General features: G+C 36.7%; 1 protein-coding gene across 1 annotated transcript; it reads left to right on the plus strand.

Annotated features, from left to right (window-relative positions):
- Window positions 1-1,378: 1,378 nt before the first annotated feature.
- Window positions 1,379-39,425, plus strand: LOC144338539 (protein GVQW1-like). Its single transcript, XM_077988426.1, has 4 exons — window positions 1,379-1,432; window positions 15,194-15,315; window positions 16,542-16,675; window positions 39,349-39,425. Exons 1-4 carry the CDS (start codon window positions 1,379-1,381, stop codon window positions 39,423-39,425), a joined length of 387 nt encoding a protein of 128 aa, XP_077844552.1.
- Window positions 39,426-72,089: the final 32,664 nt, after the last annotated feature.

The following is a 72,089-nucleotide window of genomic DNA, read 5'->3' on the forward strand; positions in this document are numbered from 1 at the left end:
GGTTCTACCTTTCTGGGGTCTGGAGAATGGTGGCCGCCTTCTCATAGTTCCACTAGGCAGTTCCCCATTGAGCACTCTGTGTGGGGGCTCTAAACCCTCATTTCCCCTTGTCACTACTCTGGTAGAGGTCCTCTGTGAGGGCCCTGCCCCTGCAGCAGGCTTCTGCCTAGGCACTCAGGTTTTCTCATACAACCTCTGTATGAGATGTATGAGAATCTAGGCAAAGGCTGCCAAGCTGCCTTCATTCTTGCACTCTGAAACCCTGCAGGTTTAACGCCATGTAGAAACTGTGAAGGCTTATGGCTTGTATTCTACAGAATGGCAGTCTGAACTCTTGATTGGGCTTCTTTGAGCCATGGCTGGAGCTGGGATGGTCAGAATGTGAGAAGCCCTGTCCTGAGGCTGTGCAGGGGGGCAGTGGGCCCTCACCAATAAAACTATTCTTAACTCCTAGGCCTCTGGGCTTATGATGGGAAGGGCTGCCAGGAAGGTCTTTGAAATGCCTTCAAAGCCTTTTTCCCATTGTCTTGGATATTAGCACTTGGCTCCTTGTTAGTTATGTAAATATATCTGGCAAGTGGTTGTTCTACAGCCTGCTTGAATTCCTCTCTCCAGAGAAAGCTTTTCATTTCTTTACCACATAGGTAGGCTGCAAATTTTCCAGACTTTTATCTTCTGCTTTCCTTTTAAATTTCAGTTCCAACTTTGAGTCATTTATTTGGTACTGAATCTGAGCGTAGGTTGTTAGAAGCAGCGAGGTCAAATCTTGAATGCTTTGCTGCTTAGAAATGTATTCTGTTAGATACCCTAAATCAGCATTCTGAAGTTCAAACTTCCACAGATCCCCAGGGCAGGGGCACAATGCAGCAAATCTCTTTGCTAAGGTGCAACACGCATACTCTTTGCTCCAGTTCAAAATAAACTCCTCATTTCCATCTGAGACCTCTTCAGCCTAGATTTCACTGTCCATATCACTATCAGCATTTTGGTGACAACCATTCAACTAGTTTCCAGGAAGTTCCAAACTTTTTCTCATCTTCCTATTTTATTCTGTGCCCTCCATACTCTTCCAACCTCTGCCTGTTACCCAGTTTCGAAGTGGTTTCCACCTTCTCAGGAATCTTTATAACAATGTTCCACTCCTAGGTACCAATTTTAAAGTGGTTTCCACATTCTCAGGAATCTTTATAACAATGTTCCACTCTTAGGTACCAATTTTATGTATTAGGCCATTCTGGCATTGTTATAAAGAAATACCTGAGGCTGGGTAGTTTATTTTAAAAAGACATTTAATTGGCTTATAGTTCTGCAGGTTGTATAGGAATCATGATACCAGCATCCTCCTGTCTTCTGGGGAGGCCTCAGGAAGCTGTCAATCATGGGAGAACGTGAAGGCGGAAGCAGCACATCACAGGGCCAGAATGAGAGCAAGGTGAGGGGAGGTGCTACATACTCTTAAACAACCAGATCTCACAAGGACTCACTTGCTATTGGGAGGACAGCACCAAGCCATGAGGGATAAGCTCTCAGGAGCCAAATACCTTCTACTAGGTCCCACCTGCAAAATTGGGAAATACAATTCAACATGAGATTTTTTGGCAGAGACAAATATCCAAGCTATATCAGGAGTTAAGATTCAAAGCCAGGTCTGAATTTCAGAATTGAATAGCTGGGCTCTTTCCGCTATAGCATGCTGCCCTCCTACAATATAAATAGTAACTCTGGCAATAAAGTGGGAATAATAATAGAAGTCAATAATGACATGCACATATGAATATATTTCTATTCCTTTCATTTATAAAATATTGAATTTTACATTTTATATGAGGCTTAGCCTCGATGAGCTTTTCCATGGATGTTACTTCAAATTTATCTTATGATATCTTGTTCGGTTTGAAACCGGAGGCTTCTAACAATTGTCATTTTAACCGGTCATAAATTAGGGAAGTCAAATTTGATTAATTCATTCTTGTCACTGTTCTATCCTTTATCTTTCCAGTGATTTCTAAGCAATTTACTTTTAATTTGTTTAGTGTATGGAAATTGCTAGTAGTGAAATTATGTTTGAGATTTCCCCAAAAGAGAATTTTATTAAAGTTAAAAACTGAGTTGGAACAAAATTACATTCTTTAGAGACATATTGAGGCACAATTTTCCATAAATCCAGTTCATCTCTGGGTAATTATGGCCATGTCCTTCTGATACTGGCAGAATTGGATATGACATAAAAGTTCGATTGATCTTATGATTTGTGATTCTTTTTGATGTCCCCACAAAAGTAGCACTTGTGGGGGAGTCAGTATTAATAAGATTCATTACTCATGGATCTATGCAAACAGGCTAGTGCATATCAAGATGAATATTTCATTATGGCAATGTGGGCTTGAGATGCAGGTTGAAGAGGTGGAGTGATCAACTGAAACTGTATAGACTTCCTTCTATACTGAACACTCTAATCCAAATATAACTATAAGCTCTGATAAAGTCATAGAGATCTTCATCCTTTGAGGATGCTCATATAGCATTCATATACATTGAATCTAACTAACTGTGTCTAAAACATCACCAACATAAAGTGTCAGTTCAGTGGATGAAAACATTGGCTCAACATTAATTTAAAACATATGGCTACCCTCCAAAATTATTTGGATACATTTTTCTTTGTTAATTTGATGCTAGCCTGGTAAAGATATAATCTCAAAAGCCTCAATAATAAGAGAGAGCATGAAAACATTTATTAAAAGCTATTTTTTAAAAATGGATGAAAACTTTAAAAATTAATTACAGTATAGAAAAATATGATGATATTAAAGTCCTGTAAAGCAAAAGGCCAAAACAGGTTAAATTGTATTCAAAGGTGATACTCACCAAATTGAGTCACTATTTAGAATATTGTCCTTTTTCCAGGTGCAATCTTGGCTGCTGGAAACAATGATAGAATACATTGTTACTACACTGATCCACTAAACACCCTAATTGGCCCCAGGCATGCAGGGCTTTAGTGGACAGCCCAAAGAGTGCCAGCAGTTGACTAAAATGTTCTTATTCTGGGCCATCTGATAATGAGCAAGCAAGCCCATTAACACATGTACCATTATGGCCTGATTGTGAAAATTTCAGTTTTAATGGCATTTTACTTAGCAGGGACACATTTTTAGAACACTAATCAGTGCCTTGAGATTTATTTATATTTAGCATTCTTTGTTCTAAGTAGAAAACAAGACTATTCAAAACACACACACACACACACACACACACACACACACACACAAAACAGTTAAAAGACCAGCATTGTTGAGGTTATCAATCAGGTGACAGAATGGTTACTATCTCAGGTTTCCCAGAGATATTGAGATTAGACAACTTTTCTTATTATCTATTGAGTCAGGCAGAAAACAAGTTACAAAACTGCTTTAGAAGTAGCAAGGACCACCACATTAAGTAAAAGGGGATTTCAGGAAGGAAGAAAGGTAGATACAGAATTTTCCTTGAAATAATTTTTATAAAAGACAAATACTAAATTAATCACACTGCATATGCTGATTTAAAATGAGCGCATTTTCAAACGCCTTTTTGGATTTACATTTCATTTTATTGTATTCTCAGGGAAACAGATTGAAGTTTTGCTGTAGATTATTGTAAACAATTTGGGAAAATAAGTCTGAGTATGTGGAAGAAATTATTTCATAAGGCTGTAAAACTCTGAATAAAATAACTAAAAACATTATGAACTCACTTGAAGAATTGGGTTCATGATAATCAATGCATATAGATACAAGCATGGACCAGAAGCATGAGCATAATCCATGCAAATCTGTGTTTTCAAATAGTGGAAATACTGCTTGTCCAAGTCATTAACATTGTTAGTATGCATTGCTGTGGAAGACTCAGTGACTAATGGGATATGTACACTGAAAGTAATGTGAATATTTTCAGAAATGTGTACTTGTGAACTACAACATTGGCAAGTTTATTATGAAACATAGATAAGTCGTAATATCTCAACTTAAAAATTTAATATCCAAGGAAGGGGATTGTAACTAAGGGAAGCAGTTACAGCTTTAGTTCTCCAAATAAATAATAAATACAGATTAAGAGTGTTTAATGTGGAAAATTGACTTATTCTGGGTTATCACTGAAGATCTCTATGTTTTAGGAAGATGGCATATAAAATATTCATTCTTTTATGACTTTTGGAAGGGTTTGGCAAATGGAGGTACTCTAGCAGATGAGAGGAAGAAAGGAAGAAAGGAAAAAATAAAGATATATTTATTCCCTCTGTTTCTTCCCCCTGCATGGCTGCCTTAGGCTGTTTTTGTCCCTTGACCATCAGCCACTACATATGTCTATTCCATACTTTCTACAGGATTCTCTCCTTCCTTCTTATCTCCTGGCCTAGGGGTGTTAATAGCCCTAAAATACTTCAGTGTCTCTTGTAGTTTCTCTAAAATGTGCCCACATCTTTGTAAATAGTCTCACAGTGAAGCCCTTTTTTATCCTAATTTGCTGTGTCCCTGAATAGTAGAGGCTTTGTTAAGGGTAGTAAAGCTGACCCTAGTAAGATGAGTAGAGGCTTGATAGGAAGAAAAATTTGCGTGGAGGCATAAGAAGCAGATTGGGAAAGGAGAATATTGTCAGAGTGGGACCTGCATATGCAAAGGCTTCAAGGCAAAAATGAGAAACACATTTTAGAGATCAAATAAAGGTCAGTATGGTTGGAAACTATAGAGCTTATTATGATTATTCATTCTTTTGACAAACATTCAGAGAATGCCTTCTGCTATGTATTTGCTACTTCTAGAGGGAGATACTAGGGACTAAAAGGAAGGATCAGACAAATTTGAACAGAATGTAGTTGCTATGGTGTAGACAAACACATATGTTTGTCTCCTCCACTAGACTGTAGTGGAGTGATGATGAGTGTGTGAATATTTTCATACAGGTTGTATAAAATGTTCTGGGATTATAATGAAGGGAAATATTAATTTTGACTAGAGGTATGTCTTATATATGCAGTGATATTTGAGCTAGCGTTCTAATATTGAGTACAAATTTAGCAGGCTGAATCCATTACACATAGGATTTAACAGTAGACACGATTGATATATTCATTTGCTCAACAAATATGTACTGAGTGGTTACTATGTATGCCAGGAACTACTGTTCAAGCCACTGGAGATAAAACAATACAAAGACTGACAGAATCCAAATTCCTATTAAGCTCATATTCTAGTGGAGGAGATTTACATTAAACGAATCAATATATGTAATACAATTTCAGGTAATAATATATGGTCTGAAGAAAAGTAAAACAGGATAATGAAATGAGAGTCCTGGAGTGGGTGTCTAGAGCACTGTTTTAAACAAAATGATAATCTCATAAATGAAGCATCAGTGCAAGCGAAGATAAGGAGCAAGAATACTGGGGATCAGAAGAAATATCAAATGAAAGACTGAAACAGGAAAATGCTTGGGGGCATATTCAGAGAAGAGCAAATAAATCAATGTAGCTTTTAGATATATGGCACAGGCTTTATGATAAGTTAGGAAATAAATAAGAAGAGTTTTATATGCCACACCAAACAATTTTTATTTTATTTTTTAAGTAATTGGGATCATCACTTGGATTAAAGCAAAGTTGACTGGAATCATTGTTGGCAATTTAGAAGATGATTTATCAGAGTAAAAGACTGAAGGCAACCAATCAAGTTAGGAGGAGAGCGCATAGCATAGGCTAAGATATTCTCAACCTATTTTAGGACAATGGCCATGACATGGGAGAGGACAGGGTAAATTTGAGATGTTATGCAGAAACTTTTCTTTAACTTTTATTTTAGGTTCAGGGGTACATGTGCAGGTTTGTTATATAGGTAAACCGTGGGTCATGGGGGTTTGGTATATAGGTTATTTGGTCACCCAGGTACTAAATATAATACCAGATAGGTATTTTTTTTCTGATATTTTCCTTCCTCCCACTTTCCACCCTCAGTTAAGCCCCAGTGTCTGTTGTTCCCCCTTTTTTTTTGCCCTTGTGTTCTTGTTGTTTAGCTCCTACTTATAAATCAGAAAAAGTGATATTTGTTTTTCTGTTCCTGCATTAGTTTGCTTAGGATAATGGCCTCCAGATCCATCCATGTTGCTGTAAAGGACATGATCTTGTTCTTTGTTATGGCTGAATAGTATTCCGTGGTGTATATGTACCACATTTTCTTTATGCAGTCTACCATTGATAGGCATTCATGTTTATTCCATGTCTTTGCTATTTTGAATAATACTGCAATGAACATACATGTGCATGTGTATTTATGGGTAAAACAATTTATATTCCTTTGTATCCAACCCAATAATGGCATTGCTGGGTCAAATGGTAATACTGTTTTAAGTTATTTGAGAAGTTTCCATACTGCTATCCACAATGGCTGAACTAATTTATACTCCCCCCAGCAGTGTATAAGTATTTCCTTTTCTCTACAACCTTGGCAGCATCTGTTATTTTTTTGACTTCTTAGTAATAACTATTCTGACTGGTGTGAGATGATATCTTACTGTGGTTTTGATTTGCATTTCTCTAAAGATTAGTGATGTTGGACATTTCAGAAACTTGACAGGAATCTAGTAATCATGAAAGCAGAGATTTATATTTGTTTGTTTCTGTTTTGTTCATTGTACCTAAGCATCAAGAACACAAGAATGTAATAGGTGCACATTAACTATTTATTGGATGAGTAGAAAATTTTGTGGCTGACTAGATGTTTTCAAGGAAAATTAATGAGAAGCATGTTTCAGGGGATAAGGATGATCAGGTATATTAGTTTGTTCTTGCATTGCTATAAAGAACTACCCGAGACTGGGTAATTTATAAACAAAAAGTTTAATTGACTCATAGTTTCATAGGCTGTACATGGCTGGGGAGGCCACAGGAAACTTACAATCATGGCATATGGGGAAGGGGAAGCAGGTGTGTCTTACATGACCAGAGAAGAAGGAAGAGAGTGAAGGGGAAGGTCCTACACACTTTTAAACAACCAGATCTCATGAGAACTTACTATCATGAGAATAGCAAGGGGGAAATCCATCCCCATGATCCAATCACCTCCCACCAGGCCCTTCTGTTAACACTGGGGATTACAATTTGACATAACACTTGAGCAGGAACACAAATCCAAACTATACTATTCCGCCCTTAGCCCCTCCCAAATCTCATGTCCTTCTCACATTACAAAATACAATCCTTTGTCAATAGTCCTTCAAGTCTTAACTCATTTCAGCATTAATTCAGAATTCCAAAGACCAAAGTCTCATCTGAAACAAGGCAAGTTGTGTCTGCCTATGAGCCTCTAAATCTAAAGCAAGCTAGTTAATTCTAAGATACAATGGGGGTATAGGCATAGGGTAAATACACCCATTCCAAGAGGGAGAAAACAGCCAAAACAAAGAGGTATGGACATTGGATAAACATTCCCATTCCAAAAGGGAGAAATTGGCCAAAAGAAAAAGGCTACAGGCCCCACACAAGTCCAAGAAATACCAGGGCAATCATTACATTTTAATGCTTCAAAATACTCCCCTTTGATTCCGTGTCTCACATCCAGGCCACACTGATGCAAGAGGGGGGTCTCCCAAAGACTTGGGTAGCTCTGCCCTGTGACTTTGCAGGGTACAGCCCCCTCGGCTGCTTTCATGGGCTGGCATTGAGTACTTGTGGCTCTTCCAGGAGCACAGTGAAGATTGTTGGTGGATCTACCATTTTGTGGTCTGGAGGATGGGGGTCCTCTTCTCACAGCTCCACTAGGCAGTGCTTGAGTGGGAGCTCTGTGTGGGGGTTCCAATCCCATATTTCCCATCTGCACTGTCCTACTAGAGGTTCTCCATGAGGACTTTGCCCCTGCAGCAGACTTCTGACTGGACATCCAGGTGGTTCCATACATCCTCTGAAATCTAGACAGAAGCTCCCAAGCTTCAATTCTTTTCCTCTGAGCATTTGCAAGCTTAACACCACTTTGAAGCCTTTGAGGCTTACGGCTTGCACCCTCTGGAGCAGTGGCCTGAGACATATCTGGGACCCTTTTAGCCATGGCTGGAGATGGAATGACTAGGATGCAGGGAGCAGTGACCTAAGGTTACATGTGGCAGCAGGGCTCTGGGCCCAGCCTGCAAACTATTCTTCCCTTCTATGCCTCCAGGCCTATGATGAGAGGGGCTGCCAGTGAAGGTCTCTGAAATTCCTTTGAGGCATTTTCCTCATTGCCTTGGCTATTAACATTTGGCTCCTCTTTATTTATGCAAATTTCTGTAGCCAGCTTGAATTCCTCCCCAGAAAATTTTTTTTTTTCTTTTCTACTTACATGTCCAGGCTGCAAATTTTCCAAACTTTTACACTCTCCTTCTTTTTTCAATGTTAGTTCTTGTTCCATGTCATTTCTTTGCTCATGCATATAAGCTTCGGCTGCTGTAGCAGCCGTGCCATATCTTGAACTTTTTGCTACTTAGAAATGTATTCTACCAGATACCCTAAATCATGACTCTCAAGTTTCATGTTCCACTGATCTCTAGGGCAGGGTCACAATGCCTCCAATCTCTTTGCTAACATGTGACAAAAGTGACCTTTGCTCCAGTTCCCAATAAGTTCTTCATCTCCATCTGAGTCCATCTCAGCCTGGAGTTCATTGTACATATTGCTATCAGCATTTTGATCACAACTATTTAACAAGTGTCTAGGAAGTAACAAACTTTCCCTCATCTTTCTGTCTTCTTTTGAGTCCTCCAAACTGTTCTAACCTCTGCCTGTTACCCAGTTCCAAAGTCACTGTATTAGTCTATTCTCACACTGCTATAAAAAACTACCCAAAGACTGGGTAATTTATAAAGAAAAGAGGTTTAATTGGCTCAGGGTTCTGCAGGCTGTACAAAAAGCATGGTTGGCAGAGGCCTCAGGAAACTTACAATCATGGTGGAAGGCACGGGGAGGTTGACATGTCCTATATCACTGGAGCAGGAGGAAGAGAGAGTAAAGGGGGAAGTGCTACACACTTTCAAACAACTAGACCTCATGAGAACTCTCATTCATCATGAGAACAGCAAGGGAGAAATCTGCTCCCATGACTCAATCACATCCCATCAGATCCCTCCCCCCAACACAAGGGATTACAATTCAACATGATATTTTCATGGAAACGCAGAGCCAAACCATATCAGTTGTTTCCACACTTTCAGGTATCTTTATAGCAATGCCCCACTTCCCAGTACCAATTTTCTGTATTAGTCCATTCTTGTACTGCTATAAAGAACTACCTGTGACTGGGTAATTTATAAAGAATAGAGGTTTAATTGACTCACGGTTCCACAGGCTACACAGGAAACACAGCTGGGGATGCCTCAGGAAACATAAAATTAATGCAGAAGGCAAGGAAGCTGGCATGTCTTACATGGCTAGAGAAGGAGGAAGAGATCAAAGGGGGAGGTGCTAGACACTTTTAAACAAACATATCTCGTGAGAACTCACTCACTATCATGAGAACAGCAAGGGGAAAATCTGCCCCCATGAACCAGTCACCTCTCAGCAGGCCCTTCCTCCAACACTGGGGATTACAATTTGACATGAAATTTGAGTGGGGACTCAAATCCAAACCGTATCACCAGGTTTTCTAGTTGTGTGTCTAGGTGGAAGATAATACCATCAGTTAAGGTAGGGAAATCTGAAAAGAATATGAAAAGGGAATGTGAAGGCAGGCAAAGAAGGAGAATTGTGCCTTAATACTTTAGAGGTGAAATTGATTGGAAATGATTCCCAGTTATCTGTGTACATTTTGTGCCTAACTTGTACATGTTTAACATGCTTACTGTAAGATTTCTTTCAGTGTGAATAAGGTTACCCTTAAGAACCCGGATAAGCTTGTGATTTGCTGCGGCTCCTCTGGAGGGATTGTGCAAAGAAGCAGAATCATGGACTTCAGTGGCAAGCTAAGGATGTGAAGATTGTTTCCACTTATTGGTGATAGTTAGAAAGTTGAGGAATAGGCATCTCTAAAATATTTGTTTTTATCTATTATTAATTCAAATACTGTATTTAGCTATGAAATGAGAGCCTCTGTGGATAGGCAAGGCTCCATCCTGCAAAATGGTTCAACAACCCACTGGGATGTCACGGTAAATGTAAGGAGGACATGATACTAATCACATCGGGTGGAACCCTTCTCCTCCACTTTCTGAAAGCTTGTGGATCCTGTTGATCCCCCCACCAGGTACCTTTACTTGATGTTGAATTTATTGGGAAATGAGTTCTATTCACTGAGATCAAAGAATAATTTAGTATTTTCCAGTTTGGGTTAACAGTTCTCCTGATGAGAAACTTAAAAGGTTAAAAAGTGATTAGATGATTACAATCAACTTTACCTTTTCATATTGTCTCCATCAGATACTCATCTTCTTTGCTCTGGTGGTATAAAATATTTTCAAATTACAGTTTTACAAACAATAGTAATAACAGACAATTATTGCTAAGAAGACTCATTGTTTTCTAACACATTTTACTGTTTCAAATTTAATCTCTACAGATATAACCATTTGACAGCCTCTGGAGACAGACAAGTAGGGGAAGTGGTACACCAGGAAGGAGAGGTGGCAGTGGAGCAGGCAGACAGCATAGAGCCAGAGCAGGAAATGTCACTGTGCTGCCCACGGGGCTTACCAGGCAGTCATCTAGGCAATTGACTCTTAGCAGAACCATGAGAATGCAGTACTTCCTCAAGCTTCTCTTTCATTCCAGGGACTCCAAGGGCTTATTAGAATCTCCCCCAAACAGTTCATCTACTGATACACACAACTTTACCTTTCATTTGTCAAATATGAATAACTATCAAGACAGAGGTGACCATACACAACAAGCTTTCTAAAGCTGATACTTGTACACTTGATACAAGATAAAAAGATAGTGTGTAGAACAAATGAGTCTTATCAGGTAACACAAGTAAGAACGGCCTAGACAGAAGAGGAATCCTGCAATGAATAGAAAACAATTAGAAAACCATATGTGGAGTGCCAATTTGGAAAGCACCTCAAGCCATTCCAGATCCAGTGCCCAAGGGGAAAAGGAACAGCCTCCATTTAATCTTGCATATACAACTTGAAAGTCGAGGGTTGCCGATGGTGTTCTCATGGGGCCGTATAGACACAGGGTGATTCACTTACTAGAATTGAAGGACTATAAAACCTGACTTGCTTGTTTGAATGCAGAAAGATAGCATTCAAAAAATAACAAGAACTCCCTTGGAAAAAATTCTGCACCAGGTAGTCAATCTGAATACCAAGAATATTTAATGTATCTTAAAAAATTATGTTTTCAAAGAGCTTCAAAGAGGCTAGCCTAGACACAATGGGCTAGACAGGCAGACATCGGAGTTGGTACTTTTCAGAAAAGTAGATCTATTTCAGAATGCTGCTAATATCAATCACCCAGAACCATCTGGAGGTTCTAGTACAGATGACACATCATGTTCTCAGAAAGGGCTTTTCAATTCAGCTTTTATTGATCCCTTAAATAAATAATAAGTTAGAATATCTCTCTTGAAAATTATAGTACAGTCAACATCAAATGGTCATTTGAATAATACCAGTGAAAAATCTTCTGCAGGCGTTCTACCACCCTCTTCAGCTAATGCCAACCCCCTCTTCACCACTGCCTGTAGCCCACCTTCCCATTTCAAAGCATCCCCTGCCTGTAAATTCCAATTGCCATTCTTGTAGAAAGACCTGGGTTTCAATATCCATATGTTGACAGTTTGATATGGTTTGGCTGTAACCCCATCAAAATCTCAACTTGGATTGTATCTCCCAGAATTCCACATGTTGTGAGAAGGGACCCAGGGGGAGGTAATGGAATCATGGGGGCTGGTCTTTCCCATGCTATTCTCGTGATAGTGAATAAGTCTTATGAGATCTGATGGGTTTACCAGGGGTTTCCGCTTTTGCTTCTTCCTTATTTGCTCTTGCTGCCTCCATGTAAGAAGTGCTTTTTACTTCCCGCCATGATTCTGAGCCAGGTGGAACTATAGGTCCAATTAAACCTCTTTTTCTTCCCAGTCTTGGGTTTGTCTTTATCAGCAGCATGAAAACAGACTAATACACACTTTTAGTCAAAACAGTAGCATCTTTGAGACCCAGAAGAATAAACACACTTATTTGGAAATGTTAGCCTCTATTTTATTTCAAATGAAGTATCTGAAACTCATGGAGAGAAAACATTTGATGCTTGACCAGAATTTTAAATATAAATTTATAGAATGTAGAGCAAAGCCAAAAGTACAATACTGAGATGATGCAGAAACAGAAGACAGATCATAAAAGACAAGATGAAGATGCAAAGCCAAACTCCAGTAAAAGAGATAAAATGGTTTGCACTGCATTTGTGGAGACCTGTCCAACATCTTGGCTCCCAGATTATTTACTAAGTATTTCACTATAGTTTCCTCTGAGCAATGTTGGCATTATGAGCTGGAATTTATAGCAGAATATGATTAATATCAGGTCTTGTATGCCAAAATGCTGACGTTATCTAGCACAATTATTAACCTAGATTCACAAAGAAATCTCCTTTCTCCAGGTTCAAAAGAGTATAATGATATTAATTTTTAAAATCTCCCCTAATATCAAAAGATGAAATAGATTAATCACATTTTTATGCAGAGAAATATAGATGCCTGTATCTTTATAACAAGTTGGTTCACATTAAAAGCAAGTAGATCCATGGCACTAGTGCAATGCTTGGATCAGAAAAAACCGTAAGCTTATTTATTTAAAAATCCATGCATGCTCTCACTAATAAGTGGGAATTGAATAATGAGAACACATGGACTCAGGGAGGGGGACATCACACACTGGGGCCTGTCCGGGGGTGGGGAGCAAGGGGAAGGAGAGCATTAGGACAAATATCTAATGCATGCAGGGCTTAAAACCTAGATGATGGGTTGATAGGTGCAACAAACCACCATACATACCTATGCAGCAAACCTGCACGTTCTGCACATGTATTCCAGAACTTAAAGTAAAATTAAAAAAAAAAAATCCAATTTACTTCCCATAAGGTTCTTTGTATTTAAGACAGAGTTTCACTCTGTTGTCCAGATTGTAGTGCCATGGTGCCATCAAAGTTCACTGTAACCTCCAGTTCCTGGGCTCAAGCAAACTTCCTGTCTCAGCATCGCTCATAGCTGGGAGTACAGGTGCATGCCACTATACCCAGCTAATTTTTTTATAGAGACAGCGTCTCGCTATGTTGCCCAGGCTGGTGTTGAACTCCTGGGCTCAAGCAATTCTCCTGCCTTGGCCTCTCAAAGTACTAGTATTACAGGTATAAGCTACCACACCTGGCCCTTCCTGTAAGGTTCTTAAGGGATGAAACTTCTTTTCCTGTAGAAACTTTCAGTATTATTATTTTTGTTTTAATTTTTCTTCTTTCTTATGTTTATTTTAATTTAAAATTTTGACATTTATGTTTGTTTATTTTTATTTATTGTTTATTATCACTTAATTTTCATTTCATTTTATCTTAATTTTTATGCACTTTTCAAGCCATTTCATCTCTTGCTTTTTACTCTCAAAATTTGTGTTTCCAGTTCTTTCTAAAAAATATTGAAGATCCAATGTCTGTGAATCAAAATTGTATACATTAAAAAAAACCTATAGTGAGTAAGGTGCAATGTTTTTAGTTAAACCTAGCCTTTCTTTGGACCATTTTTTTTATAACTATAGAAGCTGTGAGATAAAGCATTCTTAATGCAAACTCATCCTTAACATAGAAATTTAGAAATTTCCACAAAATAATAAGATTCTGCAAACAATAAACATTTTCATTTTGTTATATTTATTTGTTGTCTTTGATTGAAACTGTCACTTGTTTTTATCTTGAGAGAACACAAGCTATGCAAAGAATTCCAACTAATGATTCAAATTGTGTTGTTTTTTCAAAGCATTGCCATTTGAAATGGGAAGCATCATGTTTACAAATCTGAGATTTGAAATGCTTCCCAAAATTTGCTTGTTGTCTTTAGAAAATATTTATCTCCATCATCTAAAAGATAATTGGTATATATCAAAGAATATAAGTAACAGTTACACACAGTAGAAAGCCTAATTATAAAACGAATACTTGTACACTTACCACGCAACTGAAGAATTAGAGCATTTCCAATCTTTGTATTTCTTTCATCTAACCTGTGCCCCTGCCTCCTCATAGTGGCAACTATTTCCCACATTTATGTTTATTTCTCCCTTGCTGTTTGCTTTTCATACAATTTTTTATAAACATACTTAAATAATATATTGTTCAGTTTCTTATCATTATGAAAATGATGTTACACAGCATATAGTCATCTGTAGCTTTCCTCAACAAACTTTATGCTTTAGGATTTATTTATTAAACTGATGTGTATAGCTATAGTTTATTCATTTTTCTCTTATATATGGTGACTGTAGCATAATTTAGTTATTCATTCTCTTATTGTTAGAGATTGGGTTATTTTGCATTTTTTGTTATTACAATGTTGCTCTGATTTTTTTTGCATGTTTACCCTTTTGCAATATGTGTGCTCATACTTTCATATTTTTAAGTCTATTTCATACCCCAAGAGTATTTATTATTCTTGTTTTTAATGGTCAAATTTATATGCATTTCTCATTGTTTTTCAGGCCCTTCTTTGTTTTCTTATTTCCTACTGAGATAATTTTCTTTCTCCTTGAATAGCTCCCTTTATTCTTTTATGTGGGTCTGCTGGCAGAAAATTTCTTAGTTTTTTAGTATGCATATGTATTTAATTGATTTTTTGAAGGACATATTTACTAGATATATAATTCTAAGTTGGTGGTTATTTTCTTTTGGCAGTATAAGAATATAATTCCATTTTTCATTTTTGATGAATAATTAGCTATTGATTTTATTGTTTCTCCTTTCATAGTAATGTGTCTAGTAAAGGCTATAGCCTTTTTAGGATGTTCTCCATGTTTTTGGTGTTTAGTAGTACTATTAAGATACGTGCAGTTGTGATGTCTGTTATTTATCTTGCTTGGATGCAGAATGCTTCTTGAAACTATAGTTTGATGCAATCCACTAGGCTTGGAAAATTATCTGCTAAAATCTCTGTAAATATTGCTTCTTTTCCATTGTATTTATACTTTTTTTTTTTTTTTTTTTTTTTTTGAGACGGAGTCTCGCTCTGTCACCCAGGCTGGAGTGCAGTGGCTGGATCTCAGCTCACTGCAAGCTCCGCCTCCTGGGTTCATGCCATTCTCCTGCCTCAGCCTCCGGAGTAGCTGGGACTACAGGCGCCCGCCACCTCGCCCGGCTAGTTGTTTTGTTTTTTGTTTTTTTTTTGGATTTTTTAGTAGAGACTTTTCCATTTAAAAAATTTTCTCTCCAATTTCTTTGTCTTTTATGATAATCTGTATATTTTCTATTCTTTTTTTCTCTTTATGTTTCAGTCTTTAGATTTTCGACTGGCCTATAGTCAAGCTCTCATCTTTTTTCTCGGTAATATGTCACGTGTTTGGTCAGAGAAAATTGCTTCTTTATACACAATATTGTAGTAAGTTAGACTAGAGGTGTACAGACTTGAAATGGGAAGTGAAGGTGTTGGAATAAAGGTGCAACTGCAAAATGTCAATAGATAATATCATACCAAATAAACAGTATTTAAAATCACTGATTTACTAATTATATTTCAATTATTCTCATACTCACAATTTTTGAAACACAAAGCATATTACTCTGAAATAGGATTATAATAATAAAGCCTAATACCTATATGAAGAAATATTATATTCTGTACAGGAAAATTGATAGTTATAATTTTACCTAATTTATAGAATTCTTGGCTTTGTTCCAATTTGTTTATTTGTTCATTCTTTTCTACCATATTCTTTAATTATTTCAACTTATTCTTTTAATGCTAGATATCAACTACTATAGCATAGAAAAGTGGTACTCAGTAAGGACTTTATATCTAAGCAGTTATGCTACTTCAGATAAAAAAGTTAAATTTCTATTTTACATTTTTCATCTATGGGGACAATAATAGGCCTTAACTCATAGTTATTATGACAATTTAGCAAGTATCTATCTATTTATCTACCTATCAACTATTATGCATCTATGATCTAGCTATATAGCTGTCAATTTATCTAGCCATATTATCACTTAGGAGAGTTCCTGATGCACAATGGATACTCATTGAAAGACAAATATAGCCATTACTATTATTTTTATGGTATTATTTACTTTTTGCTATGTAACATTATTACAAACATAGAAGCTCAAAATGACTAATTATCTCCGATTGTGAGGGTCAGAAACCCGGCCACAGCTTAGGTTGTTCCTCTGCTTCAGGATTTCTCATTATACTACTTATTTATTTATTTATTTATTTAAGACGGAGTTTTGCTCTTGTTGCCCAGGTTGGAGTGCAATGGCCCTATCTCGGCTCAGCGCAACCACTGCCTACAGGGTTCAAGCGGTTATAGTACCTCAGCCTCACAAGTAGCTGGGATTGTAGGCACGCTCCAGCACACCCAGTTAATTTTGTATTTTTAGTGGAGACGGGGTTTCTCCATGTTGGTCAGGCTGGTCTCGAACTTGTAACCTCGGGAGATACACCCACCTCGGTCTCCCAAAGTGCTGGGATTACAGGTATGAGCCACCGCACCCGGCCTTAAGCTACCTTTAAGATGTTGGTGAGGGCTGTGTTCTCATCTTAGGTTCAATAAGGAAAGAATTCACTTCCGAGCTCACTTGTGGGATTTCTGACAAGATTCAGTTCCTTTTGATCTTTGGACTGGAACCTCAGTTGCATCCAAGCTGTTGGCTGGATATAAGCTTCGGTTCTTTTTCATGAGGGAATCTCCATGGGGCCGCTCACAACATGGCAGCTGACATCATTAAAGCTATCAAGGGATAGACTCTGCTAGCAAGATGGAAATTACAATCTTGTGTAGCATAAGTATGAAAATGACATCCTATCACTTTTGGCTACATACTGTTTGTTAGAAGAAAGCCACAAATGCTGTTACCTATACTCAAAGGGAGGTAATCACACAAAGATGAATGCCAGGAGGTGGGGTCTGTGGGGATTATCTTAGAGTCTATCCGCAACAGCTATCACCACCCTTAAGAAACTCAGAAATATCTTCAGTTGTATAGTGGAGAGTAGGACAAAAAAAAATAAATTTAGAAATAATTCTTCTCAGGCAGTCACTTTTTACTATTCCCTCTTTTAATACAGTTCATTAGGGCCTCACATCTAATACTGTATATGAACAAGAAAGAAGTTTATTTTTTATAAAATTCTTCAGGACAATACATGCGTGTACATATTGATTTCTACATAGTCAGAATGTCTCTCAAATAAGACCTCAAAACTTATTACATGAGATAATCTTTGAAAATGTACAATTTTTGACGCAGTGTTCTTCTTTAAACCAGTATAAAGCAATATCACAAAATCTTGATTAGCATATGACTGATAGGTTAAAACTCCACCTCACCTTTAGAATGAAAATAATATTTTCATTTACTGAATGATTCCATTTTAAAAATAATATCCTTCTGGATCATTTTATGTATCAAATGTCATAAGAATTCCTCTGGGCTACATATTCACTCATTAGCATTTATATTTATATTCCCTAGAAGTGACCTTAAAAAGTATCTTATATGCTTCACAAAACCTCTGCTATTTCTGAAAAGTCGAGGTAGTTTATTTTGCTTCACAAAACATATGCCTTGATCTTCTTTATCCAAGACGAAATTTTAGTTTGATCCCATTCAAGCTTTACAAATTCAGCTCAAGAAGCTGCACCCAAAAGTGCAGGACCTCTGCCATTTCTACAGGCGTCTCTTATTTCATAGCTACCTTCTGGTCACCTAGAAGATGTCTTGCCTCCTAGTGAGGCTTATCTGTCTGCACTGGATTTCAAGGAATATGACTGGTCAGGAAATTCCTGCCAGGAGGGATGGATTGGAGCAGTTGGTGTTTAACAACATTAAAAATTTCATTAGCTAAAAGACCAGGAAGCTAACAAACACCTGAAGGGGTGGGAACAGCCCGAAATCCTGAATAAATGCAGGTAGAAACATCATTTCTAGTCAAGGTGTTCTATGGCAGTTGGAGGAAAAACTACCTAAATGTATTGAGTACCAAGCAGGGTTGGATGCTTGGGAAGATGGGGTAATAATGTGGTTCCGAGGCCAGGTGTAATGACCCATGCCTGTAATCCCAGCACTTTGGGAGACCGATGCGGGAGGATCACTTGGGCCCAGCAGTTCGAGACCAGCCTGGGCAACGTAGTGAGACACTGTCTCTATGATTTTTTTTTTTTTTAATGCATCAGGCATGGTGGTACACACCTGTAGACCTAGCTACTTGTGTGGCTGAGGTGGGAGGATGACTCAAACCAGTGAGGTCAAGACTACAGTGAATGATAATCATGCCACTGTGCTCCAGTCTGGGAAACAGAACAAGACCTGTCACAACAAAATAAAAAATAAATGTAATACAGTCTCTGACTTCAGGGATATTTAATAGCGTAAATAAAGAAGTAATAAAATATACTGTTATGATAAGGGAGGAGCTGAGAATGCTGGAGGGCAAAGGTAGAGAACAATAATTGTAGGGGTTGCCTTTCATGGAGTACCTTCAGCTACTATGCTAAGTTCTATACAATAACTGTCTGATTTAATTAATAGTCCTTTGCAGTGAGATAGATATCATTGTACCAACTTACAGAGGAGAAAATTATGGCTTGTAAAATTATAGTATTTTGACTGAAGTTTTAGGAATAGGTAATAAGACCTAGAAATTCTAACTCAATTCCATTTAATTTAAAACACCTAAGTGAGAAAGTCCAACTAAGCATGTTACTGATAGAGATTTCAATTGAGCAGATAATCAAAATATACAGAAAGCAGGAATTGTAGCCTTCTAGAGCATTGTGACAAGAGACTAGGTTTTGTATTCACAGCTGAATTCGTTGAATCATGAGATGCAATTTTCAACAAGTTCCAGGATAGTTCTGAGGATTGGCTTATCTATATTTTCATGATAATAATACATCACAGGGTTATTGCAAGCTAAGTAGTCAATAAAATAAAATTGATTTTGTTATGATTACTTTTCCCTGTTAGATGTGGGCAACAAAATTGGCCAAGTGTGTATTACAGACTAGTGGTCAAATTGGCTTAAAAAGTTATCTGAAGAACAAGGGATATTTACTGTGTCTTGGGATCCATAGAGAAACACTTTAGTTAGAAACATGGAAAACATGTCAAGTGAATTGTTTGATGAGCTCAAGTGCATGAGGTTTAGGAAGTAAAACTAAATTTGTGGAGGAAAGCTTCTCCTAGTATATACAGATAAAAGAATAAAAACAGATTTTTCTTTCTAGTTCATGATCAAAACCTAAACAAAGTGTACCAGCCAGGCATTTTACTACAGTGTCACATCTCCTCTGAGAAGTAGTATGATAAAGTTGACCGTCAAGTTGAATAGTGACTCGGGGACCAGTATTCTCTTCTTTTGCTTACTTTTCTCAAGTGAGCCATTTAATAGAGATATGTTGATCTGATAAGGTAGTGCTGACCACATTGGACAGAAGAGCTAGTATAGATGCATTATCTGTGTGAGGTGGTACAAGGGATATATCACTACTAGTAGTGGTAATTAAGGATATGATATGAGAATATGTAATTCCTGAAGAAGACAATATAGAGAAAAGAGCCAATAGTCTGTCCTATCTTAGGGAAGGTAGCAACATTTAGGTATAAGAGGAGGAACAGAAAGTAGCAGAAGAATGGCCAGAGAAGGAGAATGGAGACTTCAATGGCTAGGAGCCAGGTAAAAAGGTGATCCACAGTTTCAAATGATGCAGAGAAGTCAAGGAGGAAAATTACTTAAGTTTAGCTTTCCACAGAACAGCATAAACATAGAGAACTATGGGAATCTCAGACCATATAAGGATCCCTGATGTCTTCCTAACAAAAATCAAGCCATACACGTGTTTCCGTTCCAGAGCCTTTCAGTATATTTACTGAATTAAAAAGGTATTTAGTAATTTAATTGATGACAAATGATTATTTCTAGGTGGACTAGATCCATATGTAGTAAGAATCTGGAGTCTTGTGACATTATTACTCCCATCCAAAGTATATAACATATGAAGAATATTTAACTATTTTTCCACTGATAAATAGAACTGTGTTTCTCAGATGAGATGATCTTGATGCTGAAACTGAAATGTATTTGATGTCTATAACGTGTTTGCTTGTTTTATGTTGAATAACGATACTTAATTTAAGTAAATGATGGATCCACATGGTTTATGAGCTTCATCAAATTTCCCTCATCATTATAAGAAAAATTGTTCTTAAAGTTTTTCACGATCATCTCTACGGTTTTCACTGTCACAAATATGCATAAATGTTGTTGTTGTTGTTGTTGTTGTAGCCTTGGGATAAAATAATGCTTTAGAAGTCCTGATCCCTGAGTATGAAATAAACATTTATTAACTGTTTAATTATAGAAAATAACTTTGAGATATTAGTAAGATAAACATCTATTATATTCTGTGGCTTTCTGGATATATATTTTATATATTTCATTTTTATACCTTGCCTTTTAATGGAAGTATTTCTAATATTGGTGGACAATATTGCTTCTCCTATTTTGCTAGCCTTGAAAGTATTTAAACAATATTACTTTTTTAGCCTAAGTCAATGCTACTTTTGCAAAATATATTATCAGAATTTAGAAGTTAATTAATTGCTTAATTTCACTTGGAGAAATCTTTGATCATAAACTCAATATTTGTTTTTCTGTCATTCTCCTTAAGCAAAAATGAGTCTTTCCGAGGGACAGTTGTGGTTTAGAGCAATATCTTCTTTTTAGTCCAATAATCTATTCACTCGGTAGACTGTCCTGCTTTCAAGATGAGATATCAAAACCTGACTTAAAATCACCCTTTTCAGATCCATATCCTTGGCTGTCCTTTGACTGCCATATCCTTGGCTGCCATTTGGCTCTCATTTCTTTGGCTACCATAGGTGCTTACTTGATACAAAATTGGCTTTTCTCACTCATTAAAGGTGTTTAAACTGAAAGACTTGATTTTCTCTTTGCTTTTCACAACCCGTCAAATTAACCTTCACTAAAAATGCAGAAGAGATATAGTGATGTCTTAACTACCTGTTCCAGTGACACTTTCTGTCAAAAAACAAGTGACTTTCAAATTGAAACCAAATGTCTGGCACAGCTAGCTCATGATCAGTCTTGATTCTTCTCAAGGTTGCTTTAACCTTTGATAAGGGTAATTTAGCTCCAATATAGAGATAATTGGTAAGTTGTGCTTCCTGTGAAACTGTCAGAGAAAGTTGGTTACTTAGTTACGACATGCTTCTAAATCTTTTTCATCTGTCTCTCACAGCAGAAACACACATAAATGGTAGAAACAGCTAAGCATTGTAAATTGTGTGGTCACTGGACTTCTGATAGTATGGTGCTAGGAGCCAGTATATTTGAATTTATCCTTCTTAAAGTACTTTCCAAATGGCTACAATATATAGGACCCTGTATATGTGGTTAATTCCCTAATAAGAAATGAATCAAGTCAGTATTAGATTAATAAAATATGATAATCTTATTTACCTGACAAGATCGCCATGTGACATGAAAGTTTTGATACTGATTTGTAAAATTCAAAAGGTAGACCTATGCAATCAATTACTCAATTGTATTGTGTCTTAGGATTTACACAGAAACACTCGAGTTAGCAACATAGAAAAAATCAAATCGATTGTTTGATGAACTCAAGTGCCTGAAGTCTTTGAAAGTAACCCAAAACGAGAAGAGAAACTGCACCCATTCTATACAGATAAAAGAATGAAAACAGAATTTCTTGTAGTTTGTGACCAAAACTTCAGCAAATATTTTCAGTCAGGCATTTCTTACAATGTCACATTGTCTGTTGGAAGCAGTGTGATGAGGTTGACAGTCCAGTTGACTGGAGACTCCACAGACCAGCATTCTATTCCCATTCCAGATTTTCTCAAGCAAGTCATTTACCTTGTTTATATGAGGTTCTTCTGAAATGTATTTGAAAATAAATGCTGTTTCTAAATCATTTTGAACTGCACGGAATTCTTTGATACTATTTCATGAGTGCAATTCATTATATCATTGAGCTTATTAGTAAGAGAGTCCCTGAGACATGATTAAAATCTTTCACAGATGAGAAAACTAAAATCCAGAGAAATGATTTTCTTATAGATGTATTTTTCAGCCTTGGCACTATTGACAGTTTGATCTGCATAATTTCTTGCCATGTGAGTGAGGTGCCCTGCACATTGTAGAATGTTGAGCAGCATCTCTGGCCTCTACTCATTAGATTCCAGTAGCAACTCCCCAGCCCGAGTCATAACTACAAAAAAAGTCTCCAGATATGCCAAACGACCCGGGGAGAAAATTCCTTAATTGAGAACCACTGGCCTAAGTCACACGACATGATAGTGGCTGAGTTAGAAATGAAGTCCAGGCCTACTGACTCTTCCTATGGTGGTATTCTTGCTCAGTCACCCTGTCTTACATGCTAATTGATATGTTGGGTAGGAATAGATATCAGGGAGGAGGGAGAGAGAGAGAGAAAGAAAGGGAGAGAATAAAGAAGCAAGGCATTCTGAGGATTGGATTCTGGGGCAAGCAGCAAGAAGATTCTAATGGAAGATATTAAAATATTACAAATGTGCAGAAAAGTGCATGTGGTTATTCAGAAACCAAGGCAAGCTAGAAGCCAGAATCTTCTAATCCAGGTCTCATTAAGGTAGGCTCATCTCTTAACGAAGTTACATTCCGTGTCCTTCTTCTCCCAGGGCCTTGAGTGTCCCTGTGAGTGTGTAATCTTCAGAGTGGATTTTGGTCATTCTGAATGCAGAAGCCTCTCAGTGCTCCCTTGGGGCCTTCAGGTGTTCTCCTGAGCTTTCTTTTAGGATTCTCTACCACTGGATATTGCACACGGATTCGGAGAGGAAAGCACTGACCCATTCCCGGACACATAGGGGCTGTTGGCTGCTTAAAATTTACTCTATTTAGTTTGGCAGATTGATCCATTGTGCATCTGCTTGTGTGCGTGATTTTGTTTTATTTTGTTTTTATTTTACTTAATTTCCTCATCTTTATTAAGATAAAACAAACATATATATATATTTAATATGTACAATGTGATATTTTAAAGTATATACATACACATTGTGAAATAGTTAAATCAAACTAATTAACTTATTCATCACCTCACACTTATATTTTTGTGGAGAGAATATTTAAGATCTATTTTCTTGACAATTTTCAAGTATACATTATTATTATCATAGTCACCATATCATATAATAGATCCCATGAATGCATTCTTCCTATCTAACCAAATTTAGATTCCCTTCATTTTTAAGGCCAAAGAGTATTCCATTGTATTTCATTTTGGGTGTGAGAGAGTTAAAGACAGCTCCACATTTTGACCTGAGAAATTTTAAAGATGACGTGTTTGTCTTTTCCCATATTTCTACAAGGAAATATTTGAGACTGGGTAATTTATAAAGGAAAGAGGTTTATCTGGCTCATTGTTATGCAGGCTGTACGGGAAGCCTAGGGGCTTCTGCTTTTGGAAAGGCCTCAGAAAGCTTCCAATCATGGAAGAAGGCAAAGGGGGAACAGCCATATCACATGGCAGGAGCGGGAACAGGAGGTCAGAGGGAGGTCCTACATGCTTTTAAATGACTAGATCTCACAAGAACTCACGATAACAAGGACAGTACCAAGAGGCATGGTGTTAAGCCATTCATGAGAAAGCACCCTCACAATAGAATCACCTTCAACCAGACCCCACCTCCAAAACTGGTGATTACAATTTGATATGAGACTTGGCAGGGACACAGATCCAAACTGTATCAGATGGTTGTGAAATGGAGAAGCCTGTGTAACGAACTGACTTGAGGGAAGATAAGGAGCATTGTGTGGTGCGGTTTATATTTCAGATGTCATTAATTATACAAGAGTTTATATAAATTTTGACTTAAGGAGAGTTACAAGATGGAGATATGTATTTGGGAATAATCAACCTATTGCTACATTTAAAACATCAATACTGGACAGAATAATAAAATCTATCAAAAAAAGCATTCAAAGAATGAGCCCTGCAGTACTCCAGTCTCTGGAAGTTCAGTGAAATGAGAAGGAATTCACTAAGGAGACTGATTAGAAACGGCAAGTGCCATAAAAATGAATGCCAGGAGGGCATAGTTCCATGGAAACAAAGTGAAGAGGGATGGTTAACTGTGTCAAACACTGCTGGTAGAAATAAACAAAATAGGGGGTAAGAAAATAATTTAAATACATGGAAGCTATTTGTGACATTGTCTAGTACATTTCTGATGGAACATTACAGTTGAAAGTCTCATTGCAGTGGGCCCAAGAAAGTACGAGAGATGCGGAATTGGAAACCTTGAGTGCAAGGAATTCATTTGAAGAACTTTGAGATTACAAGGAACAGAGAAACAGGGCTGGAGCTTCAAGTAAGTGTAGATTCAGAAGTGTTTTAAGATAAGAGAAACTGTAGTATGTCTCTGTATTGATGTGAAAAATCCAACAGAGAGAACAATTATAAAGATTCTAGAAAGAGGGAAGAATTGAGAAAGTGGTGTTTTTTTCTAGGTTAGGGTCTTACACAAAAGTGGAACAGATGATCCTAGAATGGAGCACAGACAATATATCAATATTAATAGAAGAAAGGTAGAACATGCATGCATATTTGCCAAAAGATATATAAGATATGTTATAATTTAAGGTTTGTTTGTGAAATTCTGCTTTACTCTCTCTCTTCTTTCCTCCTCCTATTCCAATCAATGCCATTAGCTAAGAGTGAAGATGGGGAAGGAAGTGTTGGACATTTGAAATAGGAGGAGAATGCACAGCATAGATTTCTATGACAGTGGGGAAAGGAGTGAACTGCAGAAACGTATTACAATTGCCTAGTATCATTAAGGTCCTTGACTAACTTCATGAGGTGTAGAATGGTAATCCTCCTAGGTTTCCAGAAGTGAAGGAAAACCAGATACTAGTAAGCAGATGTAAAGACTATTCCACTGACAGACTATGGAATTCAATCTAGGGGGAAATGAGGATGCAACAGGGCAAAGTATAGTAAAAAGTTACCAGGAGAAATGGGCCTTGGTGGGGAGAAGATAATTGGAATTGTGGTACTAGAAGAAGTACACTGAAATTATAGGATACGATAGTCAGAATGGGATTCTGGAAATTGAAGTTATAAGGTAGTTACATCTTTGGTTATGACAAGGACTAGGATATACCCATGGGAGTGTGGATAAGACTTGGTGGAAGCCCAAATCATTTGAGAAGAGGACATTTTAAAAGTGAAATTTTAGGGTACTTGAAGCATCGTCCATGTGAATAATCCGAGTATCAATAACTATGGCTAAAATGGTCCTAGAGACAGTGACGTTGTGTCAAGATAAAATCTTCTAGAAATAATGAAGAGTGACACCAGAGTCTCCAAATGGTAACAACAGGGTAAGACAGAGTGATTTAGTTTCATAATATAATATTCAAAGCAAAAAGGCTGAAATATGAAAAAGGAACATATAATTAAAATATTTTATAAATATTTGGGAGATACTTGGCCATTTTAAAGTTTATTACAAAGAGAGAATATTGACTATTAATCTGCTATGATTATCTTCTTTTAAATTACTAAAGTCACTCTGGTTAATTATAATCTCAGTTACCAAATTATAACATTTGTTGAGATAATTAGTAGATTGTTCAGCAGTCATCTCTGATTTACCTGTAGTTCATTAAATATGAGGAGAATCTTCAAAGTAGAAATGTGAAAATAGAAACTGGAATTCATTTTATTACCAGAAGAACGTGAAAATCTGGGAAAATGATTCACCCAAGATTATAATGTTAATCATTAGCACAGCCAAACATGAAATAGAACTAGAGTTTCTGAACTAAAGTTGGTAGATTTAACCAATAAACAAAATTAAATGAAACAAAAACCACAGCAGTAGCAATAAAAATAAACAAAAAGAAAACAGAATGGTTAAACTTTAATTTCAGATAAACATCGAAGTTTTAGTTTAGTATTAGTATGTCTCAAATATTGCCATGAAATATACTAAAAAATCATGTGTTTTCAACCCTGTCCTGATTAAGTCAGTTCACTTGTTGTCTCTGCCCCTATCCAATGGGGCCGGGTAACCTAGCTGTATAAGTAATGTGTGCGTTCATGTGTTCGGAGAATGTTGTTATACCCTAAGAAAAATGGCTGTGTTTTCTTGGTACTTATGCATAGTACTTTACGAGAGTTGCAGGCAATTATAACAGAAAATCAGAGAAGCCAAATAAATTTAGTGATGGGTAAAGTATTTGTTTAAAAGCTCATCAGAGTAAGAATGAGCCTATGATCCCATCAGATTAAGTATGCAGACTAAATATGCATCTTTTATAAGAACTGTTTCTTGTTTCTCTTTCTAATAGTCTAATAATTCAAGAGCTTCTTGTCAATAATAGTTACAATTTCTGTGAACAGAAGAAACATTGTTGGAGGTCAGTCAAGCGTACTGTCATCTTGGTAAATGGTAAAGTCATCTTTACCATTTTCCTTGCCATGGTTGTTTGTAATTATTTAAAATCACATAATTAGCATAATTATTATGACCCAGGACAGTAAATGTTCACTTACCTGCACATATTTTATATTAAACCTTTTTGAAAAAAAACTATTGGCTAATCTTTTTCGGCAACAGAACATTTGGTTCCATAGCAATTCAAATTATTTCTAAATGACTTACCAGATCATTAGAGATTATACTTTACTCCCGGACAAAATTGATTTATTTAAATAGAAAATGATTTGTTCCCAGATTAACACAACCTTAGCATTTCAAGCTATTGACTAAAAGTGTCAGCCTTTCACATTTCAGATGAATAGACTCATACTTACCAAAATGATGAGGCACCAAAATGGTGAGATACCTAAGCAGATTGGGTTTGGTTTCTTGTCAGTTTCCACAAATGGCATTTTTTAAACAAACAGATATAAAAACATTATTTACTTGCTATTAATTTGGCTTTGCTCATGTTCTTTACTTAATTTATATTGGTATTAATTAGTTACTAGACATTCTTTTTAGAATGACCTCCTGCAAATTCTTCATCTTTAAAATACATGAGATAACATAATATTTTAGTTTCTTAAATGCTAAAAAAGTGCTCATTCACAAACATCAGAAAATAAATTGCATAAGGCAATATTAAAATATTAATTAGAAAGTTAAGAACTTCAATAACATTGGGTTAGTACCTACATTTCCCAGTGGCACTAAGGATTTTAGAAATTGACGTTATCTTCATCAGGTTAATAATAATAATTCCTCTTTATTCCAGAGTGTATATATGATACAGTCTGTTTCTCATAATGAAGCCTTGAAATTATTTTGAATCTAGAAACTAAATATCAGAAAGATATTGACTTGTTCAGCATCATTTAGCTAGTAGAGCTGGGATACAAACTCCAAAACCTGTGATCTATCCACTGTGAAGTTACATACAGCCTTTCAAAAAAAAATACAATACTGATTAGTGATGTATTATGCAAGAAGTTTTCTGATCTGAATAAATCCTTATTATAAGTTTATAACAACTTATATTTATATACTGCTTTACCATTCTCCAAGTCCTTTTACTTATTTTACATTATCCTTACACTACTTCAATTTCATTTGAAAATCATATCAAGCCTCAGAGATAGATACCAATGTTACCAGTAGATACCAATGTTACCACAAAATAGCCAAGAAATGACATGATGTTGCCAAGGTCACAGGTGAAGCAACAAAGCAAAAATAAGATCCTGATCTCTTGTCTCAAAGGTATTCTACTACACCACCCTGAAAATGCACTATGGATGCTGTCCTCACTTTGCTTGGGCTCTGACTGTCTGCACTAAGCATCCCTATTTTACAGACATTCCCATTATCCCATTTAGTTTTTGATACCTACTTTTTATGGTGGTGCTCACCTGATGTTACTCAGGCTCTGACAATCTTACCTGCACCACCATAGCTTCTCCCAGACTTTAGGCATGGCGCCCTGCCTTACTTGGCTCATCTAATGTCTTTACAATTGAATTGTCCTGAACCAGAAAAAGAAGAGTAAAGGCTCTTAAGGAATATGGTCCCAGAAAGAAGGGAAATGCACAAAAACAGTTCCATTGTTACTCAGCTTACCCTTTGCAGTTTTCAAACTAGGAAATGCTTCCTAGTTTGCCGAAAACAAGTGGCAGTCTTACTGAACTAAGGGAGATATAATTCAGAACTTGGGACTGTCAAAATGAATGGATACTAAAGAGGAAATTTTTCTAGAGAGGAGAACCACAGAATAGGCAACTCCCAATCGGTGTTTCTCATAAAAGATATAGTTGACTCACTCTGAAACCTCATAAAAGCAGGTAAAGCATTCAAAGAACCAGCAGAAATTAGCAACTGGTAGGCTAAAGAGCAAAACAGTGATCCCAGCTGCTGTGTGCTGAAGTGATCCTTCCACCTCAGCCTCCCAAAGTGCTGGGATTACAGGTGTGAGCCACCTTACAAGCCTCCTCTTTTTTTTTTTTTAACTTCATATTCAGTATTGCCAAAGTATGTCAATTTTATCTTTCCAAAGGATACACTTCCAGCTTTGTTGATTCTCTTCGTTGTTTCATATTTTGATATTTTGTTAATTTTAGCTCAGATCTTTATAATTCTTTTCAAACTTTTAAATCAACTTGAGATTTAGCACATGTGTTTTCATTATTATTTTCTAATATACACATTCAATATTACTTTTTCCCATGAAGTACAATGTTAGAGGCATTGCACAAGTTTTGTATCCATTTTAATTATCTTTTATCTAAGTATTTTATAAGTGTTTGAGTTATTTAGAAGCAAGTGTTTTAGTTCATAGTTTGAAGTTTTCATTTTTAAGTTATTTTTTAGTGATTGATTTTTAGTAAAAGTAATGCTGGTTAGAAGATAGCTTATGTTTTATGACATTTAATATTTATTGAAATTTGCTTCATGACCTATCACATTATCAGTTATTGGAAATATCTCACATGCTTAGCAGAAAGGTGTGTTCTCTCCAATTGTCAAGTAAAGAGTGCTGTTAATACATTAAATCAAGTCTTTAAATGTTTTTTATTTTAAATTCTGCTAAATGTGTACTAATTTTGTCTTTCTCTCTTTGACTGCTCAATAATTAAGAGGGATGTGTTGACATCTACCACTGTCTTTGTAGATTTGCCAATATTTGTATTTACATATACAATCTGTTCTTTATGTATTGTGAGGCCTTTTTAAGTTCAAACAAATTTTGAATTATTATAACATTTATAATATTGTAATTTGTGCCCTTATCATTGTATAGAGACACTAATTATCAATAATAACATTTTTGTCCTGTGGTTTATTTTGTCTAATATTAATAGAGCTACTTTATTTTAATTTAGTACTCATTTAATACATATTTTCCATGTATCTATTTTCTATCTTTATGTATCTTTATGTTTTAGGATTTAATTTTTAAATTCAATCTGATAATTTCTGTCTTTTAACTTTTAAATCGAATCAATTAACATTACATTTGATTATGGATATATTTTGATTTATTTTTGCTACCAAAAGTTATTCTTTCTATTTACTTTGATTAATATGTGTTTCATTTGTTCTCTCCTTTTTAGCTTTTTATGAACTGATCATTTTTTAAATCGTTGTTTTATTTTTGCCGATTTGAAGGATATATAAATTTATTTTCTATTATAGCTAATCTTGCCATCTTAAAATGTATACATATGATAGACATTTCTAGTGGCTAAATTAATACTATTCTGTGTCCAACTAAAAAGTCTAGTTTACTCAGGATCTCAGACAAGTAGGAGTGGTAATGCCACCCAGTTTGGGTTAGCAAGTTTTAAGCTACAGTCTACTGTGTGGGGCTTTCCTAAAGCAACTGTCTTCCTGATTTAAAAAAAAGGGTGGCGGGGTGGGGAAGTTATCTGGCTGGTGTTTGCCTTTTAACTTTTACTCTTGACTCTTCTTCCTACCCAGAATATCAGGCAGAACAGTCATCTTGTAAGCATGAGACAGACTACCACACTCTACATTTGACAGTGAAGGAAGTAAAACAAACTCTGTGTTACTGGTGAATTTGCACATCCATAGTATGGTCCTCAATGGCCTTCCTCTGTACTCTAAGAGAATCCAGACTCAGACACTCCATCTGAGAAACTCTAAGAGAATAAAAAACCATCTTCTATTTTTTTTTCTATTAAATACAGCTTCTAATAAAGTATAAGATTCTAAAATAATCACAAATTATTTTCTCAAGCAATAGAAACACCTTAGAGTGCTTTAATTCTAATCATCTCCATAACATTTTACTTGTTATTTCTGCCCAGTATTTTAATCCTGCATGGAGCCTATATTAGTGTCCCAATCAGAGACAATCATAAACAATACAGAACATTTGCTCTGGGAGATAGTCCCAGGGTGACACTGGCCCCTGGGGATTCTGCCCTCCTAGGAAACTGTGACACCAGTTGTGCAGATATCAACAGAAGAACACAGGAAACATGAAAAAGGAAAGAAATGTGGCACCTCCAAAGAAACACAATAATTCTCTAGTGACAGATCCTGATAAAAAATAAATTCATGAAATCCTCAAAACAGAATTCATATTATTCGTTCTAAATAAGCTCAGTGAAATACAGGTTAGTTCTAAAAATTGGTACAAAGGGATCAGAGAAACAATTCAGGATATGAATAAGAAATTTACCATTGATGGACATTTGGGTTGGTTCCAAGTCTTTGCTATTGTGAATAATGTTGTAATAAACATACATGTGCATGTGTCTTTACAGCAGCATGATTTATAATCCTTTGGGTATATACCCAGTAATGGGATGGCTGGGTCAAATGGTATTTCCACTTCTAGGTCCTTGAGGAATTGCCACACTGTCTTCCACAATAGTTGAACTAGTTTACAGTCCCACCAACAGTGTAAAAGTGTTCCTATTTCTCCACATCCTCTCCAGCACCTATTGTTTCCTGACTTTTTAATGATTGCCATTCTAACAGGAAGGGGAACATCACACTCCGGGGCCTGTTGTGGGATGGGAGGGGGGAGGGATAGCATTAGGAGATATACCTAATGTAAATAACGAGTTAATGGGTGCAGCACACCAACATGGCACATGTATACATATGTAACAAACCTGCACGTTGTGCACATGTACCCTAGAACTTAAAGTATAATAAAATAAATAAATAAATAATTTTTAAAAAAATTTACCAAGGAGATACAGATTATCAAAAAGGGCAAAACAGAAATTCTGGAGCCACAGAATTCATTGAATGAAATGCAAAGTATGTTTGAAAGCTTCAACAATAGATCAAATCAAACAGAAGAAGGAACCTTAGAAATTGAAGATAGGTCTGTTGCAATAAGCCAGTCAGAAAAAAATAAAGAAAAAATAATTTTAAAAGAATGAGTAAAGTTTTTGTGACATATGGGACACCCAAAAGTGACCAAATATTCAAATTATCAAGATCCCAGAAGGCAATGAGCAAACAATATGGTTAGAAAACCAATTTTTAGAAAAGGAATAGGTGAAAACTTCTCAAGTCTGGCAAGAGATTTATACATCTAGATAAAAGAAGCTCTGAGATCCACAAACAGATAAAATGCAAAAAGGTTTTCTTCACAGTACATAATAGTCAATCTGCCAACAGTCAAAGACAAAGAGATTACACTAAAAACAGTAATATGTATATATCTTTTTAGCTATGAAGAAATTCCCATCAGACTAAAGCAGATTTCTCTGCAGAAACATTACAGGCCAAGAGGAGAATGGGATGATATTTTAAAAGTGCTGAAAGTAAAACGCTGAGAGCCAAAGATACTCTGTCCAGAAAAATTATCCTTCATAAATGAAGGGAAAATAAAACATTTTCCATGTTTGAAATGCTTGTTCCCTGGTGCCGTCAAGTGCTATTTCTTTATGGCCCCAGGGAACAAGCATTTCAAACATGGAAAATACTTTATTTTCCCTTCATTTATGAAGGATAATTTTTCTGGACAGAGTATCTTTGGCTCTCAGTGTTTTACTTTCAGCACTAAGTTCAAGACCAGCCTGACCAACATGGTGAAACCCCGTCTCTACTAAAAATACAAAAATTAGCTGGGCATGGTGGTGCATGCCTGTAATCCCAGCTACTCAGGATGCTGAGGCAGGAGAATCGCTTGAACCCAGGAGGCGGAGGTTGCAGTGAACCAAGATCACGCCGTCGTACTCCAGCCTGGGCAACAGAATGAGACTGTCTCAAAAACAACAACAGAAAAAAAAAGAGAAAGAAGAAATAGCTCTTGAACATAAATTTAATTTCTTCAGCAAGGCCATTTTTACTTTTTGCAGAAAGGGTACATTCGCCAGCAGTTTTGCCAAGAGAGTACACCGAACAAAGGAGATGGTCGTTTATAACCTGACATGTGCACCCTACTGCTGTGTCCGGTTTCCGTTGGCTGGAACAGGACCTCACATTCTGTATTTGTCCCCACTGGCTAGCAACTTAGAACTTTTTAAAAGCGGCAAAGGCAGAGGAGAACAAAAGAAAGAGGAAGTAACTTGTGGAGTGCTGAGAAAGGTAAAAACACCTTCAAATAAGGAAGAGGCACAGGCTATGACCTAATGCTTGCTTGGACCAGTATAAGCATGTCAGGGCAAATATTTAGGCTAAACTGTGGGAGCCAAAAACATAAAGTACATTGATTTCTTCATTACCGCTGGCAGATATTTAAGAAGGTTAGCACAGGTCTTTGAATACATTTTGCTTCTAAGAGAAGTTACTATTTATTCCTAATTAGATGGAGAGGAAAGCCTTTGAAGAAGAACCTCTACTTTACTTTTCACACCCAGATCAGCAAAAGCTGCAGAAATTCCTCATCACTACACTGGCCCTACAAAGAACACTCAAGGGAGCTCTAAACCTGGAAGCGAAAGGATGCATTTACCATGATGAAAACACAAACAAGTATCAAACTCACAAGAAAAACCAACACGCAAATGAGAAAGAGAAAGGTCTTAAGTGGTACCACTACAAGAAACCACTAAAGTGCAATGATAAATAATAACAGAAAAAGAAAGGAAAAATAGAATATACCAAACAATTAGAACACAATTCACACTATGATAGGGACAAAACTTTGCATATGAATAATATCCTTTAATGTAAATGGATTAAACCCTCTGGTTAAAACAGATACACTAGTTAAGTGGATTAAAATATAACATGATCCAACTCTGTGCTGTCTACAAGAAACACAATTTACCTGTAAAGGCACCTAAGATTGAAAGGGATCTGAAAAAGATATTCCAGGCAAATGGAAACCAAAAGCAAGCGGGAGTAACTACACTTATTAGATAAAAGAGACTTTGAGTTAAAAATGGTAAAAGAAAAGATAAAGAATCTCATATAATAATATAGGGATCAATCTTATGAGAGGATATAATAATTCTAAATATGTGTGCACGCAACACTGGAGCACCAAGCTAAATAACACAAATATTACTCGATATAAAGAGAGATAAACTGCAATACAATAAGAATGGGAGATTTTAACAACCTACTGTGAACTTCAAATATCTGAGACAGGTCCCAGTCCATTTATAAAGTTTGTTTTCCCAAGGTTAAGGACGTGCGCCTGTGACCCACACTGCCTCAGGAGGTCACGATGACATGTGCCTGAGGTGTTCGGGACACAGCTTGGTTTTATACATTTTAAAAAGGCAGGAGACATCAAGCAATATATGTAAGATGAACATTGGTTCATTCTGGAAAGGTGGAGCAACTCAAATCAGGCAGGGGGCTTCCAGGTCATAGGTAGCAATGGTTGCATGATTTTGAGTTTCTAATTAGCCTTTCCAAAGAAGGCAATCAGATATGTATTTATCTCAGTGAGCAGAGGGGTGACTTTGAATAGAATAGGAGGCAGGTTTGCCCTAAGCAGTTCCCAGCTTGACTTTTCTTTTTAACTTAGTGATTTTGGGGGCCCAAGATTTATTTTCCTTTCACACTACTCTCAGCATAGAAAGATCATGTGTATAGAAAATCAACACAGAAACAGTGGATTTAAACTGGATTTTAGAACAAATAAACCTAACAGACATTTACATAGCATTTTATCCAACAACTGCAGAATAGGCATTCTTCTCATAAGCACATGTAATATTCTCCAGGATAGATCATATTAGTTCACAAATATGTTCTAAATATGTTTTAAAAAATCAAAATCATATCAAGTATGTTTACAGACTACAATGGAATAAACTAGAAATCAATACCAAGAGGAACTTTGGAAACTATACGATTACATGGAAATTAAACAACATGCCACAAAGTCATTGAACAAATTCATATGCAAATCAAAAAAATTATTGAAAAAAATTAAAATGGAAACACAGCATACCAAAGCCTATAGGACTCAGCAAGATCAATACTAAGAGGGAAGTTTATACTAATAATTACCACCATCAAAAAGCAGAGAGATTTCAAATCAATAATTCACAATGTACCTCAAGGACTGAGAAAAGCAAGAATGAACTAAACCTAAAACTAGCAAAAGAAAAGAAATAATAAAGATCAAAGCAGGCCAGAGGTGCTGGCTCAAGCCTATAATCCCAGCAATTTGGGAGGCCTAGGTGGGTGGATCACTTGAGGGCAGGAGTTCGTGACGAGCCTGGCAAACTTTGCGAAATCCTGTCTCTACTAAAAATACAAAAAAAAGAAAAAAAAAATTAGCTAGTCATGGTGGCACATGACTATAATCCACGTTACTTTGGAGACTGAGGCATAAGAATTGCTTGAACCTGGGAGGTGGAGGTTGCCGTGAGTAGATATGGTGCCATGGCACTCCAGCCTGGGCAACAGAGTGAGACTCTGTCTCAAAAAAAGAAAAAAAAATCAAAGCAGAACTAAATTAAATATAGACTTAAGAGCATAACTAAATTAAATATAAACTTAAAATACAAAGGATTAACAAAAATGAAAAGCGGGTTTTTTTGAAAAGATAAAAAAAAACGTAAAGAATAGAGAAGTCCCAATTAAACAAAATTAGAAATTAATAAGGAGACATTAGAACTGATATCACAGGCTGAGTTCGGTGGCTCATGCCTGTAATTCTAGCAGTTTGGGAGGCCGAGGTAGGTGGATCACTTGAGGTCAGGAGTTTGAGACCAGCCTGCCCAACATGGTGAAACCCCGTATCTGCTGAAAATACAAAATTAGCCTGGTGTGGTGGCACACGCCTGTAATCCCAGCTACTTGGGAGACTGAGGCAGGACAATCACTTGAACCTGTGAGGCAGAGGTTGCAGTGAGCTGAGATCCTGCCATTGCACTCCAGTCTGGGCAACAAGAGTGAAACTCCATCTCAGAAAAAAAAAAAAAAAAAAAGAACTGATATCACAGAAATACAAGAGATCATCAGAGACTTGTGAACAACTATTTGCGAGCAAACTGGAAAACCTACAGGAAATGGATGAATTCTTGGAAACATACAACCTACCAAGGTTGAGTCAGGAAGAAACAAAAAAGCAAAACAAACCAATAACAAGTAGCAAGATTGAATCAGTAACAACAAATCTCATGACAAAGAAAACCCCAGGACTTGGATTCACAGCCAAATTCTATCAAATGCATACAGAAAAATGAATACAAATCCTCCTAAAACTATTCAAAAATATGGTAGAGAAGGGAATTTTACATAAATAATTCTACAAGACCATCAATACCCTGATGCCAAAACCAAACAAGCATACATCACAAATCTCACAAAACTACAGACCAATAACTCTGATGAACATAGATGCAAGTACCCTCGAAAGATACTAGCAAACCAGATTCAACAGCACATCAAAAAGATAATACATCATGATCAAGTGGGATCTATATCAGGGATGTAATGATGGTTTAAAAAATACAAATGAATAAACATAAGACATCATATTCAGATGTCCTTCAACTGAATAAAGGACAAAAGCTGCATAATCACATCAACAGATGCAGAAAAATCATTTTATGATGTTCAACACTTCTTCATGATAAAAACTCTCAACAATCTAGGGATAAAAGGACCATACCTCAAAAATAATAAACACTGTACATGACAAACCCACAGCTAACATCATACAGAATGGGGAAAAGTTTAAAGTCTTTCCTCTAAGAACACGGATAAGACAAAGATGTTAACTTTCACCATTCCTATTCCACATAGCAATGGAATTCCTGGCCAGCACAATTACACAACAGGAAGAAATAAAAAGCCTTCTAAATTTTAAAAGAGGAAGTCAAATTGTCCCTCTTTGCAGATGACATAATCTTATATTTAGAAATACCAAAAGACTTAACCAAAATTTATTAGAGTTGAGAGAGAAGTTCTGTGAAGTTGCGGGATACAAAAATAAACATACAAAATTCATTAGACTTCCTATGTACCAAAATGATGAAATACTTGTAAAAGGAATAAAAAAGGAAGTACCATTTACAATAGCTAAAAAATACTTGTGAATAAATTTAACCAAGGCAGTGAAAGATCTCTACCAGGAAAACTATAAAACATTGGTGGATGAAATTAAAGAGGGCACGAACCAATAGAAAAGCATCCCATGCTCATGAGTGAGAATAATTAATGTTATTAAAATGACCATACTATCCAAAAGTAATCTACATATTCAATGTTGTGTGGTGTCTGACTCTGGAGCCCATGGTGAATCCTCCATAGTCTAGTGAGTGTAAATATCTTTTCCCTTCTCCCCATCCCATTACAATTTTGTTATTATATCAGTCTGCTTATTCTATCATTTGCTTATTTTTATATCATTTTCTTATTATATCTGCATTGCCATTTACATGGGATAAAGGTTGTTTACCCTTAAAGGTATTGTGTGTGTGTCTTTTCTTCTCCCCTTGCACATTTCCCGCACAGAACAAATGTCACTCGTATAAAATTTCCAATGGCATTTTTCACAGAAATAGAAAAAACAAATCTCAAAAATTGTATTGAACCAAAAAAGAGCCTTAATAGCCAAAGCAGTCCTGAGGAAAAAGAACAAAACTGGAGGCATCACAATACCTGACTGGAAAGTATATTACAAAGCCATAGAAAACAAAACAGAATGGTATTGGTATAAAATAGATACATAGGCCAATGGACCAGAATAGAAAATCTAGAAATAAATCCTCAATTACACCCTCAAATTAGTTTTCTAGACTTTTCATTTTTCTTCTCAGTAACACCAATGATTCTTGGTTGGCCATTTTACATAATTTTATATTTCTTGGAGACTTTGGTCATTTATTTTGACTTGTTTTTCTTTATTGTTGCCTGAATGGGTTAATTAAAAAGGCCTGTCTTTGAGCTCTGAAAGTATTTCTTCTACTTGTTCTAGTCTATTGTTGAAACTTTCCACTGCATTTTGCAATTCTCTAAATGTGTGTGATTTTTTAATATCCAGAAGTTCTGATTGGTCTTTTTTTTTATATCTATCTCTCTAGCAAATTTTTCATTCATAAACTGCTTTTATTAATTTCCTTATGAGGGTTTTTACCTTTCTCTGGTATCTCCTTGAGTAGCTTAATGATCAATGTTCTGAATTCTTTCTGGTATTTCAAAGATTTTTATCTTGATTTGAATTAACTGCTGGCAAACTACTGTGCTCTTTTGGGGGCTGTTATAGAACCCCATTTTGTCATATTACCAGAGATACTTTTCTGGATGTTTCTCATTTGGGTACAATATTTCTTCTAATTATTCTTGAATTTTTGTTTGATTTTACTGTGCTTTTTAAATTTCTTTTTTCCCCTTATGGATGTGACTTTTAATGCTTATAGTTAATTATAGCCTAATTTGGGTTTTGGTGCTTTCAGGAGTGAAGATTCTGTAAGAGGTCCTTGGTTATAGAGAGTGTTTGTATGATAGATTTCTTGTATGTTGGTTGTAGTAGCAATGTGCTTGGTGTATGAGCAAGTTCACTGTCTCCTATGGGGTTAGAATGGTAGAGGCCTCTTGAAGCTTATCTCATTCCCACATGGCATGCAATTTTTAATTAACTTTCCCCCAGTATTTTATTTACTGGTTTGGTGGTTCAGGCTTCAGGTCAGTATGGGGGATGTCCCTGGAAAGAAACCAGTTCTGGTTAAAGCAAGTCAGTAAATGCAATACCCAATGCTGGGCAGAGGCCCCAGCCTTGACAGAGGTTGCTTGAGGAGCTCTCACTGAGTTGCACTGAGGTCTTATCGGGTAAAGGGTTGGAGCCACCTCAGCTCCCCTGCTGGGTCATCAGGAAAACAATCCACCTATCAGACACACTCCTGTCCCTGTGCTCTGGCTATTTAGATCAAACAGGCACCTCCTTTTATCTGCAGGAAAGTTGATATTCCAAGTAGACAGGAATTGTGACTGTCTCTTGTGAAAGTCTGAACCTGGGGTGGTGCTCCTCCTGTGAGGATGCAGTCACCCTGACATGTTCCAGAAGTGCTGTTTATAGTTGCACCCACACCAAGATCCTGTGGGCGAAGTCCCAACTGTGCCTGTGGTGGTGAATGAGAAAGAAAAGGCAGCCCCTCCTCCAAGACCCTTCACATATATCAGGGTTGTCAACTATTGGATTTGGGCTGCAGACATTCCCTGCTGAGCCCAGCGCTGCAACTGTGTCTCTGCTAAAAGAAACTTCCCACCAGCAGGAAGAGCTGGTGCTCAAGGTCTGCCATCCAGATCCTTTTTCCTAGGTGGTGTTCCCTTGTTGGGGTACACTCCTCCTTTTCTAGGAGTAAGAATCCCTGGGAGCCAGACTACTGTGAGTATTGTTGTTCCTCTGGGTCTAGCTCTCCAGTGAACTTGCCACACTCCAGGTTGGTGCTAGCAAATGTGATCAAGGGATGCAGGGATGTGACCTGTCCTGAAGCCTCCGCAGCAGTGGGTAGCAGCACCAGCTCTAATGGGGGTAGCAGTGGAGTGATGTAGATTCTGTGAGACTCCTCGGTTATTGATAGCCATAGTGTGTTGGCTTTCTCGAACACAAGTTATAGTAGTAATGAACTGGTCATGCGGATAGACTCAGGGCCTCCTGGTTAGCCAGAATGGTGCAGGCAGTTGTGACAGCTGAGGTCACAGCTATTTTCTCTTTGCTGGATACAGTGCTATTCTTCCAGGAGATGCTGTAATGAACCGTGTTGGTGGACGCAGTCGGGACATAGCGCTTGCAGTAGAGCACCAGCTGCGGCAATAGCAGTGGGGTTTTTGCTTGCCTTATGTGGCCCGGGGAGGGTACTCTGGTTTCTCCTGGTATCTCAGGCAATGGACAGGGTCATGTAACTCCTCAAAGTTTCTGTCCTTTGTGTTAAGCTAGCAGGACAGGTGACAGGGCAAAGCCAGGTGGGGGCTAGATCAGGTGGGTTTGCATTCTGATGTTCCATGGGTAGGGCAAGCAGCAGCCCCTGTGAGCCTTGGGGCATAGGGGAAGTTCTCAGGCCGCTGGCTTGATGTTCTACAGCGGAGTATTGCTGCCTCTGCTGCATAGAAGAGTGGGGAGTAGCAGGCACCAGTAAGCCCCACACAGATCTCACTCAATTTGCAAGGCAGACCCACTCCCACCTACAGTGTTCCACTGGCAGCAGGGCGCTAAGTTGCAGACAGCCTGCACTCAGAACTCACAGCTGCCCCAGGTTATACGCTTTCCCTGCAGAGATAGCAACCACCGCTTTCAGGCTGTGCCCCTTCTGCATCTGCCTGCAAACCTGAGTGCCTGACTCCTGCACTCACACTCCTGGCTGCAGCCCACTTTTCACTTGCCCTGCCCCTGCCCCTGGCCAAGGGGGTTTGTTCTCACCAGAGGTTATATTGTGAAACCCAGTTGGGGTCTTCCTTCAACCTGCAACCACTGCCTGAACAGTTTGGCTGACCACATCGTCCCCTATGAGGAACAATAAGTAATGTCTTCCCTCAATCCATGCTGGAGATTGGGAGGGCTCACAAGCATCTTCCCATTGCTACTTCTAGTTTTATATTCCATGACCCTTCCCAACTCACTTCCTGTGCTGAGTAAGGCTAAGGCTTTCCTCTGTGGCCTGGACTTTCAGGCTCCCTGCTGAGTGTGTATCCTCAAGGTAAACTCTCCCCCTCTTACACTCTGGGGACTCACAGCCCTTTATCTGACTCATAGCATAGGTGGCAGCTGGCTGCTTCCTTCAAAGGGTCTGTGGATTCCTTCAACTTCTCTGTTCAGTTTCTGCATCACTTAAAAAGTTCACAGTGTGAATCTCTACTCACGATTTTGTCCCTCCGACTAGAAGAGGTATGCCAGCAATAGCACATTAGAGGTATGCTGGCAATGCCTCGAATCTGCCGTCTTGGAAAACAAAACAACACACAACAAAACAAAACCTAGTATGTAATGTTAACAGGAATTGTTCAAACAGTGATGCGAGTTACTTTAGTAAAATAAAGTTAAATGTCAGGAGAACCAAACTTAATTGTACATTAGCATATGCGCAAAGTGACAGATTCAGGTCACAAGATAAGAACTCAATCCAAATGGGAACGAAAGAAACAAACAGGAATACAGTCCTATACCAAATTAGCAGGTTCATTTAAACAGCATATTAGGCCAATGGCTATAACCAAATGGCAAAGCTTTGAAAGCAAATGTTGTAATCTCAGAATACCATTCTGCATTGTGTAGAAGAATAAATGGTTGTATACTGGAAGTCAGAGGTAGGAACCCTCTTGATAGCTCTCTTGGGACTCCAGCAGTTGCTCACAGCAGATACAAAAACTGAATAGCAAGAGGTTAGGTAGGGCTAACTTGGATCTGATATAAACATTTCATTTGTTATAAAGGACCATGAAAGTATTAAGAGTCTTTTCTGTATCTGTAGCAAAGCCGTGCCATTTTGGCTTCTAAATTTCATAGCCTACCTTTCTGAGTTCGAAATATAGTCAAGCTCTTTTCCACTTGATAACTTCGTTGTTTTTCCATTTGAACTTTCTTCACCCAATTAGGTAATGTCCTTGAGATCTGCAATTCTCAGCACCACAAGCCCTTTTATTAACTTCAAGGGGAAAAAACAGGTGACATTATGGCCCCTTTTCTTCTTTTTATCCATTTGAGTAGTTTTATCCAATTAGAAGAGACCTCTGTGAGAAATGGGTATACTTAGAGCTCTAAACATGATATTTGCATATGACAGCATTTGGGGATAATAATTATTTTCTAAACAGCCATAAGCTTAATCTTCTAAAAAGCAAATATAAAAGCTATTTTAAATCGGAATATTATTTTCAGTAAGCAAAGCTGAAAATCAAGTGAAGTGTACAATCTGATTCCAAAAGCAGAATTCGTGTTTCTCTCTGCCACTTTTGATATATAGGCCTGCCTGAAGCATTCTGTTTGACTTTTTCAGCGTCAAACTCAAATGACGTTTTTCTAAGACTGATATTAAAAATTTAACTTCTTTCTTGCCAAAATGAGAGAAACATCTGTGAACAACAACTTTTAAGATTCGTTGGCTTTATACTAAAACAAAATTATGAAGTCAGAGTGATTTTAGGCTTTATCTCTCTGTTGCATCTTCTGTCTTTGAAGAAGGCTATTTGGAAATGTTCAGTTTGCTCTCCAGATAAACAAATCTAAGGATTTAAAAAAATATGTCATAGCACTTATCATACTGTATTAGAATTAACATGATGTGGCCGGGCACAATGACTCAAGCCTGTAATCCCAGCGCTTTGGGAGGCAGAGACGGGCAGATCACGAGGTCAGGAGATCCAGACCATCCTGGCTAACACAGTGAAACCCCGTCTCTACTAAAAATACAAAAAAATTAGCCGGGCGTGGTGGCGGGTGCCTGTAGTCCCAGCTACTCGGAAGGCAGAGGCAGGAGAATGGTGTGAACCTGGGAGGCGGAGCTTGCAGTGAGCCGAGATCGTGCCACTGCACTCCAGCCCGGGTGACAGAGTGAGACTCCGTCTCAAAAAAAAAAAAAAAAAAAAAAAAAAAACATGATGTGAGCTATTTGGAAGAAAGTTATAAAAACCAATCTTTAAGATAGCCCCATGATTATCCTTACCTATTATATTCATGCTTCTATGTTGTCCTCACCCATAGTGAATTGGGGTTGGTCTGGTATAACCAGTAGAATATGGCAGAAGTGGCAATCTTGACTTCCAAGACTGTCATAAAGAGCATTGCAGCTTCCACATTAGTCTCTTATCATTCATTCTGGGAAAAGCCAATTGCCATGTTAGAAGACCAAGGAGGAGCCTTATGTAGAGTCCTCCATGGAGAGGAATTGACTCCTGCTCTCAGGCAGCGTGATCTTGCCAGCCATGCGAGTAAACCACCTTTAAAGTATATCCCCCACACAGGGCGAAGCCTTCGGATGACTTCAACTCTGACCCCTGGTTGAGAAACATGGAGCCACAACTGTACAGTCAAGTGCTCCTGAGATTCCTGACCCCGAGAAACTATAAGAAGTACTGAAAACATATTGGTGTTTTAAGCCACTAAAGTTTGGTACTATTTGTTAGGCAGCAAAAAATAACTAATCCATAAGAGATTGTGTCTGACTTTTTAGCAAGTACTGTCCTCCAATAAATGTTTTTTATTTAATGAATGAATAAATGAATGATAGAATTAAATAGAGAGAATGATAGAATAGATAGAATAAATAGAATGAATTAATAGAAGTAGAAAATCTCTAAAAAGCAATAGTGACTTATAAGTATCCCCTCTGACTTGAGAATAGTAAGAATTCCTCAGTCTGAAACACCTCTGGTTGGCCTCCGGGAATGTGACTCATTGGAAAAAAGACCCTTCCCTAATTTTTTTCAGTCTATCATACCACAATTAATATCAATGCAAATGAAAACATAGTATTCACCTCCTAATTACTCCTGCATTACCATGATGTTTCACTGGCTGAAGTTTACTGGGATTAGTTAACTTTTAGGATCCTAAATTTTGTTAGGAGTTGCAAGGGTACTTGGTCATTTCATAAGATCTGTCTGCATTTGCCAGCATTTCTCTTCTTTTCAATGAAGGCTCATTTACTACGCTAACCATTTTACAAAGCAGTATTTTAGGTGGTGAGAAATGTGCTTGCTTATTTATTTATTTGTTTATTTTTGAGATGGAGTCTCACCCTGTCATCCAGGCTGGAGTACAGTGTGTGATCTCGTCTCACTGCAACCTCCGCCTCCTGGGTTCAAGTGGTTCTCCTGCCTCAGCTCCACAAGTAGCTGGGATTATACAGGCACATGCCACCACGCCTGGCTAATTTTTGTATTTTTTGTAGAGACAGGGTTTCACCATGTTGGCCAGGCTGGTCTTGAACTCCTGACCTCAAATAATCTGCCAACATTGGCCTCCCAAAGTGCTGGGATTACAGGCGTGAGCAATCGTGCCCAGCCGAAATCTGCTCATTTATTTACTATTTTATCTCATAAAAATGACCACTGATAAACCCCTTATTTAAAATGAAAGATTATTCCAAAGCTATTCTAATGTGGTTACCTATGAAATGTTATTTATAACTTATAATCCATAATATCCTATTTGAAAATAGTCATTTAATAATTTTGACTAAATAAACAGGTCAACTTAACAAGCAGTCAATTCTCCAAGCCAATACGTTGTTTTAAGGTTTTTGTCGTCCTACCTTGACCAACCTTGTATACTGAATTGACTCAGCGTTTTAGTGTCATGTATACACAAACATTAATATGCCAGTAGTAATCTAAATTAAACTCCGATGACATGAATTTGATTACTTACCAGTGGATCTGCATTTTAGTCATTATATACTATACAAATCTCATCCATTTTCATTTTGTCTTTTTTTCATTCATGAATATTTCAGATGCATACAAAAATAAGAAACAAATATGACACCCATCCAGATTTAAAAGATATTAAAATTTTGCCTGATTTGTAGCCAATATTTAAAAGAAATTGAAGCACTAACCCAAATAGTTTTTCTTTTCCCCATTTGTATATTGTTCCAATGTCACTTTTTGTAATTTTACTACATATTTATTTGTGTTTATATACAATGTATGGTATTGTTGTGTGTGATTCAAAACTTACATGAGCTGGAAATAAAGACTAGTAAGTCTATGATATGGTTTGGGTCTGTGTCCCCAGCCAAATGTCATGTCAAATTTGGAAGTGGGGCCTAGTGGAAGTGATTAGATCATGGGATTAGATTTCCCCTTTGGTGCTGTTCTCCTGATCCCAAGTCTGGCTATTTAAAAGTGTGTGGCCCCTCCCCGCTCCCTTTTCCCCCTGCTTTCTCCATGTAGGACATGCCTGCTTTCCCTTTGCCTTCTGTCATAACTGTAAGTTTTCTGAGGCTTCCCCAGCCATGCTTCCTGTACAGCCTGTGGAACTTTGAGCCAATTAAACTTCTTTTTTTAAATAAATTACCCAGTCTCAGGAATTTCTTTATAGTAGTGCAAGAACAGACTAATACAGCCTAATAAAAACTTAAGGCTAATATTAATAAAAACTACATTAGTCTTTGTAGATAATTTTGTAACCTCTGGTTCACTAAACATTATTGTTTTAAGAATTATTGATGTTGATTCAAGTAAACCTAGTTCATTCATTTTTATTGTCATACATACCTATATCACAGTTAATTTTCCATTTCTCTATTGACAGACATTTTAGATTGCTCCCTATTTTTAGATATTATAGTAGATGTGGAATGAAATCCTTAAATATGTCTTACATGTAAACTCAAGACTTTCTCTGTGACATATATCCAAGAATATAACTGCTGAAAGGAGGGCACATGCTTCTGTAAGTATAACTAGGTTTCAGCAAACTGTTCTCTACAGTTATTGTATCAATATACAGCCTTATTAAAATGTGAGCTTTCATTTCATCACATTTCCATCATCAATTGTTGTTGTGAGATGCTTTAATTTTTGCCAACTTGATGGGTGTTAAATTATATCCTAGTATTGTTTCAATGGTATTTTTCTGAATAGTAAGACTTTGAAAATGTTTTCATTTTTAATGGCTATTCTTAATTTTTCTGTTACTTTTCTAATAGTTGTTTTAATCATTTGCAAACATAATCTCTTGATCTGTGGTTTGTTATTTTGCTATGACATTTTTAGTATGAACAAGTCTCATATTTTAATGCAGCATAATTTATTAATTTTTCTTTTTATGATTTGTGTTCTTAGTGTCTTGTTTAAAAAATTCTTCTGTACTGTGAGGCAATGAAGATGAAGATATATCCTATATTTTCATCTAAGAGTTTGTGAAGTGAAAATAAATCTTTGGATCTCCAAATCACCAAGCTAAAGGGAAAAGTCAGGCTGGGAACTGCTTAGGGAAAGCCTGCCTCCCATTGTATCCAAAGTCATCCTTCTGCTCACTAAGATAAATGCATATCTGATTGCCTTCTTTGGAGGAGCTAATCAGAAACTCAAAAGAATGTAACCATTTGTCTCTTATCTACCTGTAACCTGGAAGGCCCTCCCCGCTTGAGTTGTCCTGCTTTTCTGGACCAAACCAATGTTCAGCTTACCTATTTCGATTGATGTCTCATGTCTCCCTAAAATATATAAAACCAAGCTGTGCTCCGACCACCTTGGGCCGTGTCATCAGGACCTCCGGAGGCTGTGTTATGGGAGTGCATCCTTAAATTTGGCAAAATAAACTTCCTAAATTGACTGAGACCTGTCTCAGATTTTGGGGGTTCACAAGTTCCACAGATTTTTTTCATATTTGTCTTTAATTCATTCAGAATTTATCTTCCTATACAATATGGAATAGTGACTCAACTAATATCTGCTTCTCAAATTTGGATAGCCAATTGTCAAAAACCCATTATCAAATGACCCTTGCTTTTACTATTGATTTGAAGGATATAATAACATACAAAGTTCCAAGTATATATGTAAATCTATTTCTGTATGCACCATTTCCTACCATTTATCTCTTTTCCCTATTTGTGAATGAGTATCTCATTGTGTAAATACTATAGCTTTCTAATAAGTCTGAATTTCAGTTGGGAAAGCATCCCATTTCCTTATGTCAGGACTGGTGCCCGTTTAATTCACTTGGTCTTTGCCTCAATAGTGGAAATTGTCTGCCACACCTCCAAGTAACATGTTCACTTTGAACGCATTGTAGGGGGAATGGGCGGCGCCTACGCAGTGTCTTTTTAGGAAATCAAAGGCCTTATGAGAAGATCCTGGCAGATTTTCATGTATCACTGGGAAAAACAGGATCTCATATTTAAATCTTGCAGCAAAAGAGTCGAGGAAGAGGTATGTGTTATGGTTTGAATGTTTGTGTCTCCTCCAAAATTGATGTTGAAACTTAAATCCCCTGTGTGGTAGTATTTAAAAGTGGGGTCTTTTGAGAGGGAGAGGATCAGGAGAAATAACTAATGGATACTAGGCTTAATACCAGGGTGATGAAATAATCTGTACAACAAACCCCATAAAACAGGTTTACCTGTGTAACAAACCTGCACACCCTGCACTTGTTCCCCTAAACTTAAAATAAGAGTTTTTTTTTAAAATAAATAAGCCATGCAAACACACACACACACACACACACGTAATTAAGTCACAAGGGCTTTGTCTTCATGAATGCAATTAGTAACCCTATAAAATGTCTGGGGGGAACTGATTAGGTCCTTTTGCTCTTTCATCCTTTCTGCCATGTGAGGACACAGCATTTGTCTCCTTTGAATGATGCAGCAATCAGGGGCCATCTCAGAAGCAAAGATGGGGCCCTCACCACTCATAAGTCCTACCCTTGCCTTAATCTTGGACTTTCACTCTCCAGAATTGTGAAAAATAAACTTGTTGCTTATGAATTACCCAGTCTCGGGTATTTGTTATAGCAGTACAAATGGACTAGGACAGATTTTCTAATCTATACTGAGAAAGCTGAAAAGGGAGCAGATATAACTGAGAATACATGCGAGTAATGCCATGAATAGTCCACCCCACTCTTCCACGTGAAAGATTAGATAGGCTTTTCAGTCTGTAAGAAAACCTGGTGTGTTTTTGAGTGGGATTTAGAGATTGAATATATGGTTTAATTTAAGGAGAATTGGCATGTATATAACATTTAGCCTTTTCATGCTAGAACATGAGTATTTTACTTATTCATGTCTTCTCATGTTTTCCTAGGTATCTCATTGTATTGCTGTTAATGTAGTGGTATATTCGAAATATATTTGTACACACATATCTATCTATCTATCTATCTATCTATCTATCTATCTATCTATCTATCATCTATCTATATTTATTTCCTTTTACTGACATATAGAAGTACTATTTGTTCCTGTCTAGTTCCTGGAATGCAAGTTTCAGGATGGAAGGGACTTTTGTCCATTTTGTTTACTGCTGGGCTTCCAACATCTAGAACAATGCCTGAAAGATACTTTGTGTTCAATAAATATTTCTTCAATGCATGAATTAAATAACCTATAACTTAGAATACTTATGAATCTATCTTTTTGTCATTTAAGACAAAGTGTTTTTATGTAGATTCTCTTGAGTTTTCTATTTAGAAAAACTTACCTGTGAATGATGGTAGCTATGCTTCCTCCTTTCTGATTCTAATATATGTTTTGTCATATGATATCTTAAATCTCCAGTCTTAGGTTAATAGTGGTAATATCGGACCTACTTCTCTTGCTCTCACTTCTTTTGTATTGGAGGAAAATATTCCTACAGTTTCACAATTATATCTATTTATACATACAGTTTATTTTTCTTCTTTAAATTGGTAATGTGTTGAATTATATTAATATATGTTCTATTGTTATCGTTGCATTCCTAGAGTCAAACCTAACTTGATCATGATATAGTATTATACACTGTGGGAATCACTTCACTAATAATGCATTTAGGGTTTTAGGTCTATAATTGTAATAGAGATTTACTTATATTTACTTACATTACTTATACTTACAGCATATTTCTCATATGGTGCTTGTTTGTTTTTGGTACCAGGTTTGTTCCTTCCTCATAAAATGAGTTGAGGGCGGTTCATTGCAATACTCGGAGCTGTTAGAATCTATAGATTCCTTTTGGGCTGGTTAGGCTCTCCAGCAGAGTGCCGGCAGTCATACCAGTGGCCGTGGTAGTGGGGAGGTAGGATGGGGCATACATGTTCAGCTGTGAGTTTTCTAGAAACTGAGATGGGGAATAGTCTTTTATTTTCACCTTTTAATATGTATAGTGTTAAAGGTATAATCTTGGAAGCAGTCTGTCTAGCCAATTCCATGCTTTGTCACTTAATAGATTTGCATTCTTGGTCAAATATCTTAACCTTACTGTGTCTCAGTTTCTTCATATGTGACATAGAGTAGTCCTGAGGATTAAATAAATTGACACAATTAAATTGCTTATAGCCTCTGGCATGCATTAATTACTCAGTGAATGTTCATTTTCCTTCTCCCCCTTTTTTGACCTTTTTCTTTCCTTCTTTCTTCTTCCTGTCAACTGTCCATTTCTTCTCTCTTCCATTTTGGTACAATGCCCATAGCATCAGTTGTGTCTGGTGCCAAGAAGCTAGAATATTTTGCTTTAACATCTTCAAATAGTATATTTCCCTGCCAGGTTGACAAAGGTTTAGACACCTATTCGTTGTGGGATAGGTGTGTAGACCTACTTCTTTTACCAATATTTAGATAATCTAGTTTTCAGCTCCACCCATTTACTCTTACATCCAATTCTGAACTATTCTGGAATTCTGTGACCCAAATAAGCTTCCATCTTGACTTCTTATACTGCTAATGACTTAAATATGCAATTCCCATCAGGCATGCTTTCCAACTTTAACAAAATGTGTTGCCTCTTCTCTATTTTTCTCGTATGTTTCTAATTTTTTCTTTCATCTTTCAAAAGTTTTGCTTTAAATAAGTATTTATATGGTTAAAAAATCAAAACAATACCAAAAGCAATTCAGTGGAAAATCCCATTTTTGTCCTACACATGCATGTAGTGACAATTTTCTGCTTCTTGTTTATCCTTCTAGAATTTTTTAGGCAAAAACAATCAAACATAAATATTAATTTTTTTTCTTTTCTATATGAGAAAGGTAGCATACACTCTACATACTGTACTACTGAACATTGCTTATTCTTTTCAAACTTCACATCGTATCCTGATGATCTTTTCAAATAAGTATATAGAGAGGTTCCTCATTCATTTTTTAAATTGCTGAACAGTACCCCACTATATGATTGTAACACAGTTTATTTATTCATTCACTATGGACAGTTGAATTCTTTCTCATTTTATGCATTGTAAATAATGCAACAGTGAATTAATTTATACTTCTCTGATGTTTAACTCATGCATGTATACCTGTAGAATAAATTTCAAGAGGAAGGACTGCTTCATCAGAGCATAAATGTATTTGTAATTTTAATAGATATTCACAGATTTCCATTCAGTGGGATTTTACCATTTTACACTTTCATCAGCAATGCATGGGAATGTGTGTTTACCCCAGACTTGCCAACGACAAGTTACCAAGCTTTTAGATTATTTGCCAATCTGATAGATAAAAAATGCTATCTAATCAAAATTGTAATCTCTATTTAGTGACATTGGCCATTTTTATATGTTTCATGGCAATTTGCAAACTTTTCCTGTAAGCTATACATATTTTTAGCTCATCATTATTGGATTATTGATCTCTCTAATACTATTTTAGGGATATCAGAACTTTGTAATAATATGAGTTTCAAATTATTTCTAAATATGTCATTATCATTTTGACCTTGCCAAATTTTTATAATATAGAAATTAATGGTTTTTTTTTCTCATAGTCTACATCAATTTTTCTTTTATGGTTTCCAGATTCAGAGCCATTAGAGAAATTTATTTCCAATTCTAAGGTTATAAAGAAATTTGTCTATTTTTTCTGGTATTACTTTTATAATTTCATTTAAAAAAATTTGTCACATTGGAGTGATGGTATTTTGCATGAGTAAATTCAACTTGATTTTTTCCATTCATATGGCTGTACAGTTGTTTCAAAGTCATTTACTACAAAATTTTCTCCCAAACTGATATCTGATCTATTTCAAAAATATATACGTAAGTTTATTTCTAGAACTGCCATGGCATTGTCCTGTTCATATGCTCCATAAATTGTTTTCCATCATTGAGGCTTTATAGTAATATTTTATCTGGTAGGATTAATTTCTTTGCATTGATTTTTCTTTTCAGAATTTTACTGTATATTTTTGTTATCTTTTTTATATGAATAATAGAATCAGCTTGTCTAGTACAAAACAAAACCCTGTGTGTAGTTTTGTTGATATCATGTTAAATTAATAAATCATCCTCTAAAGAGTGACATTTTAATAATATGGACTTTTCTCTCTTAATAATATAGGGGAGTAAGGGTATTATATGAAAGTTTAATTATAAAGATAAACCTTAAAATAAAAACATATAACTTTCTAACTTTTGGTTGTCTATGACTAAAAATTAAACTAAGAAAACAGGCCATGTAATAAAAGACACACAGAAATGACAGAACAAATACAAAATCTTTTTGTCATATCATAAAATTTAATTGGGCTGAATCCATTAGTTAAGAGAAAAACAATTTTAATTATATCATGAAACAATTCAAGTCTACAATGTACACAAGAGACATTTCAAAATAATGTGATTTTATAGGTTAAAATTAAAATGATTGGCAGATACATACTAGGTAAATAGAAACAAAAATTAGATCTCAAAATCTGAATATTCAACTCAGTGTAATTCAAGCCTTTGAAACATTAAATGAGACAAAGAAGAACAGTTTATAATTCTAAGTAATGTAGTTAACAAGAAAGATTTGTGTGTGTGTGTGTGTGTGTGTGTGTGTGTGTATGCATTTTCCTGAAAACATTTTTTTTCAATCTTATTCTTTAATAATACCCAGCTGAGTATAGAATTTTAGGAAGCTAGTTATTTTGCCTACACTATTTTGAGGGTTTATTTTCTATTCTCAATAACTAATCGCTGACATTGTTAGTACTACTGAGATAGCTGTTATCAGTTTATCATTTCTTTGTAGACAAACTGAATTTTTTACAGTTGCTTTTCAGGTTTTCCGTTTGTTTTCAGTATCCTGTATCATGTTGCATGTGGATTTTATTTCACTTTTCCTGCTGAGATTAAATAGTGTGCTCCTTCCTAATAATTCTTTATTCCATCAATTATGGAAGAAATGTCAATTATTATTCCTATTCTCTGTTTCTGGGATTTCATGAGAAATATGTTTATTTTCTGATACTTTCCTCCACATCTCTTAATCTCTTGGTTTACATTTCTTTTTTTTTTCTTTCGTTACATATTCTTGGTAACTGAATCATCGATAGCTTCCAGTTCAATATAGGTTATTCATCTATGATTTTTTTCTTTCTAATTTTTGTGGATACATAATAGGTATATATATATTTATGGGGTACATGAGTTATTTTGATACAGACATCCAATGTGCAATAATCACACCATGGAGAATGGGATATCCATCCCTTCAAGCAGGTATTCTTTATGTTATAAACAATCCAATTATTCTCTTCTAGATATTTTAAAATATATAATTAAATTATCATTGACTATAGTCACTGTGATGTGCTATCAAATACTAAGTCTCATTCATTCTTTCTAATTATTTTTTGTACCCGTTAACCACTCCCGCCTCCCCCATACTACTCACCACCCCTCCCAACTTCTGGGAACCATCCTTCTATTCTACTTGTGTGAATTCAATTATTTTAATTTTGAAATCCCACAAATAAGTAAGAACATGCAATATTTGTCTTTCTGTGCCTGGATTATGTCACTTAACATAATGGCCTCTGATTCTATTCATGTTGTTGCAAATGACAGTATCTCATTCTTTTTTAAGGATAAATAGTACTCCTTGGTGTATATATCTCACATTTTCTTAATCCATTTGTCTGTGGATGAATACCTAGGTGACTACCAAATATTGGGCATTGTGGCCAGTGCTGCAACAAACATGGGAGTGCAGGTATCTCTTCTATATACTAATTTCCTTTCTTTTATGGTATACCTAGCAGTGAGATTGCTGGATCATATGGTAGCTCTATTTTTAATTTTTGGAGAAGACTCAAAACTGATCTCCATAGTGGTTGTACTAATTTGTATTCCCACCAACAGTGTATGAGTGTTCCCTTTTCCCCACATCCTAGCCACCATTGGTGATTGCCTGTCTGTCTTTTGGATATAAGCCATTATAACTGAGTTGAAATGATATCTCATTGTAGTTCTGATTTGCATGGCTCTGATGATCAGTGATGTTGATCACCTTTTCACATGCCTATTTGCCATTGGTATGTTTTCTCTTGACAAATGTCTTCTCTAATCTTTTGCCCAGTTTTTGATTGTATTATTAATTTTTTTCCTATAGAGTTTTTTGAGTTCCTTATATATCCTGGCAATTAATCCCTTCTCAAATGGGTACTTTTCAAATATTTTCTTCTACTATGTGGGTTGTTTCTTCCCTTTGTTTACTGTGTTCTTTGCTGTGCAGAAGCTTTTTAACTTGATGTGATCCCATCTATCCATATTTGCTTTGGTTTCCTGTGCTTGTGGGGTATTGCTCAAGCAATTTTTGCCCAGACCAATGTCCTGGAGAGTTTCCACGATGTTTTCTTGTAGTCGTTTCATAATTTGAGTTCTCAGATTTAAGTCTTCAATTTATTTTGATTTGATTTTTGGGCAGGGTGAGAGATAGGGGTCTAGTTTCATTCTTGTGCATATGGATACCCAGTCTTCTCATCACCATTTATTGAAGAGACTGTCTTTTCCCTAGTGTATATTCTTGGGATCTCTGTTGAAAATAAGTTCACATTAGGTATCTGGAATTGGGTTTGTTTCTGGGTTCTCTATTCTTTTCCATTGGTCTACGTGTCTGGATTTTTTGTTTGTTTGTTTGTTGTCAGTACCATGCTGTTTTAATGACTTTAGCTCCGTAGTTTAATTTGAAGTCAGGTAACACATTTCCTCTGTGTTTGTTCTTTTTGCTTAAGATAGCTTTGGCTATTCTGGATCTTCTGTAGTTTCATATAAATTTTAATTTTTTTTTATTTCTGTGAATAATGTCATTGGTATTTTGATAGGGAATATATTGAATATGTACATTACTCTGGGTAGTATGGACATTTTAACAATATTTATTCTTCCAGTTCATGAACATGAAATATAGTTTTATTTTTTGGCATTCTCTTCAATTTCTCTCATCGGTATTCTATAGTTTTCATTGTAGAGAGATTTCACTTATTTAAGTTAATTTCTAGGTATTGAATTTTATTTGGGGCTATGTTAAATGCAATTACTTTTTAAATTCTTTTTCAGATTGTTCACTGTTGGCATATAGAAATGTTATTGATTTTGTATGTTGATTTTGTATCCCGCAACTTTACTGAATTTGTCAGTTCTAATGGATTTTTGGTAACATCTTTAGGATTTGACAAATATAAAATTGTGTCATCTACAAACAGAATTGTTTGGCTTCTTCCTTTCCTGTTTGGATGCTATTATCTCTTTCTCTTTTCTGATTGCTCTAGCTAGGACTTCCAGTACTATGTAGAATATTAAGGGTAAAAGTGGGCATCCCTGTCACATTCTACATCTTAGAGAAAAGGCATTCAGCTTTTCCCCATTCAGTATGATACTAGCTGTGGGTCTGTTGTATACGGATTTTAAAACGTTGAAATATGTTCCCTCTGTATCCAGTTTTTTGAGGGTTTTTACCATGAAGAAATGTTGAATTTTATCAAATGCATTTTCAGTATGAATTCCAATGATTGTATGGTTTTTGTTCTTCATTTTGTTTATATGATGTATTGCATTGATTAATTTGCATGTTGAACCATACTTGCATCCCAGGGATTAATTCCACTTGCTTATAATGAATGATTGAATGAATGTTTTAATGTATTGTTGAATTTGGTTTATTAGTATTTTATTCCTTATATTCAGATTTTTAACTGGTTTGCTAGTATTTTATTGAAATTTTTTACATCAATATTGCCCATATATTGGCATGTAGTTTTCCTTTTTTGATGTGTCTTTGTCTGATTTTGGTATCAGGGTAATACTGGCTTCATAGAATGAGTTGGGATGTATTCCCTCCTCCTCTATTTTTTGGAAGACTTTGAGTAGAAATGGTATTAGCTCTTCTTTAAATGTTTAGTAGAATTCAACAGTGAAGTCATTGGGTTTCAGGCTTTTCTTTACTGGAAGACTGCTCATTAAGGCTTCAATCTTGTTACTTGTTATTGGTCTGTTGAGGTTTTCAATTCCTTTATGGTTCAATCTTGGTAGGTTTTATGTGTCTAGGGATTTGTCTCTTTCTTCTAGATTCTCCATTTTATTGGCATGTAGTTGCTCATAGTAGCCACTAATGATCCTTTAAATTTCTGCAAGATTAGATGTAATGCCTCCTTTTCCATCTCTGAATTTATTTATTTTAGTATTCTCTCTTTTCTTTTGTATTGTTTTCTTCAAGTATAATTCACTAATTTTTTCTCTGACCTTTATTATTTATTTTCTTTTACTAATTTGGGGTTTGCTTTTGCTTTTTACAACTTTAAGATGAGTCCTTAGGGTTATTTATTTGAAGGATTTCTTCTTTTTTGATGTATGCATTTATAGCTGTAAACTTCCCTCTCAGTACTGCTTTTGCTATCTCCCATATGTTTTGGTATGTTGTGTTTCTATTATTATATTTCAAGAAATTTTTCAATTTCCTTCTAAATTATTCATTGACCCACTGGTAATTCAGGAGCATATTGTTTAATTTCCATATGTTTGTATAGTTTCCAAAATTCCTATTGTTGTTGAATTCCAGTTTTATTCCATTGTGCACAGAGAAGATGCTTGATATAATTTCAATTTTGTCAATGTTTTAAGACTTGGTTTGTGACCTGCCTTATCATCTGTCCTTGAGAATGATGCATGTGCCAAGGAAAATAATGTGTACTCTGCAGGTGCTGGATAAAATGCCCTATAAATATTTATTATAAATATTTGGAATATAGTGCAGATTAAATTCCATATTTATTTGTTGATTTTTCTGTGTGGAATATCTTTTCAATCCTGAGTATGGGGTGTTGAAATCTCCAGCTATTATTATATTGGTGTCTATCTCTTTCTTTAGCTCTAAGAATATTTGCTTTATATAACTGGGTGGTCCAATGTTGGGGGCATATATATTTAAAATTGTTATATCCTTGTATTGAATGGAAAACTGTATTTACATATAATGACCTTCTATATCTCTTCTTATGGTTTCTGTCTTGAAATCTATTTTGACTGACATAAGTACAGCTAATCCTACTCTTTTTTGGTTTCCATTGGCATGGAATATCTTTTTCTAACCCCTTATTTTCTGTCTATGTATGTCTTTTTAAGTGATCTGCTTGTTGTAGGCAACAAATCAGTGGGTCTTGTCTTTTTTATTTGCTCCATTCAGCTAATCTATGTCTTTTGACTGGAGAATTCAGTCTTTTACATCCAATGTTATTATTGATAACAATAAGTAAGGACTTATTCCTGCCATTTTCTTATTTGCTTTCTGGCTGCTTTGTGGTCTTCTCTTTTTTCTTTCTTTCCTTCCTGTCTTTTTTTAAAGAAGGTGATTTTCTCTGGTGATAGGACTTTATTTCTTGCTTTTTGTTTTTTGCGTATCTCTTATATGTTTTTGGTTTGAGGTTACCATGAGGCTTGCAAATACTATCTTATAGCCCATTATATTAGGCTAATAACAAGCTAACACTGCATAATCAAACAAACAAACAAGCAAAAAGAAATGTGCTGGCCAGGCACAGCGGCTCATGCCTGTAATCCCAGCACTTTGGGAGGCCAAGGTGGGTGGATCATGAAGTCAGAAGATCAAGACCACCCTGGCTAACACCGTGAAACCTGGTCTCTACCAAAATTACAAAAAATTAGCTTGGCTTGGTGGTGGGCGCCTGTAGTCCCAGCTACTTGGGAGGCTGAGGCAGGAGAATGGTGTGAACCCAGGAGGCGGAGCTAACAGTGAGCCAAGATTGCGCCACTGCACTCCAGCCTGGGTGTCACAGCGAGACTCCATCTCAAAAAAAAAAAAAAAAAAAAAGAAAGAAATGTGCTAAAAACTCTACACCTTAAATCTGTCTCTCTGCTTTCTAACTTTTTTAAATTTTTATTTATATCTTATTGCACTGTTTATGTCTTGAAAAGTTGTTGTAGTTATTATTTTTAATTGGTTCATTGTATTATCTTTCTCCTTCAGAGTACTTTACACACCACAGTTACAGAGTCATAATATTCTGTGTTTTTCTGTCTGCTTACAACTACCAGTGTTTTTTATATCTTGAGATGATTTTGTATGGCTCATTAACATCCTTTTCTTTCCTGTTGAAGTACTTCCGGTAGTGGTTCTTGTAGGACAGGTCTAGTGTTGATGAAAACTTTCAGCTTTTGTTTGTCTGGGAAAATCTTTATTTCTTCTTCATGTTTGAAAGATATTTTCACTGGACATACCATGATAGAGTAAAAGCATTTTTTCATCACTTTCAGTGTATCATGCTTCTCTCTCCTGGGTTATAAGGTTTCCAATAAAAAGTCTGTTGTCAGATATATTGTAGCTCCATTTTACGTTATTGGTTCCTTTTCTCTTGCTCTTTTTAGGATCCTTTCTTTATCCCTGATCTTTGAGAGTTTGATTATTCAATGCCTTGAGATAGTCTTGCTTGGATTAAATCTGCTGGGTGTTCTATAATCTTCTTGTGCTTGGATATTGATATCTTTCTCTAGGCTTGGAAAGTTCTCTGTTATTATGCCTTTGAATAAAGTTTCTACCATTACCTATTTTTCTACCTCCTCTTTAAGGCCAATAACTCTTTGATTTGCCCTTTTGAGGCTATTTTTTTCACCAGGTGTGGTGGCTCATGCCTGTAATCCCAGCACTTTGGGAGGCTGAGGCAGACGGATCACAAGGTCAGGAGATCGAGACCATCCTGGCCAACATGATGAAACTCCATCTCCACGAAAAATACAAAAATTAGCTGGGCATGATGGCGCATGACTGTAATCCCAGCTACTCTGGAGGCTGAGGCAGCAGAATCACTTGAACCCAGGAGGCGGAGGTTGCAGTGAGCCGAGATCATGCCATTGCACTCCAGCTTGGTGACAGAGCGAGACTCCATCTCAAAAAAAAAAAAAAAAAAAAAAAAAAAGATCTCTCACTCTCTCTCTCTGGTCTGAGCCACCTGGAGCTGGGGGTGGAGTGACAAACACCCCTGTGGCCACCATTGCTAGGACTGTGCTAGATCAGACATGAAGCCAGCACATCACTGAGTCATGCTCATGGCTTACTCTAACCACTCCTTGGCTACTGCTTATACTCTATCAAGGCCCCGAGGCTCTATAATCATCAGGTGGCAAAGTCCTCCAGGCCTGTGTCTTTCCCTTCAGGGTGGTGAGGTCCCCCAGGTCCTGTGTGCATCCTAAGGTACCTTGTGGGAGTCAGAGACGAGAGTCAAAAACCTTAGAAGTCTACCTGGTGTTCTATTATACTGTGCCTGAGCTGGCACTCAAATAATGAGATACAGTCCTTCCCACTCTTCCCTCAAAGGCAGAGAAGACTCACCCTGTAGCCATAGCCATCGCAGGCCATGGAGAGTAACACTAGCCTACCTCTGATGTTCCCTTAATGCTCAAGGGCTCTTCATTCAGCGTGTGTTGAATCCTGCCCATCCTAGGATTTGTCCTTCAAGGAAATCGTCCCCATTCTGGACCAGGGCAAGTCCAGAAATGCTATCTAAGATCCAAGACCTGGAAGTAGAGACATCAAGAGCCTGCTAGGTGCTGTATTCCCCTGAGGCTGAGCTGGTACCTAAGGTGCAAGACAAAGTCCTCTGCAATTTTTCCTCCACTCTTTTCAAGCAGAAGGAGTCTCGCCTTGTAGCTACGACAGTTGAAAATGTGTTTAGTATCACCTGAAGCCAGCAAGTCTCATTGTCTCACCCAAGGCCCTCATGATAGTACCTGGGTATCACTGCTGGTTATTCAGGGCCCAAGGGCTCTTTACATAGCAGGTGATGCTTCCAGGACTGTTTATTCCCCTTCAAGGCATCATGTTCCCTTCTGGTCCACAATATGTCTAGAAATGCCATCTGGAAACTAGGACCTGAAAACGAGGCCTCGTGACTCTGTTCTGTGCCCTCGCCTGCTGGGCCTAAGCTAGTATCCAAGAGGCAAAACAAATTACTTGTCACTCTTCCCTCTCCTCTCCTCAAGCAGGAGAAACGGTCTCTTGGAACCAGGATCTGTGCAGCCTGTAGTTAGGGGTGGTGTGATGCCAGCATTCTCTTAATTTCTCTGCTGGTGTCCCAGTAGATCATATGCCACTCAATTCCACTGGCCCTGGGACTAGTTCAGCACTAGAATTCACCTAAGTGTTGCGGTCTTTGTGGCCTCAGCTGTCTGTCAAGTTTATTCAAAGCCCCAAGAGCGCTTTAGCTCACGGTGACAAGCCTTCCAGGAACTCAAGTTCTGATCGCTGGAATCAGCGATTCTTTTCTGGCTAGGGCAGGTTTAAATACTCCTTCCATGGGCGGATGGCAGCTGAGTTTGACTCAGTTTAACTGAGGGCAGCACTGAGATCGGTGTCTCACAATTGCTGCACTCTTCCTCTCCCTGAAGCACAGAAAGGATCTCTACACTCCTCTGCCGCTGCTGAGAGATGGAAGAGGGAGGGCGTCAGCAGTTCAAGACTGTTTTTTTCTACTACTTATCCATCTATGTTTGAGAAGTTTTTAATCTTAATGTATTACTTTTCATTAGTAAAAGATTACTTTGGGCCGGGCGCGGTGGCTCAAGCCTGTAATCCCAGCACTTTGGGAGGCCGAGGCGGGTGGATCACGAGGTCAGGAGATCGAGACTATCCTGGCTAACATGGTGAAACCCCGTCTCTACTAAAAATACAAAAAACTAGCCGGGCGTGGTGGCGGGCGCCTGTAGTCTCAGCTACTTGGGAGGCTGAGGCAGGAGAATGGCGTGAACCCGGGAGGCGGAGCTTGCAGTGAGCCGAGATCAGGCCACTGCACTCCAGCCTGGGAGACACAGCGAGACTCCGTCTCAAAAAAAAAAAAAAAAGATTACTTTGGTTGTTTTTCCTACCTGCCTGTTTCTCTTTGGAGAGAATCTTTATTATGGTGAGTAAGAACACAAATTCTGCAGCCAATTTGCTTGCTATGCAATATGTTCCCACCATGTACTAACTATAAGGACTCAAGCAATTCACCTTTCTTCTTGATGCCTCCATTCTCTCATCCAGAAATGTAGGATGCAAGTGGTTTTCTATCATAGCTAATCTCTTGACTTACTCACTGTACCCCACTTGTCTCGTAACTCTTTCATCACTTATTTCACAAATTTCCTAAATAATTACCTCTGTTTTTAATAGTGATTTCTGTTTCCTTGAATGTACTCAGTTTCTTACTTCTGTTTCCCCTTCCTTGATTTATTGAAGTGTAATTGACAAATACAGATTGTGTATATTCAAGCGTTACAGCATGATGACTTGAATATATCTATATCTCTCTCTATATATTCAATTATTCTATATATATACATATATAAATGTATATGTAGATACACACATTTTGTGATGATTACCAAAATCAAGTTAGCGCCTTCATCACAGACCATAGTTAACTCTGTGTGGGGGTGTGTGTGTGTGTCTGTGTGTGTGTGTGGTGAGGACTCAAAATCTGCCTTCTTCTTGTAACCAATCTCAGATTCAGCTGCTTACGTCCCAAAAGCAAAATCTGAGAGGCAAGCATTGGTGGATGGGAAAAAATGTAGTTTATTCAGGAGCTGGCAGTCCAAGGAGCTGGTGGGCTTGTTTTGCAAAGATATTTCAATTTTCTCAGACTTGCAGAAGGGGACTTAAAGGGGAAGAGGCTTGGTAAACTATATGTAGGAGTTAGCTATGCAGTTCAGCATGTCTGGTTGTGATTATTATCTTGAGTAATGGGCCATTTAGATGTCTAGCTGATGTCATCTAAACTGAAACAAGATTGAAGATTAACTGTTCAGCATTTTTTTTTTTTTTCTGGGGAGAATGTTTCACTGTCTTGGCTTTATCTCACAATTAGTTCCTGGAATTCTTAAGCAAGCACACAGTAAGGCACTGTAAAAGAAAGCATGACAATTTGCTTTCAAATTGGAGTGAGTGCTTCAGTTACATTATCACATTTCAAGTAAACAATACAGTATAATTAATTATAGTCACCATGCTCTGCATTAAATCCCCAGATCTCATTCTCTTACAATGGAAAGTTTGTACTCGTTGACTAACATCTCTCTGTTTCTCCATCTCCAGACCATAGCAACCACGATTCTACTCCTTGCTTCTTAGTTCAAAGTTTTTAGATTCCACACACAAGTGAGATCACATAGTATCTGTCTCTCTGTGATTGCCTTATTTCAATTAGCATAATGTTGTCTAGGTTCATTGATGTTGCCTTATTTCAATTAGTATAATGTTGTCTAGGTTCATTGATGTTGTCACAATTTGCAGAATTTGTTTTCATTGGTTGAATAATATCCATCTGTATATCTACCTGTCTATCTATATCTCTATCTAATATTTTCTTTATTAATTCACCTATTGAGAGACACATTGTTTACATTTTATATTTTAGTTATTGTGAATAATGCTGCAATGAACATTAGAATAGAGCTATCTCTTCCGGATACTGATCCCATTTCCTTTGGAAATATACCTAGATGTGGGATTGCTTGATTTCATGGTATGTCTATTTTTATTTTTTTGAGAAACCTCCATAGTATTTTCCATAATGGCTATACTAATTTACATTCTAATTAACATTGTACAAAAGTTTCCTTTTCTCCACACCTTCTCTATCACTTGTTACCTCAGGTTTTTGATAACTGCCATCCTAACAGGTATGATTTTGATTTGCATTTCCCTGATGACAAATAATGTTAAGCACCTTTTCACGTACCTGTTGGCCATTGTATGTTTTATTTGGGAAAATTTCCATCCGAGTCTTTTACTCATTTTTATTTGTGTTATTTGGTGCTTTTTTTTTTTTTTTTTTGTATTTTTGGGGGTTTCTTTTGCCATTTAGTTCCCTATATATTTTAAATATTAACCCTTCATCAGATACAAGGTTTGCAACTATATTCTCCCATTTCATAGGATGCATTTTTATTTTGTTGGGTGTTTCCTTTTTTATGCAGAGGTATTTAGTTTGACATAGTTCTACTTGTTTCTTTTTGCTTTTAGTGCTGTGTTTTTGATGTAATATCCAAAAAATAATTACCAAGACCAATGTTAAGGAGATTTTCCACCACATTTTCTTCTAGGAGGTTTATGGATTCAGCTCTTATATCTAAATTTTTAAATTATTTCAAGTTAACTTTTGTATATGTTGTAAGACAGTAGTCTAATTTCATTCTTTTGCATATAGATGTCCAGTTTTTCCAGGGCCATTTATTAAAGAGACTTTCCTTTCCCCCATTGTGTGTTCTTAGGCCTCTTGTCAAACATTATTTGACCATACATGTATAAGTTAATTTCTGGGCTCTCTATGCTTTTCCATTGATGAATCTGCCTATTTTTATGCCAGTACCATTCTGTTTCCATTAGTAGTACTTTGTAATGTATTTTGAAGGCAACTAGTGTAAGGCCTGCAGCTTTGTTCTTCTTTCTCAAGATTCCTTTAACTATTTAACATCTTTTATGGTTCCACACAGATTTTAGGATTGTTTTATCTATTTCTGTGAAAAATGCCATTGGACTTTTGATAAGAATTGCGTTTATTTTTTGGTGTTCTCCATTCATTTTGTTATGTACGGGAGTGTATTTTTTTCATAATTTAAAAAATGATAGTAAAATACACATAATATAAAATGTACTATTTTAAGTGTACAGTCCATTTCAGTAATATTAAATACACTCAAAATGTTTTGCAACCATAACCACCATCCATATCCACAACCTCTTTTCTCTATCAAAACAGAAACACTATAACCATTAAAAAATAACTCTCCTTTGCCCTCTTCCTCCAGCTGCCGACAGTCACCATTCTACTTTCTGTCTCTATAATTTTGACTACTGTAAGTATCTCATATAATTTGAATCATGTTGTGTTTTACTGACTGGCTTGTTTCACTAAATATAATGTTCTCAAGGTTCATCCATGTTGTAGCATGTGTAAGAATTTCCTTTTTAAGGCTGAATAATACCTATTTATTTTAGTATAAGAGATTTATATTTCTTTCCTATAAATTCAATTTTGTATTGTTTATAATATTGTTATATTCTATTTTTTATTGATTTCTGTAATAATAAAGTTTTCTGGTTGTCTTTGTTGCACATTATGCCAGACTTGTGCATTCATAACATACATGTACCAAAGGGATATATTGTAGTGTTAGCATCAGTCCATTAGGCACATGGAAATAAAAAAGAAACTGTTATGCATAATGACATTTTATCTTCTCAAGATTAATGAATTGCTTTTGTAGGGCTTAAGTAGTTTAGATGCCTAAAGGGAATTGTTCGGAAACTAACTGATTGACTGGTAAAGGTGGAGGGATCATTATTAACCTGGGACACTATCATAAAGAAATGCCTCAGAGTTAATTTTCATTTAACTGGAGTAGAAAAAAAAATGTTGGCTAAACTATAGATTTTATATAATTGTCCATTGTAACCATCGTTGACCATTAGGAACTATTAAATATGATGTATATCGTGTATTCATAGTATATTAGTCCATTTTCACACTGCTATAAAGAAATGCCTAAAACTGGGTAATTTGTAAATAAAAGAGGTTTAATTGGCTCACAGCTTTGCAGGCTGCACAGGAAGCATGGCTGAGGGGTGGGGGGTCTCATGGAGCTTTTACTCATGGCAGAAGGCAAAATTGGAGCAGGATCTTTACATGGCCGGAGCAGGAAGAAGGGGTAGCGGTAAGTGCTACACACTTTTAAACAACCAGATCTCATGAGGTCCATTTCAAGTTAACTTTTATAGATGTTGTAAGACAATAGTCTAATTTCATTATTTTGCATATCGATGTCCAGTGTTCCCAGTACTATTTAGTAAAGAGACTTTCCTTTCCCCCATTTTACAAACAAGGGTTTCCTTCCCTCCACACCCTCACCATCATTTGTTCCCTCAGGTTTTTCATAACTGCCATCCTAACAGGTATGATTTTGATTTGCATTCCCCTGATGACAAATAATGTTAAGCACCTTTTCACATACTTGTTGGCCATTGCATATTTTATTTGGGAAAATTTCCATTTGACTCCTTTACTCATTTTTAATTGGGTTATTTGGTGCTTTTCTTGTATTTGGGGGGATTTCTTTTGCCACTTAATTCCCTATATATTTTAAATATTAACCTTTCCTCAAATATGAGGTTCGGAACTATTTTCTCCCAGATACCCTAAATTATTACGGTCAGGTTCAAAGTTCCACAGATTCGTAAGGAAGGGACACAATGCCTCCAAGTTCTTTGCTAAAGCATAACAAAAGTGACCTTTGCTACCATTCCTAGTAAGTTCCTTATTTCCATCTGATACCTCCTCAGTCTGGACTTCATTGTTCATATCACTAGCGGCATTTTGCTCACAACAATTTAACAAGTCTCTAGCAAGTTCAAAATTTTCCCTCCACTTTGTTTTTCTGAGTGCTCCATGCTCTTCTAACCTCTGCCCATTACCTAATTCCAAAGTTGCTTCCACATTTTCGGATATCTTTATGGCAATGCCCCACTCGTCGGTACCAACTTGCTGTATTAGGCCATTCTTGTACTTCTATAATACCTGAAACTGGGTAATTTATAAAGAAAATACGTTTAATTGGCTCACAGTTCCACAGGCTGTACAGGAAGCATGGCTGGGCAGGCGTTAGGGAGCTTTCGCTCATGGCAGAATGCAAAGTCTGAGTAAGCATCTTCACATAGCTGGAGCAGGAGGAAGATAGAGAGTCAGAGGCGCTACACACTTTTAAACAACCAGATCTCGTAAGAACTCTATCACAATAACAGCACTAGGGGGATGGTGTTAAACCATTAGATCACCCCCATGATCCAATCACGTCGCACCAGGCCCCACCTCCAGAATTGGGGATTACATTTCAACATGAGACTTGGGTGGGAGCACAGATTCAAACCATATCACATGGGTATTCATAGGTATTTCAGACCACACTTTCAGTGCAGAAATCATCTTATAACAGATATTTACTGAGCAAATACTTTGTGTCAGACATTGTTTTAGGTTGTAATGATACATTGGCAAATAATATGGACAAAAATCACTACCATTTTGAACTTACATATTAGAGAAAGAAAAAGAGTAGGGTGAGAGATATTGGGAGTGTAGAGAAGAGGGGATCTAAAGTGGGGGGACTACAGTGCAGGCATCACTGAGGAGGTTGCCCTGAAGTAAAACTTGAAGGTATGAACTGTGGAAAAGAACCTCTATGCGTAGCAAAAAAATAAGTCAAAAACCTAAAGGTAAGAAAATACCTGGCTTGTTCAGAAATGGCAGTACTGAATTCAATCTTTAGGTATTTTAATGAATCTCCTCATACAATACATGAAAAATAAAGACTGACTGTAGATTTGGTCATGCAGGCAGTTTGTTCACATTTATCTTGTTAATACTTACTGAAACGAAGTGGGGAGAGTGGGCTGAGGGTATGACAGTTATGTTCATATATGAATCTTGTTAGAATAATTGGAGAATTCAAGATAAAAAATAATAGCGATTGCACAACAGAGAAATTAGCAAACAAATGAATTAAAATTAAAAAGTCTCACTTCATTATAATTATTTTTGATGGAGCAAAATGCAAGATGCAGGTTTTCATTCTTTGATCAAAGACTTAGTCAAGATAGTAATCCACAAAAAAAGAGATTGTCAGGAATTCTCATAAATGAAACTCAGTTATCATATATGTGCATTATCTTTCCAAATATCGTAATTTATTTTTTCTTTATATTAGTAGGAATACATAGAAAAGAGATATTTAAAGGTTACTAGCATTTGCAGGAATTCTAAATTTCATGGCCAAATGTATATTTGACTGGGGTTGAGGTTGGAAAATAACTAAGATGCATTTTTAAATTGTTATTTCTTTACATGCCTAGATAGTGATACATTGAAGTTTTTAAAAGTTATTGAATTTCTCCAAGAAATTCTCAAATCATTTCCATAGGAAGAAATTGCTCAATGTGATTGTCCCTCATTATGTAAATTGTACTCATTGGGAATTTCACACACACACATTTTTCTCTTTAGATAGAGCTGTTGAATTTCTTAGGCAGCAAAGACATGCTGAATTAGCCAGAATAAAGGAGATTTGGAAGATGTACCATACATACAAAGCAATATTAAGTTAAAATTAACAAAATCAGTTTGAAAGTTCAATGAAATGAAATCATTTGTAATTATCAAATAAAACCTAATGCACTTTAATGTTTCATTGGGTCCTATATGATGATTTACTTTTCTATAGATTAACATTGTATCTTGTAATTAAATTCATATGGCTGCTCAGGTTCTCAGCTCGTTCTCTGGGGTATCAGTCAATATATCTAGTTCAATGTTGATTTCATTTCTTGTTAATTGAAGGATTTTTCTGATCCTGATAGTTTTTCTCATCCTTAAAATTGAGTTTAAATAATTTTGCAGTTATATAATTTTGATCTCCTACATAAATCAACAGAACTTTAAATATTATTCAAAGTAATAATAATAAATAGGTGGTATCAATCAGAATATATACTCTAAGGAAGCCAGTGAAGAATTTAAACATAATCATAGTTCAAATATTATGACTATTGAATAGTATTTATTTAAAAAAAAATAAAATCTGACGAAATACAGGTTTAGCTATGATTTGCACAACTTAAATTGGAATTAAAGTTTCCTGTTTCATTAAAACTGTATTAAAAAGCAAGCCATTCAATAATCAAAATTATCATGATATGCAAATAGGTTGATGCTTTGGGAATGATAGTAGCAAAAGTAACAGTGTCTTTGTGTATATTAATAATATAAGCAAAAATTTAATAAGGACCTTGGGCTGATGAGCGAATTAATGTAATGTGGCCATGTTGCAGATACACAATCTATTCCAATCTATAAATTTAACCTAACTGGAAAAACTAGAGATATATTTATCTTGGTGAAGTCACAATATAGACTCTGTCAATACTGAAATCAATCCTGATTTTTTACTGACTAATTAAATAACAAGCTAGTAACAAAATCTGTACCATGCTTAAATTATCTTTTTGAGAAGTTAACTGATCTCTGGGAAAGCAAGTATTGAGGTAACCTTAGAAGGCATACCCTTCCAGGATAGTCACATGACTGTCAAGGTCAGAGCTGTGGGGTAGGCTGAACATGCATGGCCTATAAGAGTACACTTGTCATTTACAAGGATTTAATGTTCAAGCTTATACGAATCAAGAATCAACATGGCATGTGTATACATATGTAACAAACCTGCACGTTGTGCACATGTACCCTGGAACTTAAAAGTATAATAATAATAAAAAAGAATGAAAACATTCAAAGTGGAGTGCATATTATTGTTCGAGATATCTTCAATAATTACATAGTGTTGAATTTTTGATGGTAGAAATTTTCACCATTTCAGGTAAATTTGTAAATTGTCTTTTATCTGATTGGATATAATGTGAATAATCAGGTGGAATGTACGTGGATTTTTAAGACAGGTGGACTTGGTTGAATTCCTAACACAATTCTTTCATTTGTTAGCCATGGAACCTTGAGTGAACTTAAGCTGCTGAGTTTCAGATTTCTTATCTGTGCAATTAGAGTAAGAAGAATACCTACCTCGGTTTAAACGACATACTGCACTTAACGGGTTTAATGGAAAGCTAGCATCTGTAAGCTGCTCAAAAATGTTAGTACTCTCATTGAGTTTACTGGAATGTTTTTGCCACTAGGCAACTTGACTGCCCCCTTTCCATTCTTCTCTGCATCACTCGGGAACTGCCTTTCCCAGGATCCACTGCCTGCATGATTTTTCATTGCTGTCTTTCTCTGAGCCATTCACATGAGACTTGGAAGTTGGACAAGAAAGAGAAGGCCTTATTCTCAGGTGGCATCTTTGGGCAGAGGCTTGGATATTGGCCGCCTGCAGATCGTTTTCTTGAGGGTTGAAGGCAGCTGAAGGTACTGGTGGCAAGCTTTCTGTGATCCCTGTTCTTCCAAATTTCCTGAAAATTAGCCATGGCTCTCGATGACATCCCCCTTCAGGCTTCCAGTAATTATATAAGCTTATAATTATCTGCATGAAAACTCCTTTTACTCAGAATACCTAGGGTGTCAACTGTTTTCATAACTCTGTCAGATACTTTGAAGATACTATTGTCCTTCTAAGTTGTCACTCCTGATCCATAGTTTATCTCTCTCTTGCATTCGATGTTGATATGTGGCTTCCTTAACATTTCTTTCATTTGCTCTTAGCCAATTCTTAGAATGGTCTTATGAGGATTCCATTTTCTTCAACATCTTCTTAATACTGGTGCATCTGAGAGTTCCATTTATGGTCTTCTTTTGCTATACACATTATCTGTATATTGATACCTACTTCCTCTTTATCTCAAGAATGTACATCTCTGGACTCAAAACTTTGAATAAATGAATAATGAAGTAAAATAGAAAGACGAATGGGGAAAGAAAAAGTATACCCTTAATATACATGATATTTTAATGGAGCGTATTTATTCCACCTACAGAATGGTGGAAAAAGGAGGTAGCACAGAGGCACCACGCTTAGAGAAAACATCAAACTTATAACATCATTCTAAACATATTTAGGATGTACAAATTTTTTTTTTTTTTTTTTTTGAGACGGAGTCTCGCTCTATCACCCAGGCTGGAGTGCCGTGGCTGGATCTCAGCTCACTGCAAGCTCCGCCTCCCGGGTTTACGCCATTCTCCTGCCTCAGCCTCCCGAGTAGCTGGGACTACAGGTGCCGCCACCTCGCCCGGCTAGTTTTTTGTATTTTTTTTTAGGATGTACAATTTACTCCAAGTATTTCTAATGATGAGGAATATAATAGAGGAGATGTTGCTTTTAGTAAACTAGGAAGAAATTTAAACTTTAAGAAATCCTGGAAGAATATATTTTAACTTGATGCTCTTTTTGAGGATTAATAAAATATGATAATGACAAGTGAGGGTGAGCAAAATAGGCATGAGAGAGAAGTAACATTTATTATACTGGACAAATTAAAACTCTTTTCAAAGATGATCTATGATCAAATCAGGGAGAGATTTTCAAGCTGGGATATGAGAAAATCTAGGGTTCCTAGTATATGCCCCAGTGAGATAGGCAGAGTTCTATAATGCCTGCCAAGATTTTCATCCCCCCATGTAATGTCCTGCATAATCCTTAAAACTGTCTATGGTGAGATGCCTTTTCTCTTATTTAGGTTATGTTATATGGAACAGTAAATTTTAAGAATGTGAGGTTATTTAGAAAGACCGACTTAATCACTTGAGCCCTTTAAATCTGCGTCTTAGAAATCACAGAGCGAGAGATGTCAGAGCGACCCCTCTTGCTCTCCTGGAATAAAGCACAGTATTATTGTTAACTCTCAACTCTATACGTTGAGAGTAGCCTCTGGCTGACAGCCAGCAAGAATATAGGGATGTAAGTCTTATAGTCACAAGGAACTCAATTTTTCCAGTGAGCTGAATAAGCTTGGAAGTGGATTCTCCTTTAAAGCATCCAGGAAGTAAAACAACCCTGCTAGCATCTTGATTTCAGCCATGTAAAACCTGAGCAGAGAACACAGAGACACTGTGCTTAGAGTTCTGACACACAGAACTGTTAACTATACAGGGGTGTTGTTTGAAACCACCAGGTTTATGGCAATTGCATATACATCAATTTATAATTAATACATCTAGGAACCTCCGTATTGGCAGGATCAGCAATCTAGACACTCAGGATACTTCAACTCCAGCAGTTCCATTTCCATATTTTATGTTGTGCATTATAATTGATTAAAGTAGTACACTGTTGTGGCACTCCTATATATTGCATTTATTTTTCAAGAAAGTTCCCCCAGTAACGTAGGCAGAAACAGCTTGAAGCCCTGATTCTTTTCTTATATAAAGCCCTGAACCATTTGCAGAACTTGTGCTGGAGAAAAGGGAGGACACCAGAGAATGATACTAAAAGTACCATGGATGAAAGGACAGATTCTCAAAAGTTGGTAAAAAGCACAACGATCTGTCCTGCTTGCAGTGAAACCTTGGTTCAGAATCCTAGAAGCACCCTAGATATATGGCAAGCTATAGTGAATAATGTCTGCATGGTACACTTACGGAGGTTCACATTATTTCCACCAATATCTATGCTTTGACCATGGAGTCAAGTAGCATGGAAGTCAGGACGGAAGGGATCCTGTATACAGTATTAATGGAGGTTTTGGTGGTAACAGGTTAACACAGATGACATATGAACAATGGGGCCCAACTGTTTCAAGCCACCACCTTGTTTTGCTTCTACATATGATTCTAGAAAAGGGGAGGGATAAGCTTCAGAATTACTCAGAAAACATTTGCCAACAAATGTTTTGATTTGGAAGGTGATTGGAAGACAGTAACGTGGTATTTCCTACCTACCTGTGGTTTTACAGTGCATTTCATAGCTTACATCAAATTGGGATTTGATGTAAGATTTCACTTGAATAAAAAAAGTGTTGACAAGCTACCACCTGACCCATCACCTGTTGCTATAAATACAGTCATTCGTCACTTAGCAAATGGGATACGTTCTGAGAAATGTGAGGTTAGGCGAGTTTGCTGTTGTGCAAACATCATAGAGTATACTTACACATACCTACATGGTATAGCCTACTACACACTTAGGTTCGATGGTATAGCCTATTGCTTCTAGGCTATAAACCTCCTGTACAGCATATCACTGCACTGAATACTGTAAGCCATTGTAACACAGTGATAAATATTTCTGTATGTAAACATTTATAAACACAAAAGGGTAAAGTAAAAATGCAGTATAATAGATAAAACTGGTACACCTGTAGAAGGTGTTTCCATGAATGAAGCTTGCAGGACTAGAAGTTGCTCTGTGTGTGTGAGTCAGTGAATGAGTGGTGAGTGAATGTGAATGTGAAGGCCTAGGACATTCTACTACTATAGACTTTATGAACACCATACACTTAAGCCACACTACATTTACAAAAAAGTATTTTTGCTTCTACGATAATAAATCAACCTTAGATTACTGTAACTGTTTTACTTTATAAACTTGTTGACTCTTTTGCAATAACACTTAGCTAAAAACAGAAGCACATTTTGCAGTTGTACAAAATATTGTCTTTCTTTATGTCTTTATTCTATATTCTCTATTTTTATTTTTTACTTTTTAAACTGTTTGGTTAAAAACTAAAACCTACATATTAGCTTTGGCCTATGCCAGGTTAGGGTCGTCTATATCACTATTTTCTACCTTTACATTTTGTCCCACTGGAAGGTCCGCAGGGACAATAACAGGCATGGAGCTGTCATCTCCTATGATAACAATGTCTTCTTCTGGAATACCTCCTGAAGCTCTTCTTAAGGAGATGACGTTCTTTTCAGAAATATATGTCCGTGGTGGTTTGCTTGATGTATTTTACTTGTTTTCATAGAGTTGTTTGTAAGCAGATCATTCAGCACGAGCATTCCTCTTTATTAAATGAAAACCTTTCAGTGTTGGGGTCCATGTTGTTAAACTCTTCAAGGAGCTTGTTGAGGCCTGCAAAGTCTTTTGCCAAACCCTTTTCTATGAATTTTCTTGGGGGTTATATTTCTTCTCCTGCAGTCTCCTTTTCTCTTGCCTCTTCTTCAACTATGCATTTCTTTTCCCATTCTACAACTCCTCATTACTCAATTTCTCAGGCACCATCTCTAGGCGCTACTCAATGTCTCATTCGTCCACATCCGGGTTCAAGTTGTTTCTCATCTCAACCACAGCCTTGTCAATTGTTACAACCTCCTCATCCTTGACATATTATTTGAAGTCATTAATGAACCTCTTGAGTGTCTTCTTCCAGATGCCATTTCTACATTCCTTGGTGACATCTCTTCAATTCCAAGCAAAGTTTGTGATACATCTTTGATGCTATAATCCTTCTAAAATTACATCAGTGTCTTCCTCGGTTGCCACGATAGCCTGGGCATAGGTCCTTCTCTGGTAGCAGTCCTTTAAAAACTGCTGTAATTCCTTGATGCATTGGTTGGATCAGAGAGGTGGTGTTTAGAGAGACAGTCACCACTTTGATGTTGGGATGAAGATGATCAATAAAAGGAAGATGTGCAGGAGCATTATCAACAAAAAGCAAAATCTTGAAAGGTATGTTATTCTCCTAACAGTACATTTTTCTCAGGCATAACAACTCAGGAGGGCATCCTGGAAGAGGAGATGCATAATCAGTGACTTCTTATTGCTCCTGTAGTACACTGGCCATGTGTGCTTATTGGTATGCTTGAATGCCCTGGGTTTCTCACTGTGTCAGATCACAAAGGGTTTCATTTTGTAGCCTGTAAAATTGCCGCCAAGCAAGACTGTTATCCTGTCCTTAAAACCCTTAAAACTTGGCATTGACTTGGCCTCTTTATGACAGAAAGTCCTTTCAGGCATCCGTTTCCAGAATAGAGAGGTTTCATCAACACTGAAGATTTGCTCTAGCAACTATTTTTTATCCACGACTCATCTAGAGTTTCCAAAAATTCTTCAGCTGCCTTCATGTCAGCACTCAAAGACTCACCAGTCACTTTTA

The sequence above is a fragment of the Macaca mulatta genome, chromosome X (genome assembly GCF_049350105.2).
Source record: "Macaca mulatta isolate MMU2019108-1 chromosome X, T2T-MMU8v2.0, whole genome shotgun sequence".
Classification (NCBI taxonomy): Eukaryota; Metazoa; Chordata; class Mammalia; order Primates; family Cercopithecidae; genus Macaca; species Macaca mulatta.

What these genes read in the sequence shown, in the direction of transcription:
- LOC144338539 (XM_077988426.1), top strand. Translation starts at nt 1,379, where the DNA reads ATGGGAGAACGTGAAGGCGGAAGCAGCACATCACAGGGCCAGAATGAG. An exon ending in AGGGCCAGAATGAGAGCAAG is followed by an intron (nt 1,433 to 15,193) that starts GTGAGGGGAGGT and finishes TTTTTTTTTGAG; the next exon opens with ACGGAGTCTCGCTCTGTCAC. An exon ending in CCAAAGTGCTGGGATTACAG is followed by an intron (nt 16,676 to 39,348) that starts GTATGAGCCACC and finishes CTATTCTTCCAG; the next exon opens with GAGATGCTGTAATGAACCGT.